Source organism: Sciurus vulgaris, assembly GCF_902686455.1.
Source record: "Sciurus vulgaris genome assembly, chromosome: 4".
In the NCBI taxonomy this organism is placed as follows: domain Eukaryota; kingdom Metazoa; phylum Chordata; class Mammalia; order Rodentia; family Sciuridae; genus Sciurus; species Sciurus vulgaris.
Genome location: NC_136464.1, coordinates 122322687 through 122394775, shown reverse-complemented (window position 1 = coordinate 122394775; position 72089 = coordinate 122322687). Strand labels below are relative to the sequence as shown.

Sequence of the window (72089 nt, the reverse complement as noted above, 5' to 3'; positions counted from 1 at the left end):
AAAGCGTACAGGGAGCTAGGCAGGTGGTACATGCCTATAATCACTGCGGCTTGGGAGGCTGAGGCAGGAGGATTGCAAGTTCAAAGCCAGGCTCAGCAAAAGCAAGGTGCTAAGCAACTCAGTGAGACCCTGTCTCCAAATAAAATACAAAAGAGGGCTGGGGATGTGGCTCAGTGGAAGAGTACCCCTGAGTTCAATCCCTGGTACCTCCCTCCACCCCGCCAAAAAAGGAAGGAGTATAGGGAGGTAAGAGAGTATACAGCAAGGGGATATGCTCAAACCCATGTTGATCAGAGAATATTTCCATGAGAAAATGATCTCTGAGCTGAGTGTAAATGCTGAGGGAGAATTAGCTGAAGCAGAGGAGGGTAATGGAAAAGGTTTTATGCAGTCCAAAAGCACTGGCAGAAAAAATTATATTTAATCTCAGGAATATAGAGAACATGTGGGGAAAAGTGTGAAAGGAGACAGAAAAAAAGGTAGGAGGCAGAACTGTGAGCACTTCAACTTCCACACACACCCTTCTAGAAATTTTGTCAGTGATAGGGTGTTTGCAAATCTACCCTGATTAAAAGGGAGAGAAAGTTCAGGGAAAGACATAAGGAGACACTTAGAAAACATTCTTCCAGATGACTATATACCAAAGTAATTCTCTAAGAACACACTAAATATACTTTAGATATCAAAAACCCTTAGAACATACTAACACATAAGAGATCACATGTGATTTTAAAAATTTAAGTCCAATTAATTAAATACATTTTATCCTATTATCTTGAATTGGAAACAAGATGCTGAAGATTTAGCTTGGGTATTATCTTATCCAATTTATCTGGACTTTAGAAACTGTGTACAGATTATTTAAAAAATATTCCAGAAGATTATGCCTTAAAATTCTCTTTTATCATTATATTCCATACTTGGTTTACAACTGAGAACGGCTTTCATTCTGAAGATATACACCAAATGCATTAATTTTGCCAAACTACTCTCCTGTATTCAACCCATCTTCAAATTTTTACTATGTGCCTCTGGTCTCCAGGGCGAAGCACTGCCAGAGTGCATAAATAGCAGAAAGGATGTTATTGTCAGGATGTTGGTTTATCACACTTTGACACCCGCACGCCTGTTTCTTCTGTGTCTAACTACAGAGAAATTAAGGCTAACAGTTAAAAGATGCAGTTTATTAAATAATTCAAGCTCTTAACCTGCAACCCGTAAACCGATGGCAGCCTATTGAGTTTACACTGCTGTGATTCATGTTTGGTGTTTACTGAGGCTAAAGCACAATTTACTTTTACTGCTACACAGTAAGGTAGGAGGGTGAAAAAAAAGGAACAGGGACTACTCTAGGGGACAATAACAGCAGCAGACTCACTTGCATAAAGATTGAAGCCTTCCCTACCTCCCCCATCCCTAGGTTTAGGGCCCAGTGCGCCCGTCAGTCACTTACAGGGAAGGAGGAGCCACTAAAGCAGAGAAAATTGTTCAGTGAGGATCTTAACAGCTCTCCCCTTTACTCATTTTCTGGCATATTTATTTTTCTCTTTTACAAACTGACTATATAAAACCATCCTCCTCGCACTGCAGAAAGCATTTGACTTTCTCATAGACAACCTCAAGCTATTAATTAGAGCATTCTCCGATAGAGGCAACCGCAGCCGCACAGAGAAGGCTTGGTGACTTGGGGCTCTTTCCGTCTTTCTGCGCTTTCCAGGCACTGAACTCTGAGCTGCAAAGACAGGAGCCCCGGCACCTTCCCGACTAAGGCTCTGCCAGGAGTGTAACCCAGTGAGGTGTATCCAGCTGCGGCCACCTCCTGAGCCTCCGAGCGCGCAGACCCCTCTCTCGCGCGCGTATAACCACCGGGTCCTGGCACGGATATCCAGAATTCTCAGCCCTTGACTTCCTGAACTCCCGCCTGTGCGCCTAATGGTTTCCTCCCACCCAGGTCCAAAGAACTTGCTTGTGTCTGAGCTGCAATGCTTTCCTGTCTATCTTCCGGTCTTCTCCCGGCAGGGCACGCAGCCCGCCTCGCCTGGTTTGGCTCTGGAGGTGCCAAGGGAGCATCCTGCCTCCTCCTCAGCCCCCAGGCTCTGCTGGCCTCTCCTGTCTGCTGGTCCCCCTACTTTTGTGCGAGCTGCGATCCCTTTGGCTTCCTTGCATAACGCATGCCAGGTTCTGGGAGAGAAGACTTCCTGCAACTCGGCGGAGAAATCATCAGCCATCCTCACAGCCCCTGGGCAGCCTGGTGGATGGGGGCTGCCTGCAACATGACCGCAGTTGACAGCTGCTCACACTGGCCCTCTCTCCTTTGGCTCCTCTTCGTCGTCCTCCCATCCTATTCCTCCTCTTCCTTCAATTCGCCGAACAGTATCCTGCGGTCAGTTGCCACCAGGTTGCCGCAAGGGGTCCTGGGCAAGGCACCCAGCAGACAGCCAGGACTCACTTCTACGAGGAGCGGGGAGGAGGTGGTGCCCCGCATGAACTTTCCTGGACCCCATGAAAAGGGGCTAGTCCTGCAGAGCTCAAAGTGGAGCCAGCCAACTCCAGCCCAGGCAACAAGGATGTAGAATCCAACAGACTTTTGAGATTATCGACAGCTGCCACTAAATATTCAGAATAGTGGAATAATGACAGCAAGCTGTCGTACCCGAGCTTCCCCTACCCCCGCCCGGGCCTCACCTGGTAGCGCGTGGTCCTGTAGAGCAGCACAGCAGGCGCGCTTCTAGCCGCACCAGGTAGGGCGCCAGTCGAGTGCTGTCCGGTAGGCCAGCGCGAGCGGCGGCAGTTCCAGCACCGAGGCGTCTAACAGGAAGGTGGCAAGGCTGAGGCTCCTCAGAGCTCCCAGAGGTGGAGGGCGGTGGATCAGCGGAAGGCGGCGCCGAAGGTAGCCCGGGAAACCCACCCACTTTGCACATTTTTAATTTTACTTGATTATGAGATTGTTGAATTATAGGAGTTAATTATACATAATTTTCAAATATTATTTCCCATTACATAGGTTACTTTTTCACTCTGTTTATTGAGTTCTTTGATGCAAGTACCATTGATTAAGAGATTTAACATCCCTAATGCATTTTCTGTTTCTTAGTCTCATGAACCCATCATTGCAATTATGGGTAATACTTTTCACAGGTTTATCTTATTTTTATTTTACATTCTGAGGGTAAAAATAGATCATCAGAACTGATTTATTATTAAGATGTGTTGAACTATTAAATCGGTGGTGAATGTATTTCAAAACAAAACAGTTTTCTATTCTACAACTTCAATCTATTGTTTCTAGAAATGTTGAAAGATTTTCTTCTTTGGGGCATTAGTCTTACTTGGGGATGTTCTAAATGAGGGTCCGAGTATAAGAGCATCTTCCTATACTCATTATAGTTTAGGATTTGTATATTTTAAGACCCATATTTATGAGAGACAGTTTTTCCTAAGCTCAATGCCACTGTGAAAAACTATATTTAACTGTGTTTTTACAACTTTTAACTTTGCAAATTTTCTTTTCCCTATCTGGTACAATTTAAGATATAGCTAATATAAAGATGTGTTGAAAAGAACTGGAAAGGTATAAACTATTCATTAAAAACCAAACCAAACCAGCAACACTCTCCCTAAATTAAATTAAAGCATTCTCTCTGATTTGAAATTCAGATAAAATAGTGATGATTTAGTTTTACAACAAAATATTGAAATAACAAAAAGTAATAATTATAAGATTTTATAAAACAACTGAATAAATTTATTTCATTCATACTCAAACAAAATATCATGGGTTTCAAAATTTTACAGATGACATTTAACTATTGTAGACATTAAAATTATAATTTAAAAAATTCCTATAGGAATTTCCTGTATCATGTATTTTTTAGAGTCAATTTCTCTCATGTATGTAATTTGTAATTAAAATATTTAATTCACAATTACAAATAGTAAAGGTTCATATTATTGCAAGTAAAAGATTTTATACTGTACTTATGATTACAGGTGTTCAATACACCAACTATGATCAGGTGCCACCTTTCAGTCTTTATTTTTAATTTTCTTTAAATTTTAAAGCCTTTAGCTCTTCCAGGTGCTTCTGACACCCCGTGGTTGCATACCTGTGTGCTCTCTTCCAGTGTGCACTATTTCTCCACCCACAATTTTCACCAATACATAGAATACATAGATAATATTGGCAAGCTGGAGAGGACAAGTGAAAAGAATAGAGAAGACAAGTGAGTCTATGTCTTATGCTTTGACCAGTACTATTTTGTAGTAGTCATCATTTAAAAACTGGTTAAAAAATTTATCAGTGTTTTTACAAGTATTTTCATCTTGGGAGGCAATTTCTCCAAATTTGTGGCATTCAATCATTAATCTATATAGATTATGTTAGGTTAGTACTGCTTGTAATATATAAAAAAGGTGTGTGTACCTGATTTACCATATGGGGAAAATGAAGTACAGTTTGGATAATGAACTCAGAGCTCATATGAGGTGTTTTTCTAGGACAAAACAAATTTAAATTTAAATTTAATTTTGAACTATCAATATTCCTAATAAATTAATTATTAATTTTTAAAACTAATATGATATTTCAGTGAATTTTCTTTTTTTCTTAGTGAACTTAAAGGAATTTTAAAAAAATGAACTAAATGGTAAAATTGATAAATTAACATAATATTTCTCCTCTTTTGTCTCTCATGTATTATTAATCCCATTTTTCAAATTGAGAAATGTCTATTTTCTACCATTGAATATCTATTTAACTAAAAGCTACTTTATGTGCAAAATAAAATCAAATTTTTAAAAAAAACTTTTTGGTTGTCCATGGATCTTTATTTTATATATTTATTTATTTATATGCAGTGCTGATAATCAAATCCAATGCCTCACAAATGCTAGGCAAGTGCTCTACCATTGAGCCACAACCCTAGCCCTAAAATCAATATTTTTAAGGAAACAAACTAAATTTTAAAAGCAAAACAAAATGTATTACTACTGTCAATCTCATTTTGAGAATATTTTCTTCTTATTGGTTACTCAAAATGCTATCAGCTACAATGCCTTGTACAAAGTTCAGATATTGTTTCCCTGATGCATGAGAACTGAGAACATCTATTTTCTATTACATAGCACTATAGATATAGGAAATAAAAGCTATTTTTTGTTAACCCCAAAATACAGGATAATGTGTGAATGTGACTTTCTTTTTTAGTAAATCTGTGATCCAGTATGTGTAGGGTCTTTTTCATAAAGGTAGATGCATAAAAAATAGTGTCATAACTATTCTGATCATGGTACTCTAAGTAAAAAGGCCCTTATTTTATATATGAATGTATGAAATATATTCCCAAGTGCATCCTGAACATTTAACTACCTAGAAGTACTCATCTTCCTCTCTCCACTTAAAGAGTTCAAAAAATTAAATATTGAGTTTGATGCAGAGGATACAGTTTTATTATCATGAAGTGGTTATTAATGGATTAAAAGTCCTATCTACAAGGATAATTATTTTAAATATCAATTCATGTAGATTTTATCATCTACATAAGCTAGGTATAATTTCCGCACAACCATTTACTTCATTTACTCACTAAACAACTGCTTTTAATGGTTCTACCCTGGAAATCAAAGTGAGCATTTGGCCTGTGAGCCTTCAAGACTGTGATTTCAGCACTGATGCATCTCACATGACACTTCGATCTTAAATGACAATTCACTGGGCAGAGTATATGGAATAACTCAATTTCTTGAGTCACTGCTATATTCTTGGAGTCATTGTGAATTATGCAAAAATCATACTTTATTTATGCCTTAGTCATTACAAAATTCTCCCCAAGTTAGGTGCCATTGTTAGAGACTGAATGTCTGTATCCTTTCTAGTTTACATGTTGAAACCCTAATTACCAGTGTGAATGTATATAGAAATGAGGCTTCTAAGGAAAAACTTAGGTATTAAAAAAAAAAAAAAAAGTCATAATGGAGGGGCCCTAAAATGATGGGTTAGTGTCCTTGTAAGAGACGCCCAAGAGCTTTCCCCCGCTTTTTTTCTCTCCCCTCTCATATCCTTGGTGGAAAGGCCATATGAAGAACATATGGCTATTTATAGGTCAGGAAGAAAGCCATTACAGAAACCCAACCCTGGAGGATCTTGATCCCAGACTTCAGCCTCCAGACTGTGAGCCACTCAACCTATAGTATTTTGCTATTGCAGCCCAACAGATTAATATAATCAACAAAGACTCAGAAACTCCTAATATTTATTTTACATTTAATTAAAACTTCATTTGTCTCATTGCCCTGATATTTCATCTGTAGTTATTTTTTTGAAATTTGAAGAGAATATAGCACAATCATATTGTAAATCAAGTGAATACACTCCTAATGAAAAGTACTCTTAAATTATATCAGAAAGCCATTGCGTACAGGGACAGTTTCTAACAATAACCCTGAAAGTACAAAGAAAAGAGTGGGCTATGAAGCAAAATTATACCATAAAGAAAGAAGATCATGATATTAATATCAGAAAATGTAAAACATTACAGACAAACAAAAAAGAAAGTCAATTACCATATAATTGTTATCACAATTTGTTTTGTTGTTTATCAGTTCATGTCACTGAGCCCAGGAGATTCTTGAGAAGCATCCATTCCATCTGTCTTCTTTGAAAATGTATCCCCATTCCACAAATTGGTATAATAAGAAAACTTCAGATTAAATGGCTGAGGAGATATGACTTTGACAAAGTAACTAGATTTAAAAAATGAGATCTCATAAGACAAATAACATTGATTTTAACAGTATATAAATGTTTTAGCATATAAAAAGTAAAATTTTTGCTAATCTTTTACAGTACAGTTTAGTACTAAGATAAAAAAATAACAAATTAAGAAAGACACACAAAAAAATCTGTTTGTGCACGCAAAATTTAAGAACAATTAATACATAGCAATTATCTGAAATGGACCAATGCAGAATGCATGCAGACAGTGTATGATCAAAGTGATATTGCAAACAAGAGGAGATAAAGTAAATTTGGTGGAATAAAGTATTAAATATTCCAAGAATTTAAAATGTAGTTTTAAAGAAATGATTTATATCAAAATAAGCATCTTAATGATTAATGAGGTAATGTTTAGAAAAAAAAAAATGTCTTAAAAATCACAAAGTGATATTCAACAAGCTGGTCTGTGAACAAATGTAAATTCCAAAAAAAAGAAAAGAAAAGGAAAGACAACAAATTAAGGAAAAGATTTCTACAAATGCACAAGAAGGGAGATGTAATTCTCATTCGTGAGTCTAGATGACAATGGAGTATATTAATTTAGTTTGGTTAATTGAATAGCATATTAATCTTCTTATTCAGACTTATTGTCATTCACATAAAAGCTATGCTTACCTTACAAAATTTATTAAAACAAAGGAGCCATTATTTCCTTACCTGTTAAATTTAGTTTTTGTTTAAGAAAGGTGATGTCCCCCAGAATTTGACTCAGTAATGGGTAACTCTTGTCCTAAAATTTGAAAAAGAAACGAAACTAAAATCTATTTATAAATAGGTTGGTCATATAAATAGGAGATGTTCATAACAACAAAATATAATAATTAAAATGATGAATTATAATATTGTTATTCAATTAGAACACAGGTAATGTGTGAGAGCAAACATACATTTATTATTATCAATCAGTTGTGAATAATATATTGTGAAAGCCTTCTCAGGAAAAATTTACTCCCTTACGTTGAAGAGATGCCTACTCTCACAGTTTCATTGCAGCATTATTCAAAGTCAAGATATGGACTTAACCAAGGTGTCCATTGATTAATAAATGGATAAAAACTGCAATAAACATATGTAATAGAATAGTATTCAGACATTAAAAGGAATGAAGTATTATCATGTTTTATCTCAGGAGGCTTCTTTGCATTTTATTCTACAGAGGAGAGCTAAATTTCTTGATCACACATTTATAAACTTGATCCCCCTTTTCAGCCTTGATTCCTGTGACCCCATCTCCAATTCATTATAGATAGCTCATTCTGTCAATGTCCTTTTCATTGAAGACTCCATACATCATCAATTCTGTGTCATTTACTCACTCCAAAAAACATGCCAAGGTAAAGGTATGCCATAAGTTTCTATTCCACCCCAAATTTCTATCAATTTATATGGAATATGCTGATTTTGTCCATTGATTGATCAACAAACAGCTATTCTGTTTTACAAAACAAAGATCAAATACACTGCAATCCAGAAATTCCCAAACTTCCTTCAAAAAGTTTTGTGACATTTAAGAGGGTTTATAATTTCAAGAACACTTTGGATTTAAATTCCTACTCCCTTTAAATTCATTTTGTTTTCAAACAACTATGTCATTCTGCCATCCGTGTTCCACTTCTTGTGTACTACCTATTAAAAAACGTCGATTTAATCCAGTGAGCAAAGGACTGTGAGATACGATAGAAATGTGGCGGTTAATATGCCAAAGATATCTCTGACAATAACTTCTTGCCGGTAAGAAAGATTATTTGATCATGAATGTCCATTTTCAAAAATAAAATCTGAAGAAACCACAGGAAATGTTTATACATAAAGTACATATGCATATTGTGTGTTACATAATATAAATATATTCTTTTTTTCTCTGATTCTCGACTACAAGTACTATAAATTTCATAACAATGGTCTAGATAATGTTTGTACAATTATATTATTACGTCTGGATGCCACAATGTTTGAAAGTACCCTTGATTCCTCTTGGAGGCATTTTATCATGGCTTTGATGGACAGTTTTGTGCGGGGAAGATTTCTCTTACACTTTAGAAATGCCTACAATTGTTCTTATTGTTAAAATCACTATTGTGACTGACTTGGGAAGAGAAATAAGTTAACTCAGGATGAAATGAAGTTTCACTTACATAAATATAGTTTGGACAGTAAGGAGTTAAGTATAAATGCACACATTCTTCCTGTGAGCAGATTCGGTTCCATGGCACGGGTGTTTTCCACATGCTGAATGAATCCCGAGGCTTAGTGACAGACCCTTCCAAGACTGCAATCCAGTATTCTTGAAAGCTGACTGTGCTGTCTAACTGACCTACAGTCTAAGTATCCCCCTTTCAAATGAAATTTCTGCTAAAGACAGAGGAATTACCATTTGGTTGTCTAATTAATAAGACAGATATAAATACAGAAAGTATAGACAATAACATCAACGTTGCTATTTTTTTCCCATTTTTTAATTAAAAATCATAAATTTACATAGGGTAATGTTGTTTGATTCATTCTGTTATTTTTCCCTTCCCTCCCACCCCTCCCACCCCTCTTTTCCCTCTATACAGTCCTTCCTTCCTCCATTCTTACCACCCTCCTTATCCCTAACCCTAAACCTAACCCTAGCCCTAACGCTAACCCCTCCTACCCCGCATTATATGTCCTCATCCACTTATCAGCGAGATCATTCATCCTTCAGTTTTTTGAGATTGGCTTATCTCACTTAGCATGATATCCTCCAATTTCATCCATTTGCCTGCAAATGCCATAATTTTGTCATTCTTCATGGCGGAGTAATATTCCATTGTATATGTATGCCACTGTTTCTTTATCCATTCATCAACTGAAGGGCATCTAGGTTGGTTCCACAATCTGGCTATGGTTAATTGAGCAGCTATGAACATTGATGTGGCTGTATCTCTGTAGTATGCTGATTTTAAGTCGTTTGGGTATAGGCCAAGGAGTGGGATACATGGGTCAAATGGTGATTCCATTCCAAGCTTTCTGAGGAATCTCCATACTGCTTTCCAGAGTGGCTACACTAATTTTGCAACCCCACCAGCAATGTATGAGTGTACCTTTTTCCCCACATCCTCACCAACACCTATTGTTGCTTATGTTCTTGATAATCGCCATTCTAATTGGGGTGAGATGGAATCTTAGGGTAGTTTTGATTTGCATTTCTCTTATTACTAGAGATGTTGAACTTTTTTTCATATATCTTTTGATTGCTTGTACATCTTCTTCTGTGAAGTGTATGTTCATTTTGTTGATTGGATTATTTGTATTCTTGGTGTAGAAATTTTTGAGTTCTTTATAGATTCTGGATATTAGCGCTCTATCTGAAGTATGAGTGGCAAAGATATTCTCCCACTCTATAGGCTCTCTCTTCACATTACTGATAGTTTCCTTTGCTGAGAGAAAGCTTTTTAGTTTGAATCTATCCCAGTTGTTGATTCTTGCTTTTATTTCTTGTGCTATGGGAGTCCTGTTAAGGAAGTCTGATCCTAAGCCAACAAGTTGAAGGTTTGGACCTACTTTTTCTTCTATAAGATGCAGGGTCTCTGGTCTGATTCCGAGGTCCTTGATCCATTGTGAGTTGAGTTTTGTGCAGGGTGAAAGATAGGGGTTTATTTTCATTCTGTTGCATATGGTTTTCCAGTTTTCCCAGCACCATTTGTTGAAGAGGGTATCTTTTCTCCATTGCATATTTTTGGCACCTTTGTCTAGTATGAGAAAATTGTATTTATTTGGGTTCTTGTCTGTATCCTCTATTCTGTACCATTTATCTACCTGTCTATTTTGGTACCAATACCATGCCGTTTTTGTTACTATTGTTTTGTAGTAGAGTTGAAGATTAGGTATTGCGATACCCCCTGCTTCGCTCTTTCTACTGAGGATTGCTTTAGCTATTCTGGGTTTCTTATTCTTCCAGATGAATTTCATGATTGCTTGCTCTATTTCTGTAAGGTACATCATTGGGATTTTAATTGGAATTGCATTGAATCTATATAGCACTTTTGGTAGTATGGCCATTTTGACAATATTAATTCTTCCTATCCGTGAACATGGGAGCTCTTTCCATCTTCTAAGTTTTTCTTTAATTTATTTCTTTAGTGTAACGTTGCTATTTTTTAAAACATTGCTCAGTTTCTTTTTTCATTGTATTGATGTCTCTAGAACACAAAATATTTTCATTGGTAGCACTTAAAATATACTGAAATCTTAGAATATACTAAAACTATTTTCAATTCTATTGATGACTATAGGTGATAAAAATTCATATTTCAAATTTTTATAGAGTATATAATCATTTCCAATTTTCTAATATAGTAACACTGAATTTTTATCCTGTTGTGCTTATAGATAAATCCCCCTTAAACACAAATAAAGCACAGTCAACATTACAGTTAAAGTATAATAAAAGGTAAGATATTTGAAGCTTCTTCTGTATACTCGACTAATAAAGAATAGAAACATTAGGAATGGGGTTGTGACTTGGTGGTAGAATGCTTGTCTAGCACATGTGAGGCACTGGATTTGATCCTTAGCATCACATAAAAATAAATAAATAAAAATAAAAGTATTGTTTCCATCTACAATTCAAAAAATAAAAAAATAAAGAATAGAAGCATTAGCAGAATCACCTGAGATACTATAATCTTGCAGAGTGCAAGAAGTTTACATTTTTAATGGAATCCTACATGGTTTAAAAAAGTTAGAGTAGGGCTGGGGAGATAGCTTAGTTGATAGAGTACTTGCCTCACAAGCACAAGGCCCTGGGTTCAATCCCCAGCACTACAAAAAAAAAAAAAAAAAAAGAGTATATTTGAAAAATAAAATTTATAGCTAATCAGCTAAAACCTTTGATAAAATTACCACAGTTCCAAAACACTAAAAACAAAAATTAAAGTATAAAATTTATATTCTTATGCTCATTAAAACTATGGGTAGCATTTTCAGTATTGTAAAAAAAAGGTGAAAAATGCAGTACAATAATAACATGTAGTACAATAAATAATTAAAATTATTTATTCTAGGCAATGTTACCATTTTGTTTTCTACAAAGATATAGCAAGAGATTTTCTTATGATATTCTACTATTAGCTACCATTTAATTTCAAAAGGCCTAGTATTCTAACATCTTATAAACTGTAGTAATTCATCTGTAAAAGTAGTATCTTGCAAATTAAATACATTTTATATATATTTTTGCTTTAAGTTCCAATAATGTGATATTCACAGTAATTAGACATTTCACATACAGAAAGGAATTCATATGCATTTATAAGTGGTATATGTGGTTATGCTTGGAAAATTTTCATTTTATCATTTTAAGTTAATTTATGGCTTCCAGTAACTGAAAATTTAGGGAGCATTACATCTTTAGCTTAGAAATGTATGAAACTAAAAATATCTAGTGCACACAATAATATTAATATGTTCATAATACTGACCAACATTGTGAAAACAATAATTGTTTAATTTACTTGAAGTAGTTATTGAGCCCTGTTTTAGTTGACTTTTGTGTCACTGTAACCAAAATACCTGACAGGAAACAACTTAGAGGAGGAAAAGTTTATTTGGGGCTCACAGTTTCAGAGATCTCAGTCCATAGATGACCAATTTTATAGATCTGGGCCCAAGGTGAGGCAGCACAACATGGTGGCAAGGCCCAGAGGGGGAAAACTGCTTAGATCATAATGCGGTCAGGAAGCAGAGAATGAGAGAGAAGAGAGGAGCCACAGGGAAGAACAACCCTTCCAGGGCACACCCCAGTATTCCACCTCTTTTAGCCATGACCCATATCCATATAGTTACCACCCAGGCTGATTAGGTTATAGCTCTCATAATCTAGTCATTTAACCTCTGAATATTCCTACATTAACAGGACCTTTTAAGGGACATCTTATATCCAAATCATAACAAGCCCTATATGTGCCAGCCACTGTAGTTGGTGCTTTATTTGCCTCCAAGTAGGTCACAGACATGAGCGTGCAATAGAGATCACTGTGGCCCACAAACCTACAATATTTACTTGCCTAGTTCTTTACAGAAAAACCATGTTAATGTCTGGTTCAGGTCTTTACTAATCAGTCTATGAATAAGCAACTTTATTATCACGTAGTAAATTTCTAATAAGTTATTAGAAATCCTAAATCTGGCAGCCCATTTATTTTAAAAGAGGAATGGCTAAAATGAACACTTGTGTGGTGTGTGTGTGTGTGTGTGTGTGTGTGTGTGTGTGTGTGTGTGTAATAAAAGGATCAAAAAATGTTTTATATATATAAATGGAATTTTACTTAGCCATAAAGAATGAAATAACGGCATTTGCCAGTAAATGGATGGGAATGGAGAACCTCATGTTAAGTGAAATAAGTCAGACTCAGAAAATCAAGGATGGGATATTTTCTTTCATGTGTGGAACCTAGAGTGAAATAAGGGAAAGAAGACAGGCAGGGAGGAGACCAGATATTATACAGATACAGGAAATATTCTAATTCTGTAGGAACATGAAAGAGAAGAGGGGAGAAAGGGAAAAGGAAAGAAATATAGAATGAATCTAACAAAATTATGCTATATACATATATAAATATACAAAAGGGAATTTCACCTTGATGAATATTTAGAAAATACTAATTAAAATAAATACATAGACAAATGAGTGAAAGGAAGATCAGTAAAGCAGAGGAGGGAGAAAAGGGAGAGGGAGAAGAAGAGGAAAAGTGTTGGGGGCAGGGGATGGGGATTGAAATCAAATTCCTTGTATGTATAATTTTGTCAAAAGGAACCCCAATACTATGTGCAGGCATAATTTTAAAAAACAAAGCACTACAAAATCATACTCAAAAAGAAAACAAACAGACAAAGAAAGAAACACCAGTGTTTTTGCCCTGAGGGTGACCAACACATTGGATTCTAGAAGTCAGTGTAATAAAAGATTACCCTGGCAGTACAAGAATAATATCAGAAATTCTGTGAATTTCTTCATAGGCATTTTAATATGATTATTTTCCACAAAGATGTCAGAGAAGTTTCAGGGGACCCACTGCACGTGGATTCCTCTGGAACCCAGAATCAGATGGCTATATAGAACAACCCTCTGAGTTTCCTCATGCTCTAGAACTACAATGTCTTTGTTCTTGGTGATATTATGCATAATATTTGTTACCACTTGCATAAGGCCACATTGTGCCCCAGATATTTTGCCAGACCTCCTTAATGGCCCAAACAGAGGCTTGTCATGAAATAAATCTGGCTTTGGCAAGATCTGTTGCATGGCAACCTTTCAAATTTCTGGAGAGTTATCTAGACGTAGCTCCCAGGGTTTCTTATCTTTGGGGAAAGGACCAGTTGTAAGATAACCTAGGGTCTAGAAACAGAACTGGGGAAAGAGGTTTCAGTTCTTGGTGTCCCTAAATCAAGAGGGAGAAAAACTGGAAACTTAAATTTGGCAGGTATCATACAGGTAATGAATGAAACTGTAAGAGTTCAAATTGGAAGTGAGACAAGATCCAAATTTTCAATACCTAAATGAGTATTCTCAAAGAATGGAAATTAAATTTTTTTTGCATATCCATCAGGTGTCTAAAATTTTCAAAGTAGTGCCAGTAAGTTTAAATACAGAAAAGAGGACCAGAATGGAGCAACCCAGAAGGGAGTTTTGTAAAGAATGTGTACTTTCCTACTGAAACAAAATTGTGCTCTATACTCTTCCCCCTTTGAATAAAAGTAATCATATAAAAATATTTTTCATTATAAAAATACTCTTTAGACTTGGCTGAATTATTTTTATGGATATAGCAATTATTATAATTTACTAAATAGGCCCTCTTGAATTTGCTGAAAGTGTTCATAGAAATCTCAAAACAGAATTTTAAAATGCTCTGTGGTCTAGAAATCCAAACCAAGAACTTAGAATCAAATTTACTATGTAATAACTATTAATTTGGGTGAATACCTTTCTTCTCCAGGTCTCCAAAGCTTAGATTCCCAGACCTACTAGAAAATAGTGCTCCTTACTCAGTTTCCATAGTGAGAACCCACCAGAGCTGGCTCAGTTTTCCCAAGCAAGTGTTTTCAGCATTGTCTCCATAAATCTATTTTAGTTATTAAAAAGTATTTGGTCATATCTACTTAAATGAGCATTGTTCTCAAATATGATATTTCAAAAAAGGTTTTGGCTACATAATCAGTGTTTCTAATCATGCCCTGATAAGAAAGAGGTCGGATTCTCATTGTATTTTGGAAATAAAGATCACCCTATATAACAATGAGCAACAGCTATTTATTCAGATCTTTCTATAATAATAAATAAATAAACCATCACTATTTGAGTTTGTCAGAGTCATAAAATAGGGGATTGGGGAATCCTTATGGTAAAAGAAAAGAAAAAAGAAAAAAGAAAAGAAAAAGAGTTTCAGGTATCCCCTGATGAGATTATTCGTTTGGGAAGCTAGAAACAAGCTAGCAAGAAGTGAAGAAGCAAATGTAATAGGTTCAGGGAGCATATTTTGCTTTCTCTGATTGGTACTAAAATTAAATGGGATAAAAAATAGTATTATATGGTATAGCCACTTATAGTTTATATCTTAATACTTTCAATATTCTTTAAAAGTTTAGCCTGTTTGAGACTTTTCTAGTTAAATTCATAGATGAAAAAACAAGTAAATATTTTAAATTGGAATTCTGAGAATGTGAAAGAAATGAGGAAGTTGTCACATTCAAAATGAAGTCTGGAGTCACTCATTTCCATCCTAACAAAAATTTAGAGAAGTCAGAAGATTATGAAGGAAGCCATTTTTTTTTTTTTTTTTTTTTTTTTTTTTTGCTGCCAGAAGGAAGCATTCATTATTAACGCATGGTTGCCAGATGTTAACTGTATCAAGTGACTCACAGAACCACAAGCTTGTGTGGAGGCAACTACAACCTCAAACACAAAGTACTCCTGCAAGGACATGTTCCTATCTACTCTGTTCAACTTTGTACTGATGCCAATCTTGTTTTTAATCACTGTGGCTAGGGAATATTATTTCAATATATCTGATGAAATCCTTCTCACTTCTGGCTTTAAAAACTTTCCTTTGCCTCAACTCTTTTGTTAGGCTCATAGATTACTCTGTTCTCAAAGGGAACATGTATTCCCTTTGCTATGCTCTGCAATTCCCCCCAAAATATCATTATTCTTTGGAGAATTGATCTCTTTCTTCCTGTCTCTCTCTCTCTCTCTGATTGTTTTATTCAGTTGACATAAAGTACCAGATGTCAACTTGGACTTGGATTTGTGTGTGTGCAAGTGTTTGGTTTGGTTTGAGTGTTTTAGTAAATAATGATAGCCAAAAGAAATTTGGGTTAGGGGTTAACTAATTTGCCAATATTTTGCTATGATGTCATTGTAAAAGCTAGTTTCCAATGGAATTTTGCCACACATTGAAAACTTTTAAGGCAAACATTTACACTGAAAATTTTATAAGCAAACATTTATATCTGCAGACCCCAAAGAATGCATTCGACATTTGATGCAGGCTCACTTAAGTCCAGTTCTTTGCCTTTTAAATGGATTTGAAATTGCTCATGAATGAAAGGTGAACTGGAATACATAAGACATGCCATCAGGGGCAGGAAAGCAGTCATTAACAATCAGTGTCAGTAAACCAAAACAATCTCCATACCAAGGGAGGGACAGAGATAACTGAAGGATCTGATCTGAGATACTCTTTAAGGTGCTGTGTACTGGTGTGGTATATATACTCTTCTTTTGCCTTTTTGTAAAAATGAGCATTCTCTCTAAAATATGTGAGTTAATCCATAAAATGTAAATATATTGAATTTCTCCAGTGAAAGTTCATTTTGAATATTTCCCATTAACTACTGCTGATTACCAAGAACATTAAATCCATTCCTTTGCGGTCTTTCTTCCTTTATCCAAATCATTTTTTATTACACTACAGAAAAAAAGTGAAGAAAAAGTTAAGATGATTATCCTAGTAATTCAGCCATTAAGCATGATCTTATATTTTAAATTTTAATGCACTTATAAAAAAACTACCATAATATTCACATGTTAGATACAGTAGCATTGTCCACATTTTCTCTTTCAAATAATAATGATTTTAAAAATTATTTTCTTATTTCCAATTTGCCATACTAATGTTTCTTAAGGATAGTTTTCAAATGGGCAATGAGCTTGATATTCCTTTTTAAATTGTGATGCTGTTATTAAGAAGAAATGCATTATGTATTCATTTTTAAAAAATATAATTCAGTAGCATAATATTCTTATGAGGAAACTCTGATAATTCTTTTTAGAATCCCCAAATTATTTCTTTAAAAAAAGTATAGTAATAGCCTGGGATAGTAACTGATGTCTTAATGTCTGACAACATAATAGTTGTATTTCAGTTAAAAAAAATTCAATGTTACCCCTCCTAATATTCAACATCTACCTAATAGTAGGAAAACATAGTTTTCATTAAAATTATTTGTTATTGAATTTATTCATTAAAGTTATTAGTTTTAATTTGTTTTTCCCCCTTTTTAAACATATTCCAAAATAAAATTATATTTTGTTCTTCAAAACCTAATAATATGGGTACATTAATACATGGGTGACATTATTAAAAATGGGTGACAATACAGTATCTTGCACAAGTAAATACATAATAAAGATTAGTCTTTCATGAATGAGACACATTGAATAATTTAAAAGTTACTAATTTTTAATTGTTACTTTTCTAGTTTCAATATTTCACTAGTTTCAATGTCTTTTTTCAGAAATAGGGAACACCTGATGTTTTCTTTGTTTTGAGAATTGTAATTTAATTCTATCTATACTTCTTTCTTAGCTCAGTGTTATTTATCCGCAAGAAAAACATCCAAGTTTCCCTAATAACAGAGCCATGTTTCAGGTATTTTTAAATTTTTAAAATTTTTCCACATTATTCATGGTCAGCAGCAAGAGCTGAAGTGCTCATTAACTTGTGTATTTGATAGACTTTATAAAATAATCTTCAAAGCAAATAAGAAAGAAACAAAAGTGGGCAATAAATAAGGCCACAAAATTGAAACAAATTGTGCAGTGCTTGGAAAACATGAAGGTAGGGATGAGGCAGGCGTTGGTTATTTTTATTTTTCAGTTTTGTCAAATCTATTTTAGAAGAAGTAAATATTTTTGTAGAATAATGATGATTATTATCTCTAAGTTTTATTTTCATCTCTGTTAAGGTTTAATGTAATATTTTACCAATTTGAATATTGGACTACTTAAAGGTTTTCCTATCTGATAGCCCACTACTACCACACGTGTACAGAAGTTATAAGAAATATAAAAATTTTTAATTCCTCCTCCTTTCTCTCTCTCCTACTCCTAGGTTAGGCAAGAATAGTCATTAATATTGACCATTCTGTGGTAGATACTTTTCCACAGTTGATGATAATATCATCAACCTGGATAATCCCCAAACCAAACCAAGATTTCAGCAAAGATAATCTGTCACCTTCTCTATTAGAGTCTTAAGATTCACATAAATTCTTTTTTTTTAATTTTTAATTTTTAAATTTTATTTTTATAGACTGCATTTTTATTCATTGTATGCAAATGGGGTACAACTTTTTGTTTTTATGGTTGTGCATGATGTAGATTCACACCATTTGTGTAATCATACATGTACACAGGGTAATGATGTCCATCTCATTCCACTATATTTCCTTCTTCTGCCCTCCTGGGGTGCCCCACCCATTTCCCTCTACACAATCCAAAGGTAAGATTCATATAAAGTCTTAGGAGTCTTCTTGTTTCTCAGTGTTGAAATATGCTTGTTATAAGAAATATAATTCAGCAGTAGGTAGAGTGGGTTCTTAATAGAAAATGAGGCAGACCCAGAATAGTGTTATATCTGTTGAAGAATTTTAGGCTTCCCAGATTAAAGTCTATACTTCATTAGACGTTTACTCATAAATAAAAGTAATAATAATAACACCAACAAAATCTCACACGAAAAAATGTCGTCAATGAAACAGATTATCTGTAATGATGATCTCTTAAAAAATGTCAAATTATTGCCAATTAGTACTTTTGAAAACTACAATACATTCATGTCAAAGACAATTACTCAAAAATTTTTTTTTACTTATTTCTAAATGAGTTCAGGTAGCTCATGCCTGTAATCCCAGAGACTTCAGAGGCTGAGGCAGGAAGATAAAAAGTTTGAGGTTAGACTCAGCAGTTTAGTGAGGCCCTAAGCAACTTAGTGAGGCCCTATCTCAAACAAAAATCTTTAAAAAAGGGCTGGGGATTTAGCCCCAGGTTCAATCTTTAATAGCAAAAAAAAATTAATTAATTAATTTTAAAAATTGCCTACTTCTGTACTTAGCTTGTCAAAGACCAATGACAATTCATGGCTGACCATATTTTGAGTGGCTCTGTCCTGAATGTCTTTATTCCCATGGAGATGTCACTCTATCGGGATTAGTATTTACGGAAGGATCAAAATAAAAGTGTCATAATTAAGAAATGATGAGCACCAGGTGCAGTGGCGCATGCCTGTAATCCCAGCGGCTTGGGAGGCTGAGGCAGGAGGATCAAGAATTCAAAGCCAGTCTCAGCAAAAGCAAGGTGCTAAGCAACTCAGTGAGACCCTGTCTCGAAAAAAAAAATACAAAAGAGGGCTGGGGATGTGACTCAGTGGAAGAGTTCCCCTGAGTTCAATTCCTGGTACCAAAAACAAACAAACAAACAAACAAACAAAAACAGAAAAAGAAAGAAAAAAAAAAAAGAAATGATGAGCATATTTTCTATCTCACAAAGGTCTGAAATTATGCGTGCCAGGCTGGCAAGGCAACTTGACTTCAAGGGGCTCACAGACGTCCATGCCCTTTTTATTCTACTGCTGATACACTAAGACTCCACCAGTTCTTCCTACAGGTCCAATGGGGACTTCAGTGCTTGTCATCACATCTGTATAAAGGCAGCAGAAGTGAGGAAAGCACAAATTTAGAAGAGGAAACTATGCCAGCTCTCTTTTGAAGAAATGTGAAGCAGCTGATAGATGATACTTAATTTTTATCCCACAAACCAAAAATTACTTAATTGGCCATACCTAACTTTTTTTTTTTTTATTATTTTTTTTACACCTAACTTGTGATGTGATTTTTTTTTATCTTTGTGAGATCAATTCAAAAGAAGAGAAATAGAAATTGCCAGTCATACTCATGACAGCACTAAATCGGTGCAATTTAGTATTCACCAGGGTTCCCAGAAATTACCATTTTGACTGATTATTTTCAAAATCTATCTGAAGTTTGTCCTTGAAATAGAAGAAAAATGAATTTTTGCCCCAGATTGGAAATACTGAACTCAGTTTCTTCTCATATTCTGTCCATTCTAAGAAATAAAATGCAGATTTAGTTTTGGTACAGTTCAGTGCCTCTGTTAGACATGAGTGATAAAATTTATTTCTTTGCCTAAATGACTGACAGCACTGGGACAATCATTTGTGCAACAGAGTCATTTACTGAAGAGACAAAAGGAGAATATTATAGCATAGTTTTAACTTTGACAAAAGTATATGACTTCTGGGATAGATCAAATACTGTCATGACATATTTCATGGTCACTTTTGACATTTCAAGTTGAATGTTTATAAATTTGCACTTTGTGAAACTAATCAAAAGAATAGTACTTAAACATACCCAGAGGATTTTTCTCCTAATAAAATTTATGAAGTTGTATTTCCTAAGGTCATCGTCAGTGGGCTTTACTAATCCCAAATGGGATACTAAGAAGAACAGAAAATTCATATTTATTTTGAAATATACATAGATTACAATTATTAAAAAAAAGAATTTCATTCTTTTGTGTTTTTTTAAGAAGGTTGCTCAATTTTTCCACTTCCTTCCCCATACTTTTCTTTTTTCTTTAGTGTCCAGAATAAGTGGGTGGGGTGTGGGTGAAGATGGGGTTGAGAAACAAAGACAAAGAAAAAGAAAAAAATGATGGTCTGGTGTAGGATACATTTAAGAACACTATTTTGATTAAATATATTTGGATTGGTCATATGATGGCATAAACACTCATGTGCTAGAAGAAATGAATCACTATTACACTTTAAGATTGGCATTATTGCTTTAAATATGCATCTTCCCATATTGTGGCCTTAAGAGTTGTGTTCCATTTGGGGTTCAAAATGAAGTCATTCAGTATTCCAGAGAAGGGATGTTTATATCTTGGATAAGGTTTATGAGAGTAATACCAAACAAATGCAAACAAATTGGGATTAGTTCTTTGAGTATACCTCAAAAAGCTTGGTGATAGATTGGATGTGGAGGAGGAGTTGAAAGTATTCTTGGGTTTCTGAAATGGAGTGTATATTTCTGTCATCCATTGAGACAGGGGAAACTGAACAGGATAACAGGATCACATTTTGAAATAAATGTTGCACACACTTTCAGAGTAGATACAACATGCAGCAATATTATAGCACAAAATTCCAAAATAATACATTCTTAGAATAAGCAACATAGAAGTTATCTAATCTATGATCTCAGGTAATGATAGTTATGCCTTCTCTGTTTGAGCAGTTGAAATAATAATATTTTCTTAGCTTTACAAACACAGAACAATACCTTTGAAAATAGGCATATTTTTTGATATTCTACTTCTAATAAGACAACATCTCCCCAAATTTTGGAATGACAATTCTAAAAAAGTCACATGACCTATTTAAGAAGGTCATGCATTTCTTAATAAAATATTTATTAAATATAAACTATAAGAGCAGCTATTTATTCCATATGTTATTTTCTTATTAATAATTTACCTAAGGATATGTTGAGAGGAGTGAGGGAGGATGGGAGAGCATTTACTGAGGTCAGGGGTCTCTAATACCCGCATAGCTGTGACATGCCAGGTTCCTGGGAATGTTTCTGTGCAAGGACACAGGATGCCTAGCTACTGTAGCAATGCCCTGCATGAGGAGGCTCTGTGCAAGGGCCCTATCATCAGTTCTAACCTTGATCCCAGGCACAAAGTTCCCAGGAAGAAAGAAATTCTTATGCTACACAACCACAATGTTTCACTTTCTCAGGTTCCTGCCTGCCTTGTAGCAACTTTTAACCAAGGACTTTCTTGAGAGCTACACAAAGTTCCTAACATCGCACTTTGCAACTATGGATTGCTACTGCAGAAAAGCTACATAGATGTGCTAGTTTCTGTAATGTTTCTGAATACAAAGAATAATGCTTTCATAGTTTTTAACCTGATACTGAGGCGTATATAAATAAAGATTGCTGGCATAATTCTTTAGGCCTGCATCTCCACCAGAGAGCAGGCTCCACCTGATCCCAGCCTAAGCTTCAAGATCTGTGTCTGTCAATCTTTATTTTCCAATCTCCCTTCGCCTCTTGCCAGACCCCAGAGTTTGCCCACAGGTTGTGACAGGGATATACTGTATAACAAAAATTTTGGTTGACCTTTTCACCCAGTTCCTAAAAGTTAGCCTCTAAAACCTTGGAATTTCTTAAGTGATAGGAATATCTTTATTGTTTACAGTAAGCTCATCAGTCCATTCTGCTAATGGAGTGACTAAGGCTGAGCTCTACATAGTTTATGCTAACAAAGTGAGTTAGAGTTGTTTTGACCATGCCAGAAAGATGAACCATGAAATTGGAGAATCAGTATTATTTCTTGTGGGGGGAGAGAGCTAGAGATTAACTTTGATCATTATTTGGTTAATGGTTCAATCAAATATGTCCACATAATGAAACCCCAATAAAACACTGTCTATTGATGCTTGGAGTAGCTTTCCTCGCTGGCAATACTTTGCATGCTTTCACTTATTGGTATGTCAAGATGGTAGTGGTCTTGTGAATGATTGAAGTTTTTTGATTGGTTCCCTCTGAGACCTCTCCTGGTGGAATCTCACCATTGTTTGGCTCTGGTTTGTATAATTTTGGTATAAAAGGTCAGAAATATTAAGCAAGGTACTTTCCTAGTCTTGTGAGTCTCTCTAGTAAAGTACAGTCATGTATCACTTAACCACAAATGAATTCTGAGAAATTCGTTAAGTGATTTTGTCATTGTGTGAACATCAGAGAGTGAAAGTACACATGCCTAGATGCTATATCCTACTTCACACCCAGGTTATGTGTTATATGTGTGTCAGACAAAGGGGAATGTGTATCTAGGTTTATTATTCTAGAACATAAGCCAATCCCCAGGAAGAGGAGGGAAATTTCTACTATCCAGGGAGTGGTGTATCCTCTATATTGTAATTTCTAATCTTTTCCAAATTAGCCCTAAAATGTGAAGAAAAACAGAAATTCAAAAGAATTGCCGTGCTTGCTTCAGCAGCACATATACTAAAATTGGAACGATACAGAGAAGATTAGCATAGTCCCTGCGCAAGGATGACATGCAAATTCGTGAAGTGTTCCGTATTTTTAACAATCTATTCAATGAAATAATATCAGAAAACTTCCCAAATCTGAAGAATGAAATGGAAAACGAGGTACAAGAGGCTTATAGGACTCCAAAATACAAAATTACAACAGATCCACACCAAGGCACATTATTATGAAAATACCTAACATACAAAATAAAGACAGAATTTTAAAGGCCGCGAGAGAAAAGAATCAAATTACATTCAGGGGGAAACCAATAAGAATATCAGCAGATTTTTCAATCCAGACACTAAAAGCTAGAAGGGCCTGGAACAGCATTTACCAAGCCCTGAAAGAAAACGGATGCCAACCAAGAATCCTTTACCCAGCAAAACTTACCTTCAGATTTGACGGTGAAATAAAATCCTTCCAGGATAAACAAAAGCTAAAAGAATTTACAAAAAGAAAGCCGGCATTACAGAACATTCTCAGCAAAATATTCCATGAGGAAGAGATGAAAAACAACGATGCAAATCAGCAACGGGAGGAACTAGCCTAAAGGAATAGCCAAATAAAGGAGAAACCAAATCATGTCAAAAAAAAAAAAAAAAAAAATGAGTCAAATGACTGGGAATACAAATCATATCACGATAATAACCCTGAAGGTTAATGGCGTGAACCCATCAATAAAAAGATATAGACTGGCAGATTGGATTAAAAAGAAAAATCAAACAATATGCTGCCTGCAAGAGACTCATCTCTTAGAAAGAGATATCCACAGACTAAAGGTGAAAGGATGGGAAGAAACATACCATGCCCACGGACACAGCAAAAAGGCTGGAGTATCCATCCTCATTTCAGATAATGTGGACTTCAAGCCAAAGTTAGTCAGAAGGGATAAAGAAGAACATTACATACTGCTTAAGGGAAGCATGAATCAGCAAGACATAACAATCATAAATATCTATGCCCCAAACAGTGGCTCATCCATGTACGTCAAACAAATCCTTCTCAATTCCAGAAATCAAATAGACCACAACACAATAATACTAGGCAATTTTAACACACCTCTCTCACCACTGGGTAGATCTTCCAAACAAAAATTGAATAAAGAAACCATAGATCTCAATAACACAATCAACAAGTTAGACTTAACGGACATATATAGAATATACCATCCAACAAAGAACGAATACACTTTCTTCTCAGCAGCACATGGATCCTTCTCTAAAATAGACTATATTTTATGCCACAAAGCTACTGTTAGCAAATATGAGAAGATAGAGATACTACCTTGTATTCTATCAGATCATAATGGATTGAAATTAGACATAAATGACAGAATAAAAAAGAGAAACTTCTCCAATGCCTGGAGATTAAATAATAAGCTATTATATGATGAATGAAAAACAGAAGACATCAGGAGGGAAATAAAAAATTCTTAGAAGTAAACGAGAACAAAGACACATCATATCAAAATCTCTGGGACACTGAAAGCAGTACTTAGAGGAAGATTTATTTCATGGAGTGCATTCAACAAAAGAAGAAAAAATCAACAAATAAATGACTTAACACTGTAGCTCAAAGCCCTAGAAAAAGAAGAGCAGACCAACACCAAAAGTAGTAGAAGACAGGAAATAGTTAAACTCAGAGCTGAAATCAATGAAATTGAAACAAAAGAAACAATCAGAAAAATTAACAAAATAAAGAGTTGGTTCTTTGAAAAAATAAACAAAATTGATAAACCCTTAGCCACACTAACAAAGAGAGAGAGAAAACTCAAATTACTAAAATTGGGAATGAACAAGGGAATATCACTACAGACACGAGTGAAATACAAAACATACTTAGAAGCTATTTTGAAAATCTATACTCCAACAAAATAGAAAACCTCTAAGACATCAACAAGTTTCTAGAGACATATGAATTACCTAAACTGAATGAGGAGGATATACAGAACTTAAATAAATTGATTTCAAGCAATGAAATAGAAGAGGTCATCAAAAGCCTAGCAACAAGGAAAAGTCCAGGACCAGATGGGTTCTCAGCAGAGTTCTACAAAACCTTTAAAGAAGAGCTCATTCCAATACTTCTCAAAGTATTCCATGAAATAGAAGAGGAGGGAACCCTCCCAAACTCATTCTATGAAGCCAATATCACCCTGATACCTAAACCAGACAGAGACACATCAAGGAAAGAAAATTTCAGACCAATATCCTTAATGAACATCGACGCAAAAATTCTCAACAAAATTTTAGCAAATCGCATCCAAAAATATATTAAAAAGATAGTGCACCACGATCAAGTGGGTTTTATCCCAGGGATGCAAGGTTGGTTCAACATCCAGAAATCAATAAATGTCATTCACCATATCAACAGACTAAAAGTTAAGAATCACATGATAATTTCAATAGATGCAGAAAAAGCATTTGATAAAATACAGCACTCCTTCATGCTCAAAACACTAGAAAAAATAGGGATAGTGGGAACATTCCTTAACATTGTAAAGGCCATCTATGCTAAGCCCATGGCCAATATCATTCTAAATGATGAAAAACTGAAAGCATTCCCTCTAAAAACTGGAACAAGGCAGGGATGACCTCTTTCACCACGTCTATTCAGCATCATCCTTGAAACTCTAGCCAAGGCAATTAGACAAACCAAAGAAATTAAAGGGATACGAATAGGAAAAGAAGAACTCAAACTATCCCTGTTCGCTGATGACATGATTATATATTTAGAGGAACCTGGAAATTCCATCAGAAAGCTTTCAGAACTCATAAGTGAATTCAGTAAAGTAGGAGGTTACAAGATCAATGCCCGTAAATCCAATGCATTTTTATACATAAGTGATAAATCTTCAGAAAGAGAAGTTAGGAAAACTACCCCATTCAAAATAGCCTCGAAAAAAATAAAATAGTTGTGAATCAATCTAACAAAAGAGGTGAAAGACCTCTACAATGAGAACTACAGAACAATAAAGAAAGAAATTAAAGAAAATCTTAGAAGATGGAAAGATCTCCCATGTTCTTGGATAGGCAGAATTAATATTGTCAAAATGGCCATACTACCTAAAGTGCTATACAGATTCAATGCAATTCCAATTAAAATTCCAATGATGTACCTCACAGAAATAGAGCAAGCAATCATGAAATTCATCTGGAAGAATAAGAAACCCAGAATAGCTAAAGCATTCCTTAGCAGAAAGAGCAAAGCAGGGGGTATCGCAATACCAGATCTCCAACTCTACTACCAAGCAATAGTAACAAAAATGGCATTGTATTGGTGCCAAAATAGACAGGTAGATCAATGATACAGAATAAAGGACATGGATACAAACCCAAATAAATACAATTTTCTCATACTAGACAAAGGTGCCAAAAATATGCAATGGAGAAAAGATAGCCTCTTCAACAAATGGTGCTGGGAAAACTGGAAATCCATATGCAACAGAATGAAACTAAACCCCGATCTCTCACCCTGCAGAAAACTTAACTCAAAATGGATCAAGGACCTTGGAATCAGACCAGAGACCCTTCATCTTGTAGAGGAAAAAGTAGGTCCAAATCTTCAACTTGTCGGCTTAGGACCAGACTTCCTTAACAGGACTCCCATAGCCCAAGAAATAAAAGCAAGAATCAACAACTGGGATAGATTCAAACTAAAAAGCTTTCTCTCAGCACAGGAAACTATCAGTAATGTGCAGAGAGCGCCTACAGAGTGAGAGAAAATCTTTGCCACTCATACTTCAGATAGGGCCCTAATTTCCAGAATCTATAAAGAACTCAAAAAACTCTACACCAAGAATACAAATAACCCAATCAACAAATGGGCTAAGGAAATGAACAGACACTTCACAGAAGAAGATGTACAAGCAATCAACAGATATATGAAAAAATGTTCAACATCTTTAGTAATAAGAGAAATGCAAATCAAAACTACCCTGAGATTCCATCTCACCCCAATTAGAATGGTGATTACCAAGAACACATGCAACAATAGTTGTTGGCGAGGATGTGGGGAAAAAGGTACACTCATACATTGCTGGTGGGACTGCAAATTAGTGCAGCCACTCTAGAAAGCAGTATGGAGATTCCTCAGAAAACTTGGAATGGAACCACCATTTGACCCAGCTATCCCACTCCTTGGCCTATACCCAAAGGACTTAAAATCAGCATACTACAGAGATACAGCCACATCAATGTTCAATGCTGCTCAATTCACCATAGCCGGACTGTGGAACCAACCTAGATGTCCTTCGATTGTTGAATGGATAAAGAAACCATTGTATATATATACAATGGAATATTATGCAGTCATAAAGAATGATAAAATTATGGCATTTGTAGGCAAATGGATGAAATTGGAAAATATCATGCTAAGTGAGATAAGCCAATCTCAAAAAACCAAAGGACAAATGATCTCACTAATAAGCAAATGATGACACATAATGGGGGGTGGGAGTGGTTGGTGTTATTAGGGTTAGGGTTAGGGAGAGGGGCTAGAATGGAGGAAGGAAGGACTGTATAGAGGGAAAAGAGGAAGGGGTGCGGGGGAAGGGAAAAATAACAGAATGAATCAAACAACATTACCCTATGTACATTTATGATTACACAAATGGTATGCCTTTACTTCATGTACACAGAAACAACATGTATCTCATTTGTTTACAATAAAAAAAAAATCTAAAAAAAAAAAAAAGAACCTTCATGCACAGCACCTGAGAGCTGGCAAGCCAGGAGCAGCAGATCAATAGCAGACAAGAAACAGCAAAAGTGGGCATCACGGGGAGCGGGTGAGGAGAGATGACAGCTAGGCTCTGCTATGGATAAATATACTCATTAGGGCAGAGACACGAAGTACCAGAAGCCAGGTGGGCCTAGGAGGTAGAACTTTGAGTCAAGGGAAGTATGGGGGCAGGGGCAGAATTACTTGGGAAAGTTCACTCAACTATTGCCAAATCCAAAGATCCATGCTTAGTGATATGGGGCTCAAACAAGAGAAACTATTCCTGTGTTTAAGGAACTCATGTGCACAGTGACCAGAGACTCCCTGTCCCATTGTTTAAGGGGTTTGTTCAGAGAGGTCAGTGATTATGATAATAAGGAAGCAGGAGGCTAGAGGGCGGCCTCCAAATGGAAAGAGCAAGATGGAGAAAAAAAAAAAAAAGAATTGCCTCTCAATGTTATGGTTATATTAGAACAAGTTGCAGGATATTTTAAAATTGGGTACTTAAAAGTTTTTCACTTTTTTAAGACAATTTTTTGAGATTTCAGAGAAACAATGAAGGATATTATTTAATGGTAAAGACAATTAAATTGTTTGGATTCATTAACTTATTACGTTACTTTGCTACCAGTATGTTGACATGTAAAAGGTTATTTTTTTACAACATACAACATGAGCCATAGAAATTCTGTCACAAAACTTTGTTAAAAGAAAATAAGTAAGCAAAAAACATCCACACAAGTTATTTTCTCTCTAAAAAATTCATCATTCCCTTTTCTCTATACACACTAAATCTTGGAGTGTAAATATTTTCACACGTAACCACAGTTAAACATGCTTATACTCGTGTCTTAGTTCTTGAAACCATTCTACCTACAAAGCAGCTATTGTGGTTCCAACATTAGCTATCCTCAACTCATATGTTAAAATCCTAACCCTCAATGTGAAGGTATCTGTGGGTGTGGACTTTGGGAGGATGATTGAATAATAGGATGGGGGCTCTTGTGAAGGAGATTCAAACCTTTACAAAAAGACCCCAGAGAACTTTCTCACACTTTCTGCCATGTGATGACATAGTAAAAAGATGATCATCTAAGAAGTGGGAACTTAGAAACCAAACGTGCTGTAACTGTGATCTTGGACTTATCCTTCATAACTGTTAGAAATAATATGTGCTTGTTGAAGCCATAAACTCTATGGCATTTGTGTTACAGATGTTGGAATGGACAAAGACATTTGATGATCAAGGCATTTAAACTTTTGAATTGTGAGAAAAATATTGGATATATTGGATATATTATTGAAGGAAATATTTTTATTTAAAAATAAGTTTTGTTTGACTTTTGAAATTTGGTATGAATTGTTGAAATAAAACATTGGCCTCCAGCTGGGCTTATTATTTCATTACAATTTTTATTAAGACACCGAATGAAAGGAAATCAAAGAAAAGAGAAAAAAGAAGCACTACTTAATGCATCAATATCAAATCTTTTCCCTATCGTGAAGTCCTGGCAAAATAATTATAAAATATTAAGTCTTCTCTCAGAATGAAAAGATTTCGATGAAAAACAATCCATCATAATTTTTAAGGTGAATTGGGTTTTTTGAGTTCTCAATATTTTGTCTTTGTAGAATCATCCAAGCTCCCTTTTTTCTTTCTTTCTTTTTTTTTTTTCAGTGCTGGGGATTGAACCCAGGGCCTCATGCTTGAGGGGCAAGCACTCTACCAACTGAGCTATATCCCCAGCCCCCAAGCTCCCTTTTTTCTAGGAGGAAACATTAAATTAAGATGTTGCCTCTCTTACATAGTCCATTATACAGTCTAATGATGTAGACAGTCAATGTGAATTTGTATATAACACTTGTAGTTAGGTTCCCAGGAATGAGAAGAGGGAGGAACAGCTTGGGAATTTGGGTCAAACTGCTTTTTTATTTTTTATTTGTGTATAGTTATACATAGTAGTTGCGTTCATCCCAATCAATCATACGTGCATGGAATTGGACGTCAGTTCACCATCCCCCCATTTTCCCTCTCTCTTTTCCCTGTCATCTTGTAGCCCCTTCCCCATTCTCCTTCCTCTATTCTGCTAGACTTCCTTTCCCTCATCTATTTATTTATATTTATTTGATTTGTTCTTTTTATTTATACACAAAGGTAAAATTCCCTGTGGTGTATGCATATAACATGATTTTTAAAGAATTCATTGCCTCCCCTTTCCCATTCCTCTGTTACAGAGGAGGGATCTTCTAGGAAAATGAGGCAACAGGAAGACACCTCTGACCCTCTTCAAACCCTGATTCTTGCAATCAAGTCAGAAGATCTCAGACATGTCTCTCAGAGGAGCAGGCATGAGTTTATTCAAGAGAAAGGAACAGGGAAAGGGGATCCTCTCAATGGAGAGAGTGGTCCTCTCAGAGAGGTGAGGACAGCATGCCACTCCTGCACTCATTTTATTGGGGATCCTGGGAAAGTTTCCAGAGAAGTTTCCATAGAGTCCCACCCAGGTCCACTTCTTGACTTTTGACTAACAGCAAGATGACATCAGACTTTGAAGTTCCCACTGCCATGACAGCTCTAGGTCACTTTGGCCCACGCTGATAGTGGTTAGGAGGAATTATCTCCCTGAGTTTCAGGATCTGGTCCCAAGTCTCCCCATTCAGGGTAACCTGGGTTACTCTTATCAACATTATTTTGGGTCTGCATTTCTCCTGCAGTTAATAGATAGTTTGCTGAGGAACAGGACATAGCCTGTCCATCCAGGTCAGGCAGAGCTACAGGTAAATTGCTTCTCAGAAAAGAAAATGTGGGGTTCAGCACAATAAGCCCATTTTATAGAATTATTCTCTTAATCTCCTGTTCCCACCATTCACATCTGTCTGTTCCTTAACACCCTCCACTGTGCTTCTTGGTCTCTTTCTTCTGTATTACTAATCTTCCCTATATCTTTATAATATCCTATCCTTCCTTCCTCCTTTCCTTTATTTTACTCTAGCTTCCACATATAAGAGAAAACATTCAACCTTTGAGTTTCTGAGTCTGGATTATTTCATTTAGCATGATGTTTTCTATTTCCATCTATTTACAGCAAATGTCATAATTTCATTCTTCTTTATGGCTGAATAGAACTCCATTGTTACCACAGTTTCTTAATACATTCTATTAATGACAGAGAAGCTGCTCTTTAAGTAAAGTTTCAGAAGGAAAGTATTATGTGCCTATTCTAAGGGCAGTGAGCCAGAGGAGAAGCCTTTTGCAACCTGAGTATTAAATGATCATTAATGGACCTCTTTATGGGAAAAGAAAAAGGTAAAGGAAGAAAGCAGGCAATCAATTCCAAAGAAATGACATAAAATCAGAAGTATGAAATTCTGACTAGCCTGTCAGTTTAAAGAATGGATGATAGGAAAGTAATCAAAGCCACTCATATCATCCAGATAAAACACCAAGATTTTAGAGTGAGAAAAGGATGTGATTGAACATATCTTCATTAAAACTGATTTGGCATTCTGAAAACCATACACAAAACTAATACTTTAAAATATTTTACTAAATGTGAAGACATTATACAATTTGAGTTATGCAAAAAATTAGTCCATCCCTAATTATGCATGGAAAAATACCTACCTGGTTCTATCATCTATCTATATACATCATGTGTAATTTAAAATACTAGAAATTATCATGAAAATATTTGAGAGTTTGATTTGTCAGTACCAATTAAAGATATAATTTACATACCTCTGATTCAATAACTCTTAAAAATATATGATTATAAATACAATAGTGACATCAGTCATAAAATATTTCTTTAATGAAAAAAGCATTACTTCTATGTGGAATTCAGAGGAGTGGCAAAGTCTCATGAATGCGGCGATACTGAAGTCACCTGTTGTTACCCAAAATGTGACCAGCCCTGGGAATGTACTATGACTTACTAAATGGTAGCATCTTGATGTTTTCATGGGAAATCAGATGAGGAAATATTGCCGAACTCATAACATATAACAGATACATTTTTACATGAATGTCAAATGTGCCTCAAGTTTTGTATTAAAACAAGACAAGTGTCATTAAGGTAGGAATTTACATATTTCCATCACTTGAAATCTCATCCACAAATAATGTGCTGGTTACAAATGTTTGTAGCAGTTTAAATTAAACTACTTAAACTACTACCATAGGAACCAAAACTTTTAAATTTATTAAGCTGTCATTTGTTGAGGTCTATAATGTACCAACACTTTTCATATCATCTCATTTATCCCTTAGAACAACCTAGCATATAAGCTATTGTTGTTCTTAAATTTGACACGGACACCTCAAATTTAAATAGCAGATGAAGTTCACACAGTACCCAATTATTTGAAACCTGGTCTATCAGAGTCCAAAGGTAGCACTGTCTTTACTATTCTGTACTTTTTCCTTAGCATCTGGTCATGTTTAAGATAGTGATCCACATAGAGTCCTAAACACAGATCAGTGCCAACACTTGGGAAGTACCCAATAAATATGTGGATAAAATTTTATCAATATGAAAATAACTTGATTAGTCTTTACTCTCATTTATAAATGCAGAATTCTAAAGTAATATTGAACACAAAGGTGATTGTCTCAACTCTGATGATTACTTAGCAACAAGCAGAGGCTGAATTTCTCCCCCTTGCCAAACCAGAGCAATTCAGAATGTATTTTTCCTTTTGAGATGTATCTTTCTAAGACTACTTTTCCTTCTCCTGTCCTTTAAGCTTATTTGATTTCTTATGTAAATTGTCTTTCTATTAAGGAAGTGTCATTTAAAACAAATAATTTAAACTTCTAGGGGAAAACAGTCATAAAATCAGCTTCTTTTTATTGCATATATATTCTATTTTTGTTAACATAATGCATTCCTTAAAGAGTAAAATGCACTTGGAATAAAATATAGCGAACTCTGTTCGAACTCTGTAGGTTGATCATTATCAGATTTAGTCATTTAGGAATACTGGTGATAAGTAATTGCAATAACATTTGTTTTATGATAATAAATTATAACTTTAATTAGAAGCTCTCATGTGATGATTTTCCTTTATGAGGATCACTTTATTGTTATTTAGAACCCCTTTATTCAATCACTACTTTATTAAGACCTGGATCTAATAGGTTATATGAATCAAAAATTCAAAAGCTGTCCTCAATAAAAAAATCATTACCTTTATCATCTTGTTTAATTTTAGTGTGGAACACATTTCTTCACTAAGTTTTGACATTATTTATGTTTGTTATGTAAGTCTCAAAATATCTATATCAAAATGAGAAAATGTCCTATTTGCACAAGATTGAATATCAGTAATTTAAACCTGAGCTGCTCTATATTCTGAAATAGCTGAAATTTTATTTTCATGTAGAAAAGTTAAGCTGAGAAACTTTAAAGTCTTAAAGTACAAAAAAATCCCCCCAATTCTATTTTTACTTTAATTTGGTATTATCCAAATCAATCAATAATCAAACCCAGTAACAGTAGATATTATCCTTCATTCTCCCATGCTAGATCCTACATTTTGATTTCACTGTTTAGAATACTATGTAACAAATAACATATTCACAGTCTCCATAGTCTGTGATATAGTCACACATGTACAAAACATATATTAGAAATTCTGCACAATTCTTAGAGATGCTATCAAACAAGAATAATTAAACAAATAATTAAATTAGTTTTCTCATTCCACAGATAATTTAAAGCTCTTGGAAACTAGAATAATTGACAATGACTATACATAAACTGTGACAGAATGTAACCTGGAGCTCAACTATTCAATAGTACTTACTTTTGCAATTTTTGAATCAGCTATATTGTTTTAAGAATATATACCATACTTTCTAGAGTTGTAACTTTTTGTACAATTAAACTTCCTATTAGACTATAAGAGACACAAAACCAGAGACTATTTCTACTGTGTTGAATATGGTCTAGTACAATCTAGTACAGTAACAAAGCCATACTGGAATTCAACACATTGTTTAACAGATCTTCTCTCATTTTTTATTTATATAATATTTGTACATATTTATGGGGTACAGTGTGATAATTTGATCCATGTGCATTTTGGATAGTGATCAACATATGGTTATTAGTATACCATCATCTTATACTTTTATCATTTATTAATCATGACTACATTTATAGAACTGTCTACTCTTCCAGTATTTTGATACAAAACAAAGAGAATACTCCTCTTAAAATGATTCCACATGAATAGGAATTATTTAATATATCTACAACATTGTCTGGATTTAGAAGAGTTTTTTTCATATTTCTTTTCTGTAACACTCCAATTGTTTGTAGTTCAGACGTTATGTAGTCCTGATCAGTTGTGGAAGACATCAAGTCTCCCCCTCTATGATATATATTTATACTACCTGCTACTTCCTGGATTACCAAGAAGAAGTTGACAGTTTTGAAGAAAATGACAATATGGACAGGCATACTCTTAGGCAACCTCAGACAACACTGTTTTTCTATAAATCTCTGACCATTCACAATTCATCCATAAACCTCAGATAGAAAAGCATCTGATAGAAAAACATCAGAAAGATCATGTTTTTAACTAGTTATATATGATTTGCATTAATTTCTTTCAAAATTTTATCACTTTAATTGAATAAAAAATTTATTATTAACATGAAGCATAATTTAATGTGTGGAGTAATGTGGTTGCATACATATATAGCAATTTAATGATTACTTAATATACATTTACATACATACAGATGTACATGTATAAATACATGTATTAGTAATAGACCAGTAATTTATGAAAGAGAGAATCATATATTGAGAGATATCAAATGTGGTTATTAATAATAAAGTATTGGAAACATGAAAGAAAAATTGACAAAACATTGTGCATTTACCATCCCTTTTACAGAGGTATGTGTATATTAAGGCCTAGTGAATGTGAATATACCTATAAAACTGCTGTACGAATTTTTCTTCTCCTGTTACAAAAATCCAAGAAACACTGTTGATATTCCTCTAAATGTTTTATTTTACTAAGGGTGGTATAATTTACTGTAGATTAAATATCATCCATTATTCAAACTTATTGTTTCAATAGAGCATTTATGATTCCATTTAGACAACTAGTTTAAAAAATCCAGAAATCTGTGAAATAAAATGCCATGCTTGGGTTTCATTTTTATTTGTTGTTTTCACCTAAATATCTTGTATTTTAAATTTACTATGTAGAAAATTTAGGATGTCAGGGAATATCAAAGTAATACAGTACAAAATTTGTATGACTGCACTATCAAAATCCCCTTTTGTCATTGATCCTGGTGATTAAGGCACAGATTCAGGACATGCTCATTAATCATGCCAAATTCTGCTGGAGTTGGGTGAATGGAAAACGTCAAGGGATCTCTAGGAGAGTCTGAAGAATCTAGCCATAAGATGGGAAGGTTTGTTTTCTTCTCATGGCTCTTTATCTCACTATAGGCCAACACCTGAACTAAGCAATTCTATGTGTTCACTTTAATACGTTTGAATCTACCTTTGTTAGCTAGGGCCCTAGAAATTAGCAAAGAAGGAAGGAACTTTCAGTTACAGAAATTAAAATGAAATTTCCTTATATAAGATATCATAATCACTGCAATAGCAGTAGCATGTAAGAAGGCTTTCAGCTCTTTTTAAAGGCAAAATTGAAGGTTGTGAAAATTTTGTAATAATCCCTTGAATTGATAAAGTTAAAGCAAATACATATTTTCAACAATTCTAAAAACTCTACACTGTATATGTTGAATTTCATATAAAGAAGGAAATAACATAGGATATAAGCCCTGATTTCATTGGCGAATCGAATGTTGTAAACATAAAACTGATGGTTACAAAGTAGACAAGTGATAGAAACCAAATTATATAATGCAAATTGTGTTTTAGCCACACGCTTCATTTTCTTTCTAAATTACACATTTTATACCATAAAAATAACTCTGGGTAAGAAATGACTTAGAAAGCAATATATATGAATTAAACTTTGTAATCTCAGTCATTTTTAGTAACTTTTTTCCATCATGTTTTGGTTTTGTTTTGTTTGATAGTGGAAATAAAGTAAATATTCTGCTTGCATAGATTTGGGACTAAAAATGCTACTGTTCAATAATAGTTAAATATAATGAGTTATTTTTTATTTTTTAAAAATACTTTAGATCTTAAAATATGTGGCTGTTGGAGTATTAGTATATAAGACTTCTAAAAATTACTAATGAAACAGTAATTATTTTGAGCAGCTTCTAATAAACTTCTGAGTCTTCTGCATAAACCTTGGAACCTGTTGAACAAAATGATAAGTTCTGAAATTCTGCCAGATGTCAATGATAATAACTACTTGACAGTGATTAATATGAAACATTAGCAGAGAGAATCACTTCAAGGAGATTTTCCTATCAAGCCTCAGCTGGTTGTAACCAGAGTGAATTAACAGTTGCTTTGATGTCCCCTAGGGTTTACTATGGGAGAGAGAGAATGTGGGTAGATAGCTGAAAATTTCCTCTAATTTCTAGGAAATTTCTAGGAAAATTTCCTCTAATTTCTAATTTTTTGTTTTTTATTAAGGAAAAGAAAATTGAGAACAACATAAAACATCATTACATTCTATTATTTTTGGAATTACAAAGAGACCATTAGTGTTTTATGCTCTTCCTGACATAGTAATCATCACAAAACAAGTTCTTCTATTGTTCAATGTAGAAGTTCACCTAAATTTCAAATGTTTACTGTTGTCATCTTTGGGGATCTGGAAAAGGCAACAGATTGTACTAACACAGAAAACTTTCAGCCTGTAATTATACTGGAAAAATCTAATCAAATATTTCAGAAGGCTTAGCCAGTACATTAAAGAAATGCATTTTTTTTTTCTGATTGTTTTCTGCCCTCTTTCCTTGTCCTGCAATGTTTACGTATCGTATTCTGTGACAATGAAATAGCTATTTTAAATAGTTTTATGGAAGTATCTGATTGAGGAAGTTTCAAGTTGGAATGAAAAATTTGCCTATTTCCCTGCATTCTTACCAGCATGTACTAATTATTATTTGTCTTTGTGATGCTTGCATACTAACTGGAGTGAGATGAAATCTTAATGTAGATTTGCATTTCTCTGATTGCTAGGGACGTTCAACCTTTTTTTCATATATTTGTTGCTCATCTGTATTTCTTCTTTTGAGAAGTGTCTGTTTAGTTCTTTTTCTTGGTTATTAATTGAGTTGTTTGTTTTTTCAGTATTAAGTTTTTTTGTACATTCTCAATATAATCCCCTGTTGGAGAATCATCTGGAAAAAATCTTCTCCATTCTGTTGGTCCTCTCTTCATGCTCCTGAGTGTTTCCTTTGCTCTATAAAAGATATATATTGTTGGTGGGAAAGCAAATTAGTATGGAAAGCAATATAGATATTCTTCTAAAGACTAGAAATAGAACCACCATATGACCCAGCTATCCCACTCTTCTGTATTTATCCAAAAGAACTAAAATCAGTAGGTCATAGTGATAAAGACACATCAATGTTTATGGTAGCACAATTCACAATAGCCAAGCTGTGGAATTACTCAGTTTCCATAAACAAAAAGGTGAACGGATAAAGAAATGTGGCATATATACACAATGGAGTTTTATTCCACCACAAAGAAGAATGAAATTATGGCATCTTTTGGTAAGTGTTTGGAATGGGAGAACCTCACTTGAAGTGAAACAAGTCAGACTCAAAAACTTAAGGACTGAATATTTTCTTTCACATGTGGAAGCTAGGCCAAAATGAAGAGGATAAAAAGGGAGGAAGCACATGGAAAAAGAAAGGAGATCAGTGAAGTACAGAAAGGGAATTGAGGGGGAGGGAGGAGAGACAGGAAAAGGGAAAAATGGTGGAATGAAATTGTCCAAATTATGCTATGTAAATATTTGAATATACCATAATGAATTTTAACTTTATGTATATCTATAAAGTTCTAATTAAAAATATATATAAATTAATAGGAAATGAGTGAAAGGAAGGGGGATGAGGGAGGGAGTATGGAAGGGAAAGCAGAAGTACAGAAACTGAATTGGAGCACATTATATTGCATTTATATATTGTCATGTCAAAATGAACCTCATTATTATGTGTAACCATAAAACACTAATTAAAACATTTAAAAGAAGGAAATTAAATTTTTTTTTCTAAACTACTTATAAAGGAGAGAAAGTTCAGTTCAAATTAAAAATAATATATGATTAGTCTTTAATTCAATTTATTATTGAATTGTATACTACCTTTGGGTGATTTCATTGACTTTCCTTATTTCAACTGCTAATTTTAGCTATTCTTCCAAATATATTTGTCTTCCTAGAATGTCTTTGCAAGCTAGGATTAATTAATTCAACTATTTTCATGCTATACAAACAGGCAACAAACAGGAGCTTCAAAAAAATGTCAAAACTGAACAAATATTGTACTCCCAAGTTTCATTTTTTTTTCTCTCTTTGGGCAGTATTCTGTTTAAGCCAAGCTAGAATCTTTTTTTATATATGTATAAATTATCATTTATTTTTGTAACATAAAAAGGTATAAATATGACTTATGTAAAACCAATCACCTGCACACTCAAGCAGAAAGTACTTGAAACTGGGGTCCGTAGCTTTCTGAGCCAGAGAGTAGGAAGAGGCAGGATCAGATCCAGCCACCCCACCACAGGTCCTCCATTCCCAGACACTGTTATCCTAGGACTGGAAATAAGTGAACAGCTTTCTATTTTGACAAGGGTGGCTTGTTGGATGGTACATTAGCACAGTGGTGGCAGAGGTTTGACAGGCTTTCGGGCACTTTTATAAATGAGGCGCTTGATGGGAAGCATACCTGAGGTGGAAACCAGTCATGTCAAAACAAGCACAGGATCTTCTCATCTCCTGGATCTCTTGCCTTTATGTGGCTATTTGATGTGGAGAAAGGAGCAATAGGAAGCAGGGACAAAGGGAGAGAAATATCACAGAGCCGCAGCCAGATTCCTTGCCCCATGCTGGCAAACAGCTCAGTGCCCAAAAGCTTGGGAGTCCAATGATGCTCAGTGTAGAACTCACAAAGTTTTTGGATTCTCACGTTCAGATACACTGTGGTGCCTTTGAATTTGTGTAAGAATCATAATTTGCTGGGAGGTACTCATAATCTGAAACACTTAGCAGAAATCTTAGAATCTGAGAGGAAAAGTGACAGGAGCAGCACACCTGCACTGATGGACCAGGCTTTAGGGAGCAGTAATGTGGACATCAAGAAGGGCCCAAAGCTCCTCCCAGAGAGATCTGCAGAGCTCAAGAGACATCTAGCTGTACTCACCAAGCCTCTCCTGCCATCTTTCTTGACAATGACACTGATATAGTTCTTGCACACAATGTTCCCTTGTCTCTTCCAATGTCTGCAGGTGTGTGTGGCCCTCCACACTAGTGGCTCCACAGTGTCATAGCTGTGGGAGGCACAACTGGGTTGAGAACAAAGGCAACTATCAAATGACCCTCAGTCTTCACTAGACTAAGTCCCCTCTGAAGTGTATGCTTTCAGCCTAAACTGGAACAAAAGCAATTAGAGAAAATGTTTACATCGTTGATCACAAATCTGGTCACAGCCACTTGAGATTGCTGCCTACCTACCTACTGTGAGGGAAGAAAGAGAAGAGGGGAACAGTGATGTCAGAACCTTCCCATTCCATGGAAAAAGAAATTGGTCCCAAGAAACAAATCCCACACTCCCTCTGATAAAGAGAAAACACTTCTGTGTGGGTTTCCTGGGGCACGTAAGCTTTTCTTCCAGGTGGGTAAAGTGCAGGCACTACCTTCTCCTATGGGTGGGAAAGCAGAATACAGTCACCTGTATGGACTCAAAATGATCACTGACTTTGGGTTTTCTTGGTCGCAATGGTAGATGACGATCTAGAACCACTGTCACCAAAACAAAGTAAAAACTGTATAACAATGGCTGTAGGATGAGTATTGTAGGACCCCCAAAAAGGAGACCCCAACTCTGTCCCTCGGATCGATGGCAGCCCCAATCAACAGCAGGAGGCGTCACTTGATGCAAACCACAAGAGATGTTTATTCCAGTGCACTGGGACCCAACTCGTGACTCACGCAGGAGTCCAGGAGTCGAGTCCCTAGCAGAAAATCTTACAAGTTTATAAAGGCAGAAACCACACATCGGGAGGGGTCGCACATGAAAGGGAGAAAAAAGGGGAAAAAAAGGAAAAAAGGGGAGCAAAACTGCCGGGAAATTCCAAAGGGGGTCTGAGTTGGCTGATAACATACAACATGTTTCACAATGTTTTACAACAGGGTGTAGATTCTGGTCAATAGTTTCTGGTAATCTACTGTTTGAGCACTATCTGGCTATCTGGCTCAATTTACTCTTTTACTCTCTGTTTGGGGCTGTTTCCTGCAACAGCTTTAAGGGCTTTGTTCCCATTACTGGGAGGGAGACCTTAGGGAGTTGAGATAAAACAGCTTTAAAAAATGTCCATTCTTTCAGTATGTCTTCAGATACAGTCCATAGGATTGTTGTTCCCTGGATGCCATTTTCTACCCCTGATTTCATGATCACAGGCCCCTTCTGGAAGATGCTCAATCCACAGAGTATATGGATATACCTGAAGCAGGGGTCGGCAAACCAGAACCCACAGAACAAATCTGGCCTGCCGCCTGTTTTGGTAAATAAAATTTTATTGGAACACAGCCACACTTGTTTGTGCATGAAATATCTATGGCTACTTTTGCACTGCGAAGGCAGATTTGAGTAGCTGTGAGAGAGACTATTAGGCCATTTGAAGAAAAAGTTTGTAGGCTCTTGCCCTGGAGACTAAAGGCAATTTAGGGAACCATCACTCTCTAAAAAGGTCTTCAAAAAAAGAGACCCAAATATTTAATCATTCTGCTGGAAATCTCCAATCATAGGAATCTCACTCTTGAGGACAGAATCTGTTGGGCAATAACTTCAGGAATCACTAATGTGCTCTTGAGAAGAAACTTCTGTGCTTTAAACTATCTCTCACCTGAGATAAGATAAGCTGTGATCCCTGACCAAGTCTCTGGAGCCCAGAGACAGCGTGTGTGCGTGTGTGTGTGTATTCATATATATATATACATATATGTATATAGACACACACACACGCACACACGCACACAGGGTTCATTCCAGAAGGGGCACACTCTTGCTCTTTTTGTTCTGCAAGGTCAAGGTGGTGACCTCCTGCTCCTAAAAGCTTTGTAGCAGGAGGACCCAGCTCTGGGTTCTCTCTTGCTTTTTCTTTTACTCGCATACTAGCTTGTTGTCAAAGCTAGAAAGCCCAATAGCTAAGGCCTGAAGTGCACACAGCGGGTAGTTGTAGTCCAGTGTGCACACATCATCTGCCACATGTCCAAGCTGCATGACTCTGTAGTCAGTGTCATTTTCATGGACTCTCTGGAAGTTCTTTACAGATGCCTGAGTTACCCGGCCATGAAAGTTGAGCACATAGGACTGAGTGTCATCATTCCAGACTGGGGCCTTGTTGGGCAGTTCAATTGTTTTCCATGGTTTTGTTTTGCCATTTTGAAAGCAAGCTCTCATGATCATTTTGTGGCCGAAATGGGATTCGCTCATGATTCATGTTCATCCCTGGAATAATCACAGACATTTTTCTAGGGCCTTTAAACCCAAGTACATTTGTTTCGTAGCAGATGGTGGCCAGCTCCTGCCGGGTGTGAGCCTTTTCCACCAGACCCTGGGCCCTGACTGGGCTGACTCCATGGTCATACACTGTGAACTTGATCCCCATGAGGTTGGATCTGAGTTTGCCAATGTAACTTTCCCCTTCACGAGATAAATCTGTTGCGTCAGTAGAAATCAGATAGTTGGATGTTTTGCTTTTCTTCCGCTTTCTACCTCAGCAATGTTGTAAGACCTTCTGGTTCTCATCTTTTTCCAGGTGCATAAAGTTCGTGGGAAAGAGACCCCAATCCATTCCCTTTTTATCCCTGGTTATCCGACACTTTACTGTGATACTTCGAGGGGCAGGACTATATGCAAAATCTTCCAAATTCTCCACTTCTCCCAGCTGGTTATCAACCTGCTGGGATGCAATACAGGAAGCTCCTGGATTTGTGGCTGATTTCTGGCTGGATGAAGAACTGGGTCTCTCGGTTTCTGGTGATTGGGAACTTAATTCTTTTCCTTCTTCCTCACCATCGATCTCTTCCTCATCAAAGTTCAAACTACTTGAGATGCCATGTTTTTGGAGAATCTCCTCTAGGTCTGGCTTGGAAGCAGTATCCAGAGTGCTTTCCCCATCAATACTACCTTCAGTATCTTCTGTAGCAGAAGAACCTACTGAGAGAACATGAAGTTTGGCTTCCAAATCATGAGCATCTGACTTCAGGAAAGCAGCTGTACCATCAATACCATGTAGGATGACATCATCAAGAGGAGTCTGTGGCTCCAGGAGAGGCGCGTACTCCTTACTACCTCTTGGTTTTAACCAACGTAGCCGGGCCTCTGGGTTTGGCTGCACCATGAGTGGCTCCAGGGGCTTCTTTCTCTGTTTCTTCTCCAGCAGTGCTCTCTGATTGTCCAGTTTCAGTTGCCGAAACTTCATGGTCTCATCTTCAAAGGCACTCACTTTCGAGCCTGGTGGTTGTACATATTGAATAATTCCAGCTGGACTGATGGCTTGTTCCTTCTAGTGCTCCTCTAGCCTCATTAGGGGTCAGAGTAGGAGGGGTTAAACGCAGTGCTGAGCAGGGAGGCCCTGTCCCCCCCGGGGTCCAAGTCCATAGCGCGAGGCCTCCATGCTGGCCACTTTGCAAGTGTCACTTACCACCAGACCCCTGGACGCCAATCCTAGGGAGGCAACCAAGCTAGAATCTTGAAGTCAGTAAACTCACCTTGATGACAGTATGTAAAATTATGGTGTGTACACTTAAGGAAGTGCAACTTGGAGCATCTATCTTGATTTGCCCATGTCTTCAACTGCCACTATGGGATTGTTTTTTCTACTTAGTGAATAACAAGATCATGTAGGTTTGGGTATAAGACTGAGGCTATTAATTCCACAAAGAATTCTTGAAGTTTCTTCTGTATGAAATAGTCTATGTTCTCCTTAGATTTATCATGGCTAGAGAAGCAGGATGTTTATATAGAAAAAGAGTGTAAAGTGAATGAACTCTCACCGAGCACTCAGTACGTGATAAAGGAAGTGCTCTGAGATTTACAAACCCTGTTAGAATTTTCTTAATTTTTGACATGGCCTATTGTGTTAGGTATTCTAATGTTTCTTCTAAATATGAGTAGCAAATCAAAATTCAATGGTTTGAAATCTCAGACTCTGGTCTCACAAATAGCAAATCTAGGTTTAAAAATGTAACACAGAAATGCACACCTGTGTACATACACATATATGTTGAAAACATTGCTTGGCACGTCATACATTTGTGATACATATTTATCTTTAGGGATTTTGCAGTTGAAAATATAGCTTAAAGTATTATCATACTCTATTATAACTATCTTTATTAATTATGTGTCACCACTACCCATTGATTACATACAAATCTTGCTAAGAATTATTTCCCTGTCTTCCTAGATTGTATAAAATAATTAAAGAAAAATGAATACTAACAAAGATTTAAGGGAAGTCTGTATCCCTAATTAATGAGTATAAGAGAAAAAATAATATTTATAAACCAATAGATTAAAATTGATCATATTCATCTCTTTGATTTTAGTTATGTATGGGTAATTAGAAGGTGAGTCTAGGTAAATACTAAGATCTGTGTTATTAACTAGTTAAAAAAAAATCAGGTCAACATTTATTCCAATTCTATCTGTAGATGCCTTTCAGTCTTGGAGATATTGACATTATGTCCAAAGAGATATGGAAATAATCTCAGTTAAAAATTTTTAAACATAGTATGTATTTAAAGAAATTAAATAAAATTAAAAAATTGTATGTAAATCTTCTTTGGTCCTTCAATATGTCATTTATCAGAGGGAATAACAGTTAAAATGCAATTTTAGGAAAGATATAGTATTGTTTCCTTATTCAAAGGGAGGATACTCTGATATAATCTGTATAGTATGGACTTCCAGGTTTAACTAATGTATTAATGAACTATGCATTTAGTAGCTACTTATTGTTTAGAGATTAATATCAGTACTAATGAAAGATTCCCAGATCTATTAGAAAGTAAGAATTCTCCCTGTAAGTGATCTCTTTCTTTACCATAGTACCTGGGATTGTTCCATTTAAGTTGTCTGTTAATGGATTGCTTACTTTAAAGTGATCATATGAAGAAAATTTATTTGAAATCTTTAGGAGTGGTTCCTTTCTAGTATTATGACTCACATTGAAAAATAAACATTTTTTATGATCCTGCAAACATAAATTTTTGGAATTCTCTTTGTTGACAATCTCACTACATGAATTGAAATCAATAGTTAAGGACTACTTAAATATTGTTAATGCCTCATGAAAGTAGGACTGTGAATTTTCTCACTTCTTATGGTTAGGATTAAAACTGAACCTATAGCTGCTATTACTTCTACTGAAAGTGCAAAGATATGGAAGTGTAGGGATATGGGTGACACACAGATATCCGCCATGGAGGATGGATGCAATAGAGATGCTAAGGTGAATGCTGACACTTCCTTGCTCTTCCAAGGAGAGAGATTATTTTGAACAAGTTAAGTTTGCTAGCTGTGGAAGAGGGAAGTAATTCCAAGGGAAACAGCAGGATACTGAAAGTATGCATCTTTTAAAAACATGTTATTCAACTTAATCCCTGCTCAGAAATTCTACATAAATATTTGGATTAATGTAGTTCTTCTCTGCTCAGAATTTAGTAATTTACAATTTAGTAACTTAGAATTTAGTAACTTAATAGTTCAGAAATTGATAGCTTAGAATTCGGTAACATGGTAGCTCATCCTTAGTAATAACGTTTAGACTTGTTTTTAGTAGGTTATTGCTGTACCAATTTTTCATTGAACATTTGTTATTCTTTGCTTCTAAATATTTCTCAGATATGTTTTATTGCTTTACCAGGTTTGCAAATGTGAGAGACAAAGTTAATTTCTGAAAAAACATTTAGGAGAGCATGCTTCTCAACTCTTTTAGGATGCAGAGATAAGTCTGCATTCAAAGTTTGCATTTCATATGTAGGAGCACAGTCTCTTTTGTGAATGACAGTATTGGCAATTTAATTCATCTGAAGCACCTCAAGCATTCAATTCATTTATTAACTTATTAACAAGCTTGGCATATTAATTCTCTATCAGTGAAGCAGGAATTTAAATGTCATTAGATAAACAGATGGTAATTGAGTAGCATGTGAATTAGAGATATTGAAAAGAACTTCACATTTTTAACTTTTTTGGAGTGACTATCTCTTTGGTGTTAGATTAGTATTAAATAACTACCCTGAATTTACAATAGATTTTAAGACTATCATAGATAAAATGAAATGAAATAACTGTTGTGACCAGAAGAGAGAGATCTTGTAAAAATATTTAAGGAACAAGTTTAAAATAAATTTTGATTTTTCCCTTAGTTCAGTTGAAAAACAAATGAAGAAATGATTAAAGTTTCAAAAGCTGATATTTTTTATAATTAGATGAGTATGGTTTGTAAAATATTTCTGGGAAAAATGGGATGTAGCAATGCAACATATGTAATATAATATATATGACACAGTAATATTAAAATATACAATATTATTAAGAATGAATTGTGATACTAAATTTTTATTAATGATACAAACCTAAAACAAAAAAAGACAGAATATTATTAGTAAATTCAATTAGTTTTATTTATAAGACTGCTATTCATTCCTTTAAATTAAGTCCTGTATATCAGAAATAGTACAAATCTAAATGTAACACAATGACACAGTAGAAAAGAGTAACTTTAACATTGATTGTATATCAGTATGAATCAATTTTAACATTGATTATATATCAATGTAATCTGATATAATACTGATGTAAGTATTAACAAATATGTGGTCGTCCAAATATATGCATACATGTACCTTTTTTGGGCTACTGTATACTCTCTTTCTGTTTATCCATCTCTCTCTCTCTCTCTCTCTCTCTCTCTCTCTCTCTCTCTCTCTCTCTCTGTGTGTCTTACATGAATATAGACATGTGTGCATATATCTTTGTATTATGATATATAACGATCTAGTGTACTCCTGTCCTAGTTGTAAAATATATGAAAACAACTGTAAATGGGCACTGATTGTACTACCTGGAGGGTTTCACTTGATGAATTTGTGACATGATATAAGGAGAAGTTTGTTAAGGTTATTATTAATTTTTCTCCCAATCAATTCATGAAACCTAGAAATTGGCATATGTTTAAGTACCACCAGTAACACATATCTTCATGGGCACTTCTAAAATATGTGTTCCTCTTTTTAAATGAAAGTTGTAATGTGATCAATTATTGCTATATATATGACTCTCTCTATATATATATGTATATATATATATTCATAAGCAAACTTCTTTGTAGTCATCCAAAATGGAGAAAGCTGCACTGCAGATATTAATTTGCTTATAATACTGAGATCTACTGAGTACTTGGTGAAAGAACCTGTTTTTTTTTTTTTTTTTAATTTGTAAATTACACATTGATTAAAGTCTATACAGTTCTAGAGTTGTGGTGACCTTTCCCCCGCATATCTAACAAATCTCTTCCTTCTCTACAGGGGAAGAAATTATGTGTTGAAAAATATTTGAAAAGGTTTTTGGAGCTGACAATAGATTTCCTTTCATATAGTTTAATTTACTTTTCACTGAATCATTTAAAAATGCACAACTTTACATCACTTAAACATTTCTCAAACTTCTAAAACTGATTCGTATATTTTCTAAATTAAATGTCCTTGAATTTGAAAGACTCTTCTTATTTTCATTGTCATTTGTTTACTTTTCAAGGTAAAGCAGTAAGCAATTATTTCTGTAGAAAAATTCACCAGAATACAGAAGAGAAAAGCAAAATATAAAAATGGATATCTTGGCTATCAAATGTGGGTTACTTGCCTACAATGCATTTCCCTGGCATGCAGAGAGGTTAGTTGGGGGAACACATAGTAGTGAAGCCAGAATTGGGGACAGGTGGTTAGTGTAGAAATGGGGGATCGAGTCAAATGAAGGAAAGGGAGACCATGAAAACCATCTACATCTGGAAGTTGGAGAATGCCCCTGTTGAGGGACGTCTTGGACAAGATGGCGCCTGACAATGAGCCAAAGGGCACTGGATACCAAAATAAGGAAGTATCCAAAAAGGTTGCTTGCCTACTAGTTCCTTGGAGACTTATGACGTGTTAACGCCAGGCTCTAGGATTGGCTATGAATTCTTTCAGTTTCTGTTTATCATTGAAGATTTTATTTCATCTTCAATTCTGAAGCTTAATTTTTTTGGGCATAATGTTTTTGGTTGGTAGCCATTTCCTTTCAGAGCTTTGTAAACCCTCTTGGATTTTAGGGATTGGGTTGAAAATCAATTGAAATCTGGATTGGTTTATCTTTATATGTGACCAGCCATTTTTCTTATGTAGCTCTTAAAATTCTATCCTTATTCTCTGTTAGGCATTTTCATTAATTGTCTTGGAGTGGGATCTATTGTGATTTTGTATATTTGGATTTCTATATGCCTCTTGTATTTGAATTTCCATTCATTCTTAAGGTTTGGAAATTATCTAATATTATTTTATTGAAAAGTTGTGCAACCTTTAAGTTTGTATTTCAGAGTCTTCATTTACCCCAATAATTCTTAAATTTGGCCTTTTGATATTATCCCAAATTTCTTCAAGATTCCAGTTGTGATCCCTTAACATCTTTTCTTTATGGTCAATTTAATTGTCAAGATTGTATAGTTGTTTCTGAGACCTGAAAATCTGTCTTCCAGGTGCTCTAATCTATTAGTGATGCTTTCCATAGATTTTTAAAAATTTGGTTTATTGAGTCATTCATTTTCAGGATTTTTTTTTTTAATGTCTATCTCGTTATTAAAGTGCTCTTTAGTTTCCTGAATTTTATCTCTAATTTCACTCCTTATGTCTTCTTTTAGTACATTTTAACTATGAACTTTCTAAATTTTCTCTGACATTTACTGCTCTGTGGTATCAAAGTCAGTTGTTGAAGCATTATGGGCTATTGTGGGGAGATTTTCTCCCTTGCTTTTTCATATTCTTTATATGTCAATTCATCTATTGGGACAGTTATCAGTTCTTTTAAGCAGAAGACTACTTTGTGAGCTTTTTTTTCTCTTAAAAACCCTAGGTTGGGCAAATATGAAAATGTTGGTACTTAACTCAATGTGTGACCTCTGATGATCCCAAGATCAGCACCACTTTGAGAGATATCACTGAACACTATTTACTACAAGCACATCAGAGCCAAGTCTTCTAATATTGAACCTTATGAAAAATGAAAATGTTAGGGTTATAGTCTCCATAGTTCCTCAAATCCAGGTATAAACTCATTCTGGCATAGTTCAAAAATTGGTTATTAAATTTGGTAAAATTGCTATAATATTAAAGAAGGGTTAAGAAGGGGAGAAAGATTGGACAAAAGAAAGGGAAAAGAAAACAAAAGATAGAAAAATATTACATTTCAAAGCAGAAAGAAGAAACAGATATGGTGGGTATTTGAGTTATTAGCAGATAATGTAAGATGGTGAACAGGGGTTAAGGGGAGCAAATATAAATTACAGCAAGCTAAACAAAGATAAAAAGATTGATTCCAATTATTGTTTTATACCATTAGAAGAAATACATTCAATGAGTTGAAGGTAAAGTGTTAACTCTTAGGGTAACAACTATCAATCAAGTTAAAGAGTGATATATATCACCAAAGTTGATATTAGAGTCATTTAGAGTAAACCATTCCCAGGTGAAGAAAATTCTTATTGAATCTTGATTTAGATTTTGTTGGAGTTTGTACATTTGTCAGGTGTCCATTATTATCTGGCTATGGATCCTTCTGGAGTTACTGGGGCACAGAAGTCACTTCCTTGGTTGCTAGGAACCTCCCACCAGCTGGTTCTGGTTTGTCAGTTCAGCGGCCTGCCCTGAACTGCTCAGAGGGTACAGTGTTGTGGCTTTTTTTTTGTTTTTGCTGGAGTTTAGGAAGCAGGCTCTGGAGTGTCCCTGTGATTGCTGTGGGTTACCATGTACCTGCTCCCCTAGAGGATCCTTTTCATGGTGGTGTAGAACCTATTGGCTCTTTATAAGAATATGTCCTCCGATTGCAAATTTTCCTTAGGTTTTCTGTTTTTCAGAAGCATTCTCCTGGCTGACACTTCTCTCTGGGGTACTGTTGTAAAGGGACTCAGATAATTTACCTGGGTCCTCGTTTCCACTGCTTCAGGTTATGAACAGTGAGGTTGACTCCCTCTGTTGGTTATGACTGATGCAAGGCCCAACCAGTGTCCAAACAATACCCTTTCATTTGTCAGTTGCGACTGTGAGTCAGGCTGGGAGCAGTCACTCCCTGCTGCCTTGGATCAGGCATTTTTTCCACCTTAACTGACCTCCCTCTGGCTATGGTTGTGAGCACTTCCACTTAAATTTCCTGGGGGATACTCATGCAACTTCTAGTGAACTTCTACTGGTTGCTGCTATCATCCAGAAACCAGCTCTCTATGTCACTGTGTATTTAGGTGGGTTCCCTCTGGAATGAACCCAATGATCATGGGGAAAGTCACTAGAATTCAAAAATTGCCTTTCCCTAGTGTCAGGAATCAGGATTGATGCAGTTCTGATAGATCAGCTTTGCTCTGCTTGGGAGCCAAAGCTGTCTTGCTGCTCATCTCTGCCTAGATACCATGGAGGCTGCACAGTCCTTTCTGCCTCTGCCAGGTCACAAGGAGGCTGAGTGGAACCTGGGTTAGGTGTGCTTCTCTGCCCAGGTCTGTTCCATCCTACTCCCCTTGTTGACTATGAAGGGGAGGAGGAGGGGGATTCACCGATTTTCAGCATGTGGTGATCCCTCTGAATTCTTTCTAGCCAAATTCTTAAGAGCTCCCCCATCAGGGGACTTCTCTTTGGTTTAATTTACATCTGTCTGGGTGTGGGAAGAAGCCATGTTGATTTAAGGGGGTGACTTGTTGTCTGAGGGCTCTACAAGATAGCCGTGGACCCCTAGGACAGCTTTCTTTTCACAATTTGGTTTTAAGCTCTTCGATCTGCTTCATGGACACTGCTGTTTCCCCAGTTCTTCAAATTTTGTCTGCCATTCCAACTATTTTAATTGGATGAACTTAAAAATCTTTCCACTCCTATCTTCTCTCTCATTCTCTGATTTAGAATTTTTGTACTTTTGCTCCACTTTCTTTGCTCTCCATCACCACCCAATTTCAGGATTTTTGTATTTTATTTGGGCTTTAGCCAGTGGAAAGACTTCCTTTCATTAATTAAATCCCTGTATTTTGAACTCCACAAACTAAAGGTACATTTATACTCACTACAATAAAGGAAAAGGCTGATCTTACAAATATCCTCAGTGATAAAGTAAATAACAAGACAGGCATATTCACTCTTCTTTAGGGACTTAAATTTTCTTAAACGAACTAGTCCCTCACCCAGGAGCCTAGTGCACTTAGCTTAGAACTTGGCAATACTGAGGCCTACTATTAATGTGGGGAAATAATTGCAGAGAGAAAATGCCTAGGAGAAAGACCTTATATATTGTGTATATACTGATTGTTCATTTATTTGATTTAGTAAATTTGGAATCAGGAAAGCTGAAGATCAGTGATGAATATCAGCATATCTTTAATACATCACACTTCAACCACAGTTCAGCCGGTTTGTGAACATGACTAATCCTTGACCCAATCTCTAAAAATAGTATTCTGAGAAAGCAAGAGTGGCCAAAAGTATGGGTTAGTAATGTTGGTTCTTCCTTATAAGAAGAGAGGAGAAAAACTAACCACCTTATGCTCCTGAACATTCTTGCGACCACAAAAATGATTCTTACGTATCAGTGTAAATAATATTGTTAAATTTATCAATAAAATTTATCACATATCAGAAAATAGAAGAATCTTATATGATCATATGCAAAAAAATGAATGAGAAATTGTTTTAATAAAAATATGCCTTTATTCATGATATAGCACTATATTATAAAGACAGTTTATGTGCTACAGTAGAAAACTGACATTCAGATTCAGAGAGTAATTGTAGTTTTATTCAGGCTAAGTGTACCCAACTCTGTTACCTTGGACAAATTGCCAAATCTGATTCTTAGTCTTTTAATTGGTAGAAATTTTTAAAAATTACCAATTAAAGGACTAAGAATCAGATTATGTATGTAATATATAATATATAATGTATATAATCAAATTTTATATATATAAAATCTGATTTTATATATATATATATAAAATCATTTTATATATATATATATATAAAATCATCCAACACAGTATAGTCAAGAGGACTACAAAAATGACTTACATAAAAGACTTTTGTAGTACCTTGTATCTTTGATTTTCTAAGGATAATATTTACTTTCATGAAAGTGCCATATAAAAATTTAGAAATGTGAAAATCTGACTGTAATACATATGTATACTTTTCAGATTCATCAGGTTCTCTGTGGTCATTCATATATCCTTCTGTAGTCTTGCAATACCTCATATTGCTCAAATTTTTTATCTCAATAAGGTAAGGAAAGTGACAAAATGGTTATTTCTTATTTTCACCCTTAGATAAACACATCATTTCTCTAGTATGGTGATTAGTTAGCTAAAATTAGGAAGAGCTTTGAATAGAAGATATGTTGAATAATAGTAAATGTCCTACTATCAAAAGGCAAAACAGGTATTTTCTAAGGTTTGCCCAGGTCCATGGTGTAAATATTCCCACCATGGTCAATTTCAGTCTACTAACAGGATGTTACTGATCTCAGAATTGGCAAGAGATGCTTATAATCAGGTCATATAAACTAGTACAAATAGTTTCAACATATAATTGAACATATTTTGGAATAAAAAGATAAAGACTGAATTATTTACTCTGCATGCTCAGCATTTTCATCTCAGCTTAGCTTTTCTTTTGCTTCTGCTGCATAGTGTAGCAAGCAAGAGTAATGTAACAGCTATAGCTTGTATAACTTTCTAAAGCTTCTCTTGCTTTCTAAAGTTTATAAATGAGATGCTGTCAAACCGCTAGCTCCTACATATGCATTAACTGAACATGTGAAGGTGGCAACATCCAATTGGTTACCTTTTGTTAATATTTGCTAAGATGCTAAAGAATAGTACTTTATGTAAAGAGCTATAATTACTTCAACTAAGAATCCAGTCTCATTGCTTGGAGTTCTTCACCAGGGTCTTTGTGTCTTCTTTGGGCCAATCTTGACATTGATAATTTACTATCTAAAGAATGCCAACAACCTAGTGTATTCTTTCATAATCTTTACATTTTGTACCCTGCATTTTTACTTATTAACTCTGAAAGTAAAGGAGTTTAAGGTGATTCACATACTTTGAATTAATCTGGTGGATATAAATTCCAAAAACATGCCAAAGGGTAGAAAATGAATGTTTATTTTTCTTGAGTTATCACATTGTACAAAAAAATGTGATTTGGCAGACATGTGACTTAGTATATGACACTTTCAGGCCAGAGAACTTCCAGGAAGAGTAGGATTCCACTTTTTTCCAGCTAGGATGGGGCTAAAAACCTAATACAAGTGATTTCCAAGCCTCAGGCTGTTAAAACTCAAGGACACTGAAGATAAATGTGTTTGGCAATGATGCCAAATCAAAGAGCACAGTGGGACAGTAGCCTATTTTTATCTTCCCCACTGTTTTCTGTTCCTGGTAAGATTGACTTCCTTTTTCTCTACTGTTTTCTGTCCAAGAGAATTAATGGAACATACAACTTCAATAACTCAATTTATCTGTGATACATATGCAAAAAGGTCTCTCCTAATCCTGTGGTCTAGAAGTTAAAGTATGTAAAATAGGAATCGAGAATAAGTATGTTAATCAGTTGACTTAATTTTCCATAAAGTACAGAGTTTTCAAAATATCACCTTGTACCCCAGTAATGAATGAGAGTTCCTGTGGCCCCATCAGGTTTTGGATTTGTCAGTGCTTTAGATTTTGGTCATTCTTCTAGGTGTGTATTGGGATCTCCTGGTGTTTTTAGTTTGCAATTCCCTAATGAAATGGATTTTGAGCACTTTTTTCATATGCTTATTTTCTATTTGTGCTTATCTCTGTCAGCAAAGCCTTCAGTTTATTTACCCATTGCTATTTAGTTTAGTTTGTTTTAATCAAGTTTGTCATGGTCTTATCATTGAGTTTGAAGTGTTCTTTCCACAATTGGGTGAAAGTCCTTTATCAGATGTTTTTGCAAATACTTTCTCCAGTTTTGTGCCTTGTCTTATTCTCTTGATACTGTTTTTTGAAAATCAAAAGTTTTTAATTTTAATGCACAGATCATGCTTTTGATGTTATGTTTAAAAAGTAATCATTGTACCCAAATTTTTCTATATTTTCTCCTATCTTGTAGGAGTTCAATAGTTTTGCACTTTACTTTTAGGTTTATAATCCACTTTGAGTTGGTTTTGATGAAGGATGTAGGGTTCTGTGTATAAATTCACTCAATAGCATGGGGATATCCAGTTGTCCCTGCCCTACTTGTGGAAAAGGTTGTCCTTTCTTCACTGTATTGTTTTTGCTTCTCTGCCAAAGATCAATTAACTAGATTTAGATGAGTCTATTTCAGGGTCTAGCTATTTTTATTCCATTCATCTATTTTATCTTCTTTCATCAATACCTCATTATTTAGGATAACAATCTAACATATCTTACAAAATCAATCAATCGATCAATCTTGAAATTGAATCCTCTAACAGTGTTCTTGTCTGTCAGTATTATGCTACTTATTCTGGGTGTTTTGCCTGTCCATATAAACTTTAGAATAAATTTGTCAATACTAATAAAATAACTTACTGATATTCTGATTTTGATTTCATTGAATCTATAAATCGAGTTGGAATAAACTGACATCCTTGAAACTCAGTAGAATTACCAAAATCTAAATATCTTATTACACAAGTTTTGTTATGCTTAATACCTCAATGTCTCACTTTGTAGAACACTGATATAAATGAAGGTGTGCTTTTAATTCCACTGTACTGGTTTATAGGAAAGTGATTGACTTATGTATTCTAATTTACTTACATTCAGTAACTTTTATTAGTTCCAGGAGTTTTAAAAAATCTTTTAGACTTTGTGTATAGATAATCATGTAATCTGAATGCAAAAACAGTTTTATTTTTTCCTACTCCATTGGCATACTTTTTATTTTCTTTTGTTGTGTTACTGCATTATCTAGAACTAAGCATAATATTGAAAAGTGGTGGTAAGGGGAGATATCCTGTTCCTGGTCTTAGCAGGACAACATGTAATTTCCCATTACAAAGTACGTTACTTGTAGACTTTTCATAGATATTATCAAGTTAAGCTTGTTTCCTTTTTTTCCAAGTGGACTAAATATGTTTATGACAAATTAGCAGGATGTGAAGCCATTCAAAGAAGGGTATGTTGTTATTAGTTACCAATACTTGATTGTCTCTACTAGAAAAAGAAACAAAGTTTTCTAAAATAACCCAATTTCCTAAAGTTGCATACACATTTTGTCTTATTTATATTAAATGAACTTGAAGATCATTTTTCAGATTATATGCCAGAAATTTTCCTCAGTTGAATACAAATGAGAAATATGATTTAAATGTATTTTTAAATTTGATATAATTTAAAGTACTTATGCTTCTTTTCATATGCAAGCAATTAGTAATACATGTCATCTTGTTTTTAGTCTGAAGTAATTAATATTATTATTCTGAAATATAATTTAGTAATACCAAGATTATGTTTACATGACTGTGTTCATACAAAATTAAGAGTAATATTTTATTTTTTAAATTTTTTTATTTTTTACAGACTGCATTTTGATTCATTGTATTTTCCTTTTATGAGTATTATTTTTTATAAGCACTGTCACTGAAGTTTTTAGTCAATCATGTTATTTTGCTGATGATTTAACAAAATGTACTTGTAGAAAGTAATTTATATTCATAAGTACATGTATTTTCTTTTTTATTATTTTTTATTTTCACAGATTGCATTTTGATTCATCGTACACAAATGCGGTACATCTTTTTGTTTCTATGGTTATTCACAATGTAGATTCATACCATTTGTGTAATCAACATGTACATAGGTCTGTTTCATTTCACCATTTTTCATACCCTCACCCCCTTCTCCCTCTCATTTCCCTCTACGTAATCTAAAGTTCTTAATGTTATAAATGAACAAAATAGAATAAAATACTTCACTTTTTAACTAAAAATTCCTTAACAACCTTAAGTATTATAGAACTCTCAAACAAACAAAATAAAAAATATGAAATAGTAGTGAAGAAGACAATTTAGTTTATTGGATATTTATCATCTTTATTGCCTCAGTCACAAACATGATGTAAAATGACTAAAATAAGTTAGAATTTGTTTGGCTCACAGACTGTGGGTTGATGATTTAAGCTTGATTCTTCTGGGTAATTCTTCTGGTTTGGGTTGGGCTCAGGTACATTGTGCTCCGGTGGTTAACCATATAACTGCTAAATGACTATGTCTAAAATATACAAAGAACTTTAAAATTTTTTTTTGTTTTAATTAGTTATACATGACATTAGAATACACTTTGATACATCATATATAATGGAGTATAATTTCTCATTCTTCTGGTTATACATGATGTAGAATCCCACCAGTTGTATAGTTATATATGTACATAGAGTACTAATATCTGATTCATTCTATTATCTTTCCTACCCCCACACTGCCTCCCCTCCCTCCATTCACCTCTACTGAATCTAAAGTAACTTCACTCTTCCCTAGTTGTCCCCCATTGTGAATTAGCATCTGCATATCAGAGAAAACATTAGTCTTTTGGGTTTTTGGGATTGGCATATTTCGCTTAGCATGATATTTTCCAGCTCCATCCATTTACTGGCAAATGCCATAATTTCATTCTTTAAGGCTGAGTAATATTTCATCATATATATAAAAATATATACATATACATGATATGCCATATATATACATATATATATATATATATATATAAAATATGTGTATATATGCCACATTCTTTTTTATCCATTCATCCATTTAAGGGCACCGAGGTTGGTTCCATAGTTTAACTATTGTGTATTGAGCTGGTATAAACATTAATGTGACTGCATCACTGTAATATGCTGATTTTGAATCCTTTAGGTATAGACTGAGAAGTGGGATAGCTGGGTTAAATAATGGTTCTATTCCAAGTTTTCTGAGGAACATCCATACCACTTTCCCACCAGCAATGTATGAGTGTACCTCTTCCCCCACATCCTTGCCAGCCTTTATTGTTGTTTGTATTCTTGATAATTGCTATTCTGACTGGAGTGAGATGAAATTTTAGTTTTAGATTTGCATTTCTTTAATCGCTAAAGATGTTTTCCACGTATTTACTGATCCATTGTATTTCTTCAGTGAAGAGTCTTAGCCCATTTATTAATTGGATTATTATTATTATTATTATTTGATGTTAAGCTTTTTGAGTTCTTCATATATTCTGGATATTAATGCTCTATCTGATGTGCATGTGGTAAAGATTTTCTCCCATTCTGTAGGCTCTCTCTTCACATTAGTGATTGCTTCCTCACAAAGAACTTTTAAAATCTAATAAAAAGAAATAAACCATCAAAAAGAATGAACAATGAGTTTACTGTAAAAAAAAAATCAAAAACAAAAAAATGTATTGTTTTTACCGAATAAATTTATTGGAATGTGAGAAAAAAGAATGAACAAAATAACTGAAAGTTACTTCATAAAGAAATGTATTCTAATGAATAACATACTTATGAAATCTGCTCATTAATCAACAGGGAAATATGAATTAAAACCACAATGATATACCATCTCATACCTACTAGGATAACTAAAATTAAAAGAAGGGCTATTACAATGCTTCTAGCTATGTTCAGCTACTCTCATGTAGGCAAGGGAAGGTTCATTGTTACTGGGAATAAGGGTTAGATTTTTGGGGGGTTAATTCAATGAAGAGTGAATCAAAAAAGTAAAGAACATTTTCAAAAATATTATAATGAATCAGAATCTAAACTGAATAATGAGAGATGTGAGAGATGATAGTCATGAAATGGTGCTGTGGAGCAAATGATTTCTACATGAGCTGGGTTTCCAAATAAATAGGGTACACGAGGAAATATAATAAAAAATATAGTGTAACTATTCCAAAGGAAGGACAGTCTGATTTCTAGTTAATATGTTTGCCAATCATAAAGGTTTTAAGGTATGTCAATGGGTTCAGAGGCTCAGATTATTAGAGGAAACTTTTTTAAAAATAAGATCAAAGGAGGCGAATATTCCATTTCTGAATAATCATCCATGTTCAGTTTGAAGTCAAAGTAGTGTGAAAGCTATCAAGGTAGAGAAGAATACTATGATCCAGATGATGGAGGAGATATGGTCAGAGTGAACAAAAGCCTGAGCTGGAAGTAACAGGATAGAACGTGGTATTGTCTGACACCATGTGCTTCTTTTAAACTGTATTTTGTATTGGGGAAAGTTGGATAAAGTTTCTGGAAATGCAGTAGGAGTGAATAAATCTACACTATATCCACAATCTCCATCTTTCTTGGGGTCTGCAAGCCTTACCTGAAAGGCAAACTAAACTAACTGTGCTATTCCACTGAGATAAATCCAGGATAAGAAGGCAAAAGAGCTTTCAAAAAAGAGGTTGAGGGGCAGAAGTTTTGATAAAATGTTTTGGATGGTGGAGAATCATGTGGAATTGGGCAAACTAGAGGATATATAGATCATAGTGAAGTACAAGTAAAGGTAGAGAAATACAGATCTGGGAGCCTGTGACTCGTTGGCCTTAAAGGAGCTTAGTAATTGAGTTTAGATGTACATGGTTGTGTAAAGGAAGATAAACAGTCTATCATTTATAAGAGGATATTTGTAGTACCCAGTAACTATTCTCTCCTGAGGTTAAGGATTACTTGCTGTCTTGAGAAAGCGCAATCTCAGTGAGTACACTTAGACACAGATGACCTTCAGAAGGCCTTCCTTTCTGAATATCATGAGGGAAGGGGACTTTCCTCCTTTGGTCTCCACTGAGTATCCAGGATCAGCCAGCATCTAACACATGGAAGGTCATCAATGAATAATAATGTTTGAATAAATTAACTGATGTGAAATTCAAAGAAATACTAAAGGGGAACAAATTCAGAGAATATATTTCTCTTGAGTAATATTGCTTAGTTACATAAAGTTATCTCACTCTTTTAGACAATTTTAATTCTAATTGACTTGTCTATGAAAAAATAGTTCAAATTCCTTTGACTGTTATCGAAGACCTCCCAAGTATGTGCCCAGCATACTTTTTCGAGGCTTGTGATCTTTTTTATCCTAACATTAATGGGTCATATAACACATTTTCTCCCTACTTTGGTATCTTATTTTTCTTCTTCTTCCTTCATTTACTAAGGCCCACACCATAAAGAAAACTTTTCTCATTTTCAATTGTATACAAAAATATTGATAACCACCATTATGTGTTTCTTTCCTTTTTTATAGTGTGCTTCATGTCTCCTATTTTATAGTTACTGTAACTTCCTTATGATAGAAGCACTTCTAGAGAAAGTCTTGTTTTATACACTCTTGATTGCTAGTTAATGTACTGTAAATAAAGGAGGATAAAACTATTTGTTAAATTGATTGTTTTGTGGGTATAGACAGCTTCTTCTAAAGGTTTACTTGGAAACCTTTAAAGCTCTAGATGAAAAACCAATTAAATGCCCACCAAAGATCTTCCACCATAAGCAATAAGATGCCCCCATTTTATCATTCAAAAAATTGTTATCAAAGTTTTAATGATTTTTTAGTCATACATACAAAGACTTTTTACTGTATACTTAAAAGCATCCAATTTATGTGGCAAGTTAAATATAGTTCTTTAAGTGGTATTTCATAAATGTGATAACTGGAATTTTTAGTGTAAGATTTTGATTAGTGTGTTAGTGAAACAACATAGCAATATAAATTGTATTTACATAATTGTTTAAACCAATTCCTTAATTATCTAATTTCTCACTTTCAAAATATGTTATTAAAATTTTTCTTTTTAGTAGTACTGTCCATAAGCTCAACATCTGAATTCAAGGAGGAGAGAGAGAAATTTTGATCAGTATGTCCTATGCTGTCACTTGAACCTAAATTACTGCTGTTTTTACTATGATGCAATAATGACCATTTTCCTACAGAGAAGAGCCCTTGATAACTCCTCCCACTCCAAAGTCAGTGTTCTTCCTCACCTTACCACCAAAGAATAAAATGGTTTATTTTCTCTATCTAAAGTAGGGAATTTCAAGAGTTAATAGCTCTTTTTGGTGAACAGTAACATATCAAAGTGAATGTATAAAATACAGAACAGGATACCCACAAATTTCTAGATCCCTGAAGTTCACCTGCAGTTTTCTGCTAACATCTTTTGAGGAAGGAACAACGATTAAAAGGTTTTACACATTTTCTCTGACCTATCGACTCCAAGTTTGTCAAGCAATTGGTTCTGAACCATGCTTTTTAATCTTCTCCAAGGCTAAATCATTTCATTTAATTGGAGCCAGATATGGTAGAGCAGTGGTCAGTAAACTGTCACATAGATAGGTTCCTTTAAAGTGTGAAGTAAAAAATGTGTCTATATTAATCTTCCTTTGCAGTTAGTGGAATCCTTAAATTTCTCCATATTACTGAGTAGAGAGCAAGCAAGAGACATTCAGTACACCTAAGTTGACAATTTTTAAGAGGTAGTAGCACCCACAGAAACAAATGTGTTTTCTTTCTATACTCTTTCTATATTTTCATTTCCCAACACCCAGACAAGGATCAGGGTGATATGACTTCGGGTATGTTCAATAAAACCCAGTAAATGTTTGTTATCTGTGTTTTAAGTGCTAAAAATTTAAACTGATGGAAAACATGGTAACAGTCCTCCACAGTTTTAATTGAATGTTCTGAAACTACATATGTATTTCTAATGAATTTGTATGACTCACTTTTTGCAGAATTGTTTTTTAAACTGAGCTTTTTTTCATTTTTACAGACTGCATTTTGATTCATTGCACACAAATGGGGTACAACAGTTTGTTTCTGTGGTTGTACATAATGTAAACTGAGAACTTTATTCTTTTACTTTCTTCTTCTCTATTAGCAGTAAATTCAGTCAATGGAGGTGCCCCCTTCTCAATAAGCAAAAGGAATATAATAAATAGGAGGAAAAATAAAGACAAATGTAGAGAAGCCTACTCCCATTTTTCTTTTATCACATATTTTAAATCTTTACCAGTTTAATGGCTTCCTGAACTAGATTACTAGAATAAATACCAAGAAGAACCAGAAGAGATACTCTTCAATAAGGCACATGTGGACTACACATGAGAAATTATAAATTTCACTATATTATTCATAATCCTAACACATGTTTGCTCTTAATTTCTTACAAGAGAAATGTTATCCAATGTCTCTAAAAATAAAGTGTAAACCTTTTACATTTGGTGTCACATTTTGATGAATTTTTTTGCATTATTAAATAGGATTTACCACCATTAGAAGTCTAAAATTTAAGTAAACATAATCATTTCTTTTCTTTTTTTTTTTCTCTTTAAAGGACTTTATTTAGTTTCCAGGACCAAATACTGAGCATTTTAAATTTCCATGCTTTGCACTCCAATACCAACAATAGTATTCCACCTTCAATTTTTTTTTTTTTTTTTTTTTTTTTCCTGGAATGTCAATGATCTTCATGGTTCTTCACATCTTCAAGTCACCCTTGATTTCATTGTTGTGCCTTTCCCCCAGCAAAACTGTTGGGATCACTTTCCTGAAGAACGCTGTACCATGACTGAAGGAGGAAGGCCTCTTCCTGCAGGGCTCTCTCCTCCTCCTGAAGGGCACGGTGCTCTTCTCTCAGAGCCTTGTTCTCCTTACGCAGGGCCCGCTCCTCCTTCCAAAGGGCCTCTTCCTCCTTCCCTAGGGCGATTCCCTCCTTCACCAGGGCCTGCTCCTCCACGTTGATCGCTCTCTTCTGGTGGTGCAGGGCCCTGATCTCCTGGTTCAGAGACCTCATTTCTTCGTCCAGAGCTCTGGCCTCGTTCTGGAAGGCTATCTCCTGCTGCTTGAGAGCCTTAATATGAGCCTCCCGGGCCCGTTTCTGGGGCCGATTTGACTTTCTCTGTGTGTTCAAGGCCTTGACATTTTCTTTAGATAATTTTTGGTTTTCCAAGGTCGTCTTTTTAAGGTCCCAGAGTACCTGATTTTGCTGTTGCAAGAGCTGGTTCCTTTCCCGGATTAACTTGTTGTCCCTTCGAAAGGCTTCGCTTTCCCCTCGAAGAGCTTTGTTTTCTCTCCAAAGAGACTTGTTCTCCTCCCTAAAAGTGTCATTCTCATCTCTGGTCACGCGGTTGGCTTGCCAGAGATTTTTTCCCACTTCAAGAGATTCATATTTGATTTTACTTTGATTTCTGGTATAAGAGGAAAAACGGAAAAACATCTGCAATATCTTCTTTTTATTGATCCATTTTGATTCAGAGACAGCCATAGTTTCTTTGTGTGCTGAGCAAAATATATATATAGTGTTAGGTTTTACCACAGGTGAACTAGTGATATTTGCAACAGAAAAAGCCCTGAACGTGAGAGTTTCTTCATATAGTTCTGGTTGTGGTGTTAACTTGTATTAGAAATAATGTGGCCAGGTCTAAACCAGGCTCAGTTCGGCTCACTGGAGGAGAAAGCAGTGAATATATGAATAAAAGTTAGTAAGCTAATTATAAGGTTGATATCACTTAAACTGGGTCTAAATCACAATACATAAATTATAAATTAAAAACTTTATCCTCAAGTACATATTGAGTTAAGAATAATGCATTGAATTATTGAGAATAAGGCACAGAAGTGAGAATAATGCATTGAATTGAGAATCTGTGGATCTCAGCTGAACTATTTCTGCTAAATATAATCTTTCACTAATCAATTTATTTGCAATAAATGTATCACTTATTAATATGGAAATATACTATGTATTATACAAATGTTTCTTGTTATATAAAAATAATTCCAGTAAAAACTGAAAAACACATTTTTAAAAGAAATTCTGTAACCTAATGTTTACAATATGTAAGATGATTTGAAGTGTTGAATATTTAAATACAGTCTTACTTACAATTCTGTGATCTCTGAATTCCCTGAACATCTGATCCCTGCTAATAACAGAAAACAACTAAGCTATATCTTATGTCAGCTATAGTGATGTCATTTAGGGTCATAACTTTGACACAATGAGTCTCTGTGTAGCATTTGGCTGTATATTAGCTTGTGTTTTAAGAAAAAGAATTGAATTTGAAGAGAAAGGTTATGTTTGATGTTTTTTATTAAATTAATATGTATTTAGTCCTTACTTCCAATAAATTGTTAACATTGACTTAAAGCATTGATTTTTGTTATTAACAAAACTGTTAGGCGGTTAAAAATACTAATAACCACTGTATAAGCAAACATGCAAATATTTAAAAATTAAATATTGTGTTGTTTAAATAATCAACACAAATTTTATTGTTATATTAAGAAATTTTTATGTTATATTAAGAAACTAAAACTGGCAAATTTTTAGTTACAGTAATTCTATCTTAGATGGATTTGATATTCAGCTTATGCTCACTGACAGAACAATAACAATCGAGTACTGACTTTTTATAATTTTTAAAATAATGATAGTTCTAATGAGATATGACATTTAACTATTTGACTGTTGCATGGAAACCACAATGTTTTACCTGTTATTATAAACTTATTATTTAAGGCGTAAACTTGAAAACTTAAAATAGCATGAATAAGCCAAAAATATTCATATCTGAGTTAAAGATTTGTCAATTATTCATCTTACCATATTTATTAGCAGCTGTTAACCATTTTTTCTTTTAAATAAGGTTAAAATATATATATACTAAATAAAAAATTAAAAAATATATACTAAATAAAAATAGTAAGAAATTCATAGGGGTGTAGAAAGAGAAGAGATGTTAAATGAGAAGGATCTATGTGAAACTGTTTTGATTTCAAATTGAGTGAAATATTTACCTGATAACTTTCACCAGTAAGTAAATTGAGAAAGTGTTTTAGCTGAATCTGTGGCAGCTTCTTTATACTAGTGTTTGTGAGGTTGTTCTCCTGCTACCATGGTAGCTAAAGATTCAAAAATATTTCTAACAAACACAGAACTCAGGGCATTCTGCATTGGAATGTTATGGTTCTTGAACATTAAAGACAAACTGAGAAGCAAGAAGAAAATATCCTTTGTCCTCCATCTACTGAATAAATTGAATTTGTAATTTAAAACGTTTTCACAAATAATCCCCATGCATAGATGACTTTATCAGTGAATTCCTGGAAATATATTATTTTCATTGCTACCTTCCTCTTTTGTTTTTAATAGCATTATTTAATTGACATCCTAATTGTATAAATTTATGAGGTACTTGGTATTTTGCTTTTATGTACAAAGTGGAATAATTAAATCTAGCTAATTAGTATATCCAAATATTTAAGAAATAAATAAATTTCCATAAGTTCTGGCAGGTGAAAAAAATGAAATGGTGAATGCAAGATTGATTCAATAATGGAAAATAAAAATAATAAAATTCAGCATTTTAACAGAACAAAGCAGAAACTTTGATCTCAAGTGATGATAAGTCACTATAGTAGCTACAGATAAAACATTTGATTGAAACAAAAATCAACACAGATTCATAATTAAAAACCCAAACCTTCAAACCACCAATTTCACCAAATTCTTTTTAGTCCACTAGGAGTAGAAACTTCCTTAATTCATTTGTAAGTAGCAATAAACAAACAAATAAATTTAAAAACCTGTAGAAATGTATCAGAGGATGAATCACTTTAAGATCAGGAATATATAAGGATTGGGGGAAAAATAAGGGTCTCACTATTAATATATGATATTAAAAGCATATAAAATTAAAATATTTTACATTTAAACTATTAAAATTAAATGTGGGTTAGTAGGTCTCATTTTCATATTTTCTAAAATTCCTGGTCAAGTTATTCTCTTTATTGGCAAAAACATTTCAAATTTCTTCAGATAAATTACAAATTTCAAGTTGGCTCTACCTTTGGTATCTTTTAAATAAATTAAGTTTGCAAAAGGTAGGCAAAGACAATGATTCTTTAGTTGTTAATTAGTAATACTACAAAATGAAGACTAGGTTGAAGACAAATGCCATATTAATAACACTTTCATTTTAGAAAGCTAGCTCTCCAACTACATAGATATTTCTAATTGTCTTTTTGTCAGTTTGTAGATAAATCATTTGGTTTTAGGATTTTAGTGTATTTCAAGAAATAGACACATGTCATATTTTATGTATGTATGTTATGGTTTGGATGTGAGGTGTCCCTGAAAAGCTCACATGTGAGAAAATGGAGGAAGGTTTAGAGGAGAAATAATTGGGTTGTAAGAGTCTTAACCCAATCAGTGAGTTAATTCCCGGTGGGATTAATTGAAATGGTAGGGTGTGGCTGGAGGAGATGGGAATTAGGGTGTGGCTACAGGGTACATACGTTGTATCTGGAGAATGGATTCTCTGTCTGCTTCCTGATGATGTGAACTGTTTCCCTTTGCCACATTCTTCCAACGTGATGTTCAGTCTCATCCCAAGTCCTGAGAAATGGAGTTGGCCTTCTATGGTCTAAAACCTCTGAAACTATGAACCTTGAAATAAACTTCTCCTCCTAAAATTGTTCTGGTCAGATATTTTAGTAACAGCAAGAAAAAAGCTAAATGTGATAGTGTTTATATAATTGCAGAATATAAGGTAGGGCAGAACACAATAAAGATTCAAAATCATGTCTTCAGAGGCTCCCCAAAAATGTTCACAAATCATACAGCAACACTTTAAAATCAGTGTGATTTATATTCTGTGTTTTTGAGTTGAAGGCTTAGCACATAAGACTGCCTAAAGTATTTCAGAATAGATCAAAACATTGGGGTATTTACAAAACAGCATCCTAGAATTTTAACGTCTTAATATTTAAACTGGTTTGGTTTGACCCTGACTCTGACACTTTCCATTTCTAGGGCTTTTTCATATTCTCTCAGAGAATGAGCTGTCTCTGCTATAAAAGTCAATCTAAAAGACTTGTATCTAATGTTAACTCCAGTCATAGAAGGTGAACAGCTTTGGAAGGTCAGGTCTGAGAGTCAGAGACTTGTAAGGGAGAGAGTGAAGTCTTAAAACTCTTCCATTGCTTTTAATTCTTAAATATCATTGTGCTCTGCAAGTTATTTGAGATTCCAATGTCAGTAAACTAGTCCTAGGGAAAGAAAGAACAACCATGATCAAGTATGAAAAATATGGTATTATTGAAATTTTGAAGAAACATTCACACGTAGCATTGTTGTAGTCCAAACTGTGCCTGCAAAATTCACACGCTGCACTCCTAATCCCCAGTGACTGAGAATGTGACTATAGAAATAGGTTCTTTAAAGAGGTTATTAAGGTAAAGGGAGGTCATGTGGGTAGGTCCTAATTCAAGGTTGATGTTTTGTTCCATCAAGAAGAAATTTGGATATAGTCACCCCACAGGAAAGACCACATGAAGAAACAGGGAGACGGTGGGGGGCAGGGAAAAAATAACAGAATGAATCAAACAACATTACCCTATGTAAATTTATGATTACACAAATGGTATGCCTTTACACCATATACAAATGGAGAAACAACATGTATCCCATTTGTTTACAATAAAAAAAAATTGTATTAAAAAAAAAAAAAGAAAGAAAGAAACAGGGAGAGGAGAGCCATCCACAAGCCAACCGGAAAGACTCAGAAGAAATGAGGCCTGTCAATACTTTTATCTCTGATTTCTGTGTCTTTGGAACTGACAGAAAATGTATATATATCTGCTTTTTGAACCATCCAGTTTGTGGCACTTGGTTAAGACAGCTCTAGCAAACCCAATCAAGCATCCTTCTTTCCTGCTCACTTTCTTTTTTTTTTTTTCTTTTTAATTTATTTTTATTGTAAACAAATGGGATACATGTTGTTTCAGTTTGTACATGGAGTAACAGCATACCATTTGCATATTCATAAATTTACATAGAGTAATGATGTTTGATTCATTCCATTATTTTTTTCCTTCCCCCTCACCCCTCCCACCTCTCTTTTCCCTCTATACAGTCCCTCCTTCCTCCATTCTTGTCCCATTCCCACCCCCCATTAAGTGTCATCATCCACTTATCAGTGAGATCATTCCTCTTTTGGATTTTTCAGATTGGCTTATCTCACTTAACATGATATTCTCCAATTTCATCCATTTGCCTGCAAATGCCATAATTTTATTATTCTTTATGACTGAGTAATATTCCATTGTATATATATATACCACAGTTTCTTTATCCATTCATCCATTGAAGGGCATCTAGGTTGGTTCCACAATCTGGCTATTGTGAATTGAGCCGCTATGAACATTGTTGTGGCTGTATCTCTGTAGTGTCCTGATTTTAAGTCCTTTGGGTATGGGCTAAAGAGTGGGATAGCTTGGTCAAATGGTAGGTCCATTCCAAGTTTTCTAAGGAATCTCCACACTGCTTTCCAGAGAGGCTGCACTAATTTGCAGCCCCACCAGCAATGTATGAGTGTTCCTTTTTCCCCACATCCTCGCCAACAACTATTATTGCTTGTGTTCTTGATAATCGCCATTCTAATTGGGGTGAGATGGAATCTTAGGGTAGTTTTGATTTGCATTTCTCTTATTACTAAAGATGTTGAACATTTTTTCATATATCTGTTGATTGCTTGTACATCTTCTTCTGTGAAGTGTCTGTTCATTTCCTTAGCCCATTTGTTGATTGGGTTATTTGTATTCTTCGTGTAGAGTTTTTTGAGTTCTTTATATATTCTGGAAATTAGTGCTCAATCTGAAGTATGAGAGGCAAAGATATTCTCCCACTCTGTAGGCTCTCTCTTCGCATTGCTGATAGTTTCCTGTGCTGAGAGAAAGCTATTTAGTTTGAATCTATCCCAGTTATTGATTCTTGCTTTTATTTCTTGTGCTATGGGAGACCTGTTAAGGAAGTCTGATCCTAAGCCAACAAGGTGAAGATTTGGACCTACTTTTTCTTCTATAAGATGCAGGGTCTCTGGTCTGATTTCAAGGTCCTTGATCCATTGTGAGTTGAGTTTTGTGCAGGGTGAGAGATAGGGGTTTAGTTTCATTTTGTTGCATATGGATTTCCAGTTTTCCCAGCACCTTTTATTGAAGAGGCTATCTTTTCTCCATTGCATATTTTTGGCACCTTTGTCTAGTATGAGAAAATTGTATTTATTTGGGTTCATGTCTGTATCCTCTATTCTGTACCATTGATCTACCTGTCTATTTTGGTTCCAATACCATGCTGTTTTTGTTACTATTGCTTTGTAGTATAGTTGAAGTTCTGGTATTGCGATACCCCCTGTTTCATTCTTCCTGCTAAGGATTGCTTTAGCTATTCTGGGTTTCTTATTCCTCCAGATGAATTTCATGATTGCTTGCTCTATTTCTGTGAGGATCATCATTGGGATTTTAATTGGAATTGCATTGAATCTCTATAGCACTTTTGGTAGTATGGCCATTTTGACAATATTAATTCTGCCTATCCAAGAACATAGGAGATCTTTCCATCTTCTAAAGTCTTCCTTAATTTCTTTCTTCAGTGTTTTGTAGTTTTCATTGTAGAGATATTTTACCTCTTTGATTAGATGGATACCCAAGTATTTTATTTTTTTGAGGCTATTGCAAATGGAGTTGTTTTCCTCATTTCCCTTTCAGCTGTTTCATCGCTTGTGTATAAAAATGCTTTAGATTTATGCGTGTTGATTTTATAGCCTGCTATTTAGCTGAATTCATTGATGAGGTCTAGAAGTTTTCTGGAGGAGGTTTTTGGATCCTCTAAATATAGAATCATGTCATCCACAAATAGTGACAGCTTAAGTTCCTCTTTTCCTATTCGTATCCCTTTAATTTCTTTAGTCTGCCTAATTGTTCTGGCTAGAGTTTTGAGGACAATGTTGAATAGAAGTGATGAAAGAGGACATCCCTGTCTTTGTCCTGTTTTTAAAGGAAATGGTTTCAGTTTTTCTCCATTAAGAATGATGTTGGCCATGGGCTTAGCATAAACAGCCTTTACAATGTTCAGGTATGTTCCTACCATCCCTACTTTTTCTAGTGTTTTCAGCATGAAGGGGTGTTGTATATTGTCAAATGCTTTTTCTGCATCAATTGAAATAACCATATGATTCTTATCCTTAAGTCTATTGACATGATGGATTACGTTTATTGATTTACGGATTTTAAACCATCCTTGCGTTCCAGGAATGAACCCCACTTGATGGTGGTGCACAATTTTCTTAATATGTTTTTGGATACGGTTTGCCAATATTTTGTTAAGGATCTTAGCATCTATATTCATCAAGGATATTGGTCTAAAATTTTCTTTCCTTGATGTGTCTTTTCCTGGTTTGGGTATGAGGGTGATATTAGCTTCATAGAATGAGTTTGGTAGGGTACCCTCCTTTTCTATTTCCTGGAATACTTTGAGAAGTATTGGAATGAGTTCTTCTTTGAAGGTGTTGTAGAACTTGGCTGAGAATCCGTCTGGTCCTGGGCTTTTCTTTGATGATAGATTTTTAATGGCTTCTTCTATTTCATTGCTTGATATTGATCTGTTTAAATCATGTATGTCTTCCTGGTTCAGTTTGGGAGGAGCATATGTCTCTAGAAATTTGTCAATGTCTTCTGTACTTTCTATTTTGTTGGAATACAGATTTTCAAAGTAGCTTCTCATTATGTTCTGTATCTCAGTGGTGTCTGTTGTGATATTTCCTTTTGCATCATGTATTTTAGTAATTTGAGTCTTCTCTCTCCTTCTTTTTGTTAGTGTGCCTAAGGGTTTATCTATTTTGTTTATTTTCTCAAAGAACCAACTTTTAGTTTTGTCAATTTTTTGAAGTTTCTTTTGTTTCAATTTCATTGATTTCAGCTCTGATTTTAATTATTTCCTGTCTTCTACTACTTTTGCTGTTATTCTGTTCTTCTTTTTCTAGGGCTTTGAGCTGTAATGTTAGGTCATTTAATTGTTGACTTTTCATTCTTTTCTGGATGTGCTCCATGCAATGAATTTTCCTCTTAGTACCGCTTTCATAGTGTCCCAGAGATTTTGATATGTAGTATCATCATTCTCATTGACCTCTAAGAATTTTTTAATCTCCTCCCTGATGTTTTTTATTATCCATGTTTCATTCAATAGCATATTATAGCATAGTCTCCAAGAGTTGGAGTAATTTCCTTTTTTTACTTTGTCATTGATTTCTACTCTCAGTCCATTATGACCTGATAGAACACAAGGCACTATCTCTATTTTTTTGCATTTCCTAAGGGCTGCATTGTGGCATAACATATGGTCTATTTTCGGGAAGGTTCCATATGCTGCTGAGAAGAAAGTGTATCCAACGTTGATGGATGGAATATTCTATATATGTCTATTAAGTCTAGGTTATTGATTGTGTTATTGAGTTCTATGATTTCTTTGGTTGGATTTTGTTTGGAAGATCTATCTAGTGGTGACAGCGGTGCATTAAAGTCACCCAGAATTATTGTGTTGTGGTCTATTGAAATTGAGAAGGATTTGTTTGATGTACAGGGGTGCACCATTGTTTGGAGCATAAATATTTACTATCGTTATGTCTTCCTGATTTATGGTTCCCTTAAGCAGTATGAAATGTCCTTCTTTATCCTTCTGACTAACTTTGGCTTGAAGTCCACTTTATCTGAATTAAGGATGGAAACCCCCGCTTTTTTACTGGGTCCATGTACGTGGTAGGTTTTTTCCCATCCTTTCACCTTTAGTCTGTGGATGTATTTTTCTATGAGATGAGTCTCTTGCAGGCAGCATATTGTTGGGTCTTTCTTTTTAATCCATTCTGCCAGTCTATGTCTTTTGATTGAGGAGTTTAGGCCACTAACGTTCAGGGTTATTATTGAGAAATGATTTGTATTCTCAGTCATTTGGCTTATTTTTGGTTTTTAAGTTGGCTTGTTTCCTCCTTTGAGTGTTTTTTCTCTAAGGTAGTTCCTCCCTTTGCTGACCTACATTGTTGTTTTTCATTTCCTCCTCATGGAATATTTTGTTGAGAACATTCTGTAGTGCAGGCTTTCTATTTGTAAATTCTTTTAACTTTTGTTTATCATGGAAAGATTTTATTTCATCTTCAAATCTGAAGGTTAGTTTTGCTGGGTATAGGATTCCTGGTTGGCAACCATGTTCTTTCAGAGCTTGAAATATGTTGGTCCAGGCCCTTCTAGCTTTTAGAGTCTGGCTTGAGAAGTCGGCTGCTATCCGTATTGGTCTCCCCCTATATGTAATCTGATGCTTTTCTATCGCGGCCTTTAAAATCCTATCTTTATTTTGAATGTTAGGCATTTTCATTATAATGTGCCTTGGTGTGGATCTGTTGTGATTCTGTGCATTTGGTGTTCTATAAGCCTCTTGTATTTGATTTTCCATTTCATTTTTCAGGTTTGGGAAATTTTCTGATATTATTTCATTGACTAGGTTGTTCATTCCTTTGGTTTGTATCTCTGTGCCTTCCTGAATCCCAATAATTCTTAAATTTGGTCTTTTCATGATGTCCCATAGTTCTTGGAGATTCTGTTCATGATTTCTTACCATCTTCTCTGTTTGGGCGACTTTATTTTCAAGATTAAATATTTTGTCTTCATTGTTTGAGGTTCTGTCTTCCAAGTGGTCTAGTATGTTGGTGAGTTTTTTATTTGGTTTATTGTCTCCTTCATTTCAAGGATTTCCGTTTGGTTTTTTTTTTTTTTTTTTTTTTTTTGAGAATCTCTATCTCTTTGTTGAAATGATCTTTTGCTTCCTGCAGGTGCTCTTTCAGCTTATTGGTATTATCATTCATTGCCTGCATTTGCTCTCTTATCTCATCCTTTGCTTCACGAATCATCTTAATCATGTATAATCTGACATTTTCTGACATTTCTTCTAACCTACTGTCATTGGATTCTATTAATATAGAATCTAGATTTGTTTGGATCATTTTCTTCCCTTGTTTTTTCATGTTGTTCATGTATCTTCCCCTCTAGCGCTGCAGATCTGGGGTATTGCAGATTTCCCCCTATAGGCTTATCGTGGCCCTATAGGTTTCCAAAAGCCTTTCTTTAAGGGGAGATCAATATTTGCAGTGCCCAAATCAAACACTATGCAATCCTAGACCAAATAGCCCCTATGGGGACAATAACTTCATGTAAATAAGGGAGAAAGCGACTCTGAGGGAACAGGTAAACAGATGGAAAAGAAAGCAAGAAACGTAAAGAAATAAAAACTTAAATTTTTTTATTAAAAAGGAGAAAAAAGAAAATCTACCGTATAATAGTCATATACTAATGAATCTTCCCAGTGTTCAGTAGCCTAATGTATGAGAAGTACCTGACAATGAGCTTCAAGCCTCCAGCAGGCGTCTCAGGATGGGATTTGCCCCACCCGAAGATTGGAGCTACGGCTTCCAGGATTATCCAAGATGGCTGCTCTGGCTTCCAAATGTGTTGGCAAATGGGGAGCTGCAGCTCAGGGGTGGATGTGGTCATCTGGAGGTCCTGGAGACAGGATGCAGTTGGTCCGGCAGTGGTCCTGGAGGTAGGGTGTGTTTGGTGTGGTTTTGGGATCCAGGAGGCCGAGTGCAATCAGTTGGTTCGGGTTCCCGGTGATAGGGCGCAGTCAGTTGGTCTGGGGGTCCTGGCGGCAGGGAGCAGTCAGTTGATGTGAGGGCCCCAGAGGCAGGGAGTGATCGGTTGGGCTGAGGGATCCTGGAGACGGGACTCAGTCAGTCTGGCCAGTTCCTGCTCACTTTCAAAAAAAAAAAAAAAAAAAAAAAAAATTGACCTGTGAATATAGACTTGGGAAGGAATAGCCCATCAACAGATTAATGCTGTCTAGCACACCTACATTACCATTGTGCACAACTTCTTAATTTTCAT

General features: G+C 34.9%; 1 protein-coding gene and 1 pseudogene across 2 annotated transcripts; both read right to left on the bottom strand.

Moving 5' to 3' along the window:
• Positions 1–40985: 40985 nt before the first annotated feature.
• Positions 40986–42492, bottom strand: LOC306659310 (tubby-related protein 3-like; annotated as a pseudogene). The gene has a single exon. The product of its transcript is annotated as a tubby-related protein 3-like (transcript).
• An 18333-nt stretch (positions 42493–60825) lies between these two features.
• On the bottom strand, positions 60826–61587 carry LOC306660285 (uncharacterized protein; the record flags this gene model as incomplete). Its single annotated transcript, XM_079138406.1, has 1 exon — positions 60826–61587. The coding sequence occupies one exon, from the start codon at positions 61585–61587 to the stop codon at positions 60826–60828; it is 762 nt and encodes a 253-aa protein (XP_078994532.1).
• Between the last annotated feature and the right edge of the window lie 10502 nt (positions 61588–72089).